This window comes from Triticum aestivum, chromosome 6B, assembly GCF_018294505.1.
Source record: "Triticum aestivum cultivar Chinese Spring chromosome 6B, IWGSC CS RefSeq v2.1, whole genome shotgun sequence".
Classification (NCBI taxonomy): Eukaryota; Viridiplantae; Streptophyta; class Magnoliopsida; order Poales; family Poaceae; genus Triticum; species Triticum aestivum.
The window spans coordinates 51,140,165-51,211,419 of NC_057810.1; the positions used below are offsets into that span (position 1 = coordinate 51,140,165).

Below are 71,255 nucleotides of genomic sequence, written 5' to 3' on the forward strand. Positions count from 1 at the left end.
ATAGCTCATCGTGGTCATGCTCTCCTTCCTACACCTTCTGCCAATTTTAAACTTCACAACATTTTACATGTTCCCAATGCCGACAAGAACCTCCTCTCTGTTAATCGCCTTGCCATTGACAATCATGCTTATCTAAAATATTATCCTACTCATTTTCTTATGAAGGATTTGACAACCAAGAGGGTTCTACTTCAAGTCAGATGTGAAAATGGGCTCTATCCCATTCGGCCTTCACGTTCTCATGCCTTGTCTTCAATTAGGCTCTCTGCGGAAGATTGGCATGCTAGACTCGGTCACCCATCCACATAAGTTGTTCAGCATGTTCAGGCGTCCAATAAATTAGCGTCATCAAGTCAGGCTTTGACCCATGTGTGTAATGCTTGTTAACTAGGCAAAGCACATCAGCTACCTTTCCCTAGATCTTCGAGTGTTTCCTCGTTTCCTTTAGAACTTATTTTTTCGGATGTGTGGGGACCTGCCAAAACCTCATATGGTGGGTCCCAGTACTATGTTTCATTTATTGATGATTATAGTAAATTTGTGTGGATTTATCTCCTCGAGAGAAAGTCTGATGTGCTTGATGTATTTTGTGACTTTCTTGCCCATGTTGAATGCCTCCTATCTCGCAAAATCTTATGTGTTCAATCAGACTGGGGTGAGGAATACGAAAAACTTAGCAACACCTTTTTTCGGCAACTTGGCATTGCCCACCACGTCTCTTGTCCACACACACCAACAGAATGGCTCGGCCGAAAGGAAGCACCGTCACATTGTTGACATGGGTCTCTCTCTATTATCGCATGTGTCTATGCCTCTTCGTTTTTGGGATGAGGCGTACTTGTCTGCATGTTATCTTATCAACCGACTACCCAGTCGTGTCATTGGCAATCTTATTTCTATGGAAAAATTATTTTCCACCAAACCAGACTACGACTCTCTCTTTGCATGTTTGAGTGTGCATGTTGGCCCAACTTGCGCCCCTACAATACCCATAAACTTGCTTTTAGATCCCAACAATGTGTGTTTGTTGGGTACAACATCTGACACAAAGGCTATAAATGTCTTCATGTACCTACAGCTCGTATATATATATCAAGTGATGTTGTCTTTGATGAGAAATTTTTTCTTTTTGCCAATTACCAAACCTCTCCAATTCCACCTCAAGTTGCTGAACATGCTATTCTTTTATTTCCACATGACCACATGATCTATGGCACATCTGTTTCTCGAACTAATCTGGATGCAGGCTCAGCTTCGGCGCAGAAAATCCCCTCTCCGGACTCCCAGGCGGATCGTGTCTCCCGGTCCGCTGCAGAATCCGCCTCGGATCACGTGTCGCCTGGAGACAGCGACGTGGCGACAGGCGACCGCGTCACAACAGACGGCAGCGCGCCAGCCGACCGCGCTCGGCCCGTGTCTCCCCCCCCCCCCCCCGCCAATCACGCGCCGCCTGTGGACGGGCGGGTCGGGACGCCCCTGCGTCGTCTTCTGCATGGGCGCGCCCGCCCCCCATTGTGGCAGGGCCCACTCCTGAGCAGGGCGCTGTCTCCCCTGCCTCGCCACGGGACATGGTCCACCTAGCGCCTGTGGATCGGGCCGCTGCGGTGGGTTCGCCCGCTGTCGCCACCAGCGGCACCGGATCCGAGGAGGATCTGGCGGCTGCGCCCTCGTCCCCACCGGGCACGGGATCCCAGGGGGATTCGCCCGCGCGCCCGGCTGCATGCGCCCTGTCGGGATCTTTTGTGGCCACTGGATCGTCTGCTCCATCAGTGCATACAATGACGACGCGCACACGTGATCATACTCGCAAACCGCTGCAACGCACCGATGGTACTGTCACATATGATCCGTCCCGTCGTGCGTTCTTGGCCTTGCAGGAACCCACTGATCATCGCGACGCAGTCTCGTCCCCGGAGTGGCGCATGACAATGCAACTCGAGCTTGATGCTCTTCGCCAGAATGGTACTTGGACGTTGGTGCCTCCTCCACCTCATGTGAACATCATTGATTGCAAGTGGGTGTTCAAGATCAAGCACAAATTTGATGGGACTGTAGATCGTTACAAGGCACGTCTGGTAGCTAAGGGGTTCAAACAGCATTACGGTTTGGACTATGATGATACGTTCAGCCCTGTCGTTAAACCTTTCACAATGCGACTCGTTCTCTCCATTGAAGTGTCTCGTGGCTGGTGTTTGCGACAATTGGATGTTCAAAATACCTTCCTTCATGGCATTCTTCAAGAAGAGGTATACATGCGTCAACCTCCTGGTTTTGTGAACCCCTCAGCTCCTCATCATTTGTGCAAACTTCGCAAAGCTCTCTATGGACACAAACAGGCTCCTCGAGCATGGTATTCTCGGTTGAGTTCTCGGCTCCAACAACTTGGTTTTATAGCATCCAAAGCTGACACGTCTCTTTTTGTCTACAACCGAAGTGGTGTTACCATTTTCATGCTTGTGTATGTGGACGACATCATCGTGGCCAGCTCCTCTCCTACTGCTACCACCAAGCTACTTGCTGATCTTCAGGCCTCCTTTGCTCTCAAAGACCTCGGCCCTTTACATTATTTTCTTGGAGTACACGTGGAGTCATCGCCAGGGGGAATTATTCTGTCTCAGCAGAAGTATATCAGCGATATTCTCCATCGTGCTAACATGGACAATTGTAACATCTCTACCACGCCCATGTCCTCCAGTGAGAAGATCAGCAAGGATAGTGGATCACCACTTTCTCAGGATGACAGCACCAAGTATCGCAGCTTGGTTGGAGCCCTTCAGTATCTGACACTCACAAGGCCAGACATCTCGTTTGCGGTTAATCGTGTGTGTCAATTCCTTCATGCACCTACGACTGCACATTTTTCAGCAGCCAAGAGGATTTTGAGATACTTGAAGTATACTCACAGTATGGGTCTTTCTATTCGAAAGTCACCCTCAATGCTACTAAGCTGTTTTTCAAATGCAGACTGGGTTGGGTGCAGTGATGATCGACGATCCACAGGTGGCTTTGCAGCCTTTCTTGGACCTAATCTTGTCTCTTGGAGTTCAAGAAAGCAAGCTACGGTGTCTAGGTCAAGCACGGAGTCTGAATATAAGGCGCTTGCGAATGGAATGGCTAAGGTGATCTGGATACAGTCGGTCCTTGGTGAACTTGGGGTCTTCATGTCTCGACCTCCTGTTTTGTGGTGTGACAACCTAGGAGCCACTTATCTATCTGCAAATCTGGTATTCCATGCTAGAACAAAGCATATAGAAGTGGACTTCCACTTTGTCTGTGAACGAGTTGCAGCCAAGGCACTTGATGTTCGATTTATATCCTCCAAGGAACAAGTCGCCGATATATTCACAAAGCCTCTCGCCGAGGTGCCGTTTGTCTCAGATAGGCACAATCTGAATCTTTGTGTAGGAAGTTCAGATTGAGGGGGAATGTTAATCTGTATAGTTATCTGATATGGTTAGTATCTAGGGTTGTAGTTATCCCTTGTAACAACATGTACCTATCTCTTTGTAAACCCTAGCGGCAGCCCTAGAGGCGCCCTGTATATTGATCCTGAGACCATCGTATTTGGTGTGTCGATCCAATCTCCTTTACCTCTGTTTTACAATGCGACCTCGATGACGTCGATTGCATCATTGACAAGCTGGACGACCTGCAGTTGGCTCTTCAATTTTTTGAACATGAAACTACTAGGTCATATACTCTTTGAAGTTCATATAGTGTGTACTGCTTTGATGCTCGCATCGAATTTCCTTCGGGCAGTATGATGATGAACTTGACGAGCTCAATGCAAACGTTCAGAGGATTAGAAGTGTAAAGTCAAGTATTGTGGTTGTCAATGTGATTTCTATGTGTATGTTGTCAATGTTATAACGTTACTTAAATGTTGGAATTGATCTACGTACGGTTGAAGCAAACGAAGACAAAAAGAAGGAGGTGACTCCCCACATACATGCCCGGATGGGGGGCACCGAATCAACGACTTAATCTCGCTCCCCTAACCTATATATCACGATAAGGGCTCCCGTTGGTTGGATATAACAATCTCACTGGGTTAGCCACATTCAGCTGCAACTATCGATCCTAAAGAGGTGCTAAGGGGATTCAAGGTCGTCTCCATCCCCGTCCACCGCAGGACTGTGTCGACGGCTTCCTGCTACCATCTATTCTGGCCTTACTGCTGCACTTCCTCCCTGATGATTTGCTCATAAATGGAGACCTCACGTGCAGTCATGGGCTACACCTTAAAAATTAAGCGTCTTCTAATTCTTGTTAGTCTCTAATTCTCCCCGCTAGAGGTGTTCTAATTTTGAGATCAAGATCCTATTTATGTTAATTCTAAATTATTATTTTTAACAATAAAGGGGCATTAGTTTCAATTATAAAGAAAGTTCTTGCCAAACTTATGCCATTATTTTACTTTCGAAAAAGGTGAAGCATGCTCCACCACTTCAACAACATCCAGGAAGAAATCCTGGAAGAAACCACAACAAGCGTTTTAACCCATTGGTCAGAGCAGTGGCGGAGCTTCGTGGGGGTCAGCCTGTGCTGCGGCCCCCTCCCCCAGCCCATGAAGAAATAGGTGAGTAGTTCTTAGTTATTGGGACATGAATCCAAGAAAACTAGCCCAACCCTCATAATTTCACCCCTTCTTGGCCCATTGCCCCTCCAAAGATTAGGCCGAAGCTCCGGCACTCGATCAGAGTACAGAGTTGCATCCTAGCTGGCGCGGGTCAAACCTTGGTTCTAATTAGGGGCGGCGCTGGGGGTATTCTTTTGTCTTCATGTGAATACCCATGATTTTTACAAAACAGTGTTGATTTTGGCAAAAGAGTAACAATTTTTGAAAATCAACAATGTTTTTGGCAAAATGAATACACATGAATACCCGGTTGCAAATTCCTGGAGCCGCCACTGGTTCTAATGCTGGTCTCACATTTCCTCCTTAATAATAATTAAAAAGCCGTAGGGGCTCCTCCTCTGGCTTCTTTTATGTATGGATATATGCGTCAGGTTAACACATATATGGGAGAAATATAAGTCATGGTCTCCGGTCAACACGGCTTTAGATTAGTGTACTGTAAACTGGACCAAGGACCAAACGAAAGCACATAGCTAAGTTCGGCGCTCGAGAGAAATCAACAATTTAGTGCACAATTAGTTGACACATTCTAGCATCATCAATAACTGCTGTGCACTAACTTCCCAAAAGATTCCATGCATGCCTTCCCTTTCTGCTTTTAGAAAAAGAGAGAAAAAGGCATGCAAGGACAGCAAATTAATCCATCTCTTTGATTGGTAATTGGGGTTTAACCCATGTGGACAGCATACCTTCAGCACGCCATCTGTGTTTCAGAACAGAGGCAATGCCTATCATTGCTTATTCATCTTTGTTATATGTAGCTGCAACTGGAGGGAAGAAGATGCACCTAAATAAATAAGTAATAATAAGATGGCAAGTTCTCCATTCCAAAAGATGGTAATGTAAAGCGGAAAGTAGGACACGCGGTTTGATTTAAAGGAAAAGCTGAAGTGCGGTGCGGGGCAGGCCCCAGCCCACTCGGTGGAGACTTTCTTCAAAGCCACCGGAGACTTTCTTCAGTTTGCAGCTTAGCTTCTCTGCTTACTTATCAAGCCCCCAATTAACTCCAGTCTCCCCACTCGTCTTATTCTTCATCCCCTCCTTTACTTGTTTCTCCTTGACACCAGAGAGAGAGAGAGAGAGAGAGGGAGGGAGATGGCGAACATCTGCGGTGGCCGGGAAAGGGATCGTGTGGCAGCAGATTACCGGCCGTCTGGCCCAGATGAGGAATCTGGTCTCCAAGAACCTAATTCAGGTGAGCTCTCAGATTTCCTCTCTTCTTCGTAGCAGCAGTCATAAGAGATCAAGGATGGGAATTAACTGAATCAGTATCATACAACCATAGTTCTCTAAGCTTGATGCGCCCTTAGTTTTCTTTGATAAACATCTACTCCCTCCGTCCAAAAATACTTGTCATCAAAATGGATAAAAAGAGATGTATCTAGAACTAAAATACGTCAAGATACACCCCCTTTTGTTCATTTTGATGACAAGTATTTCCGGACGGAGGGAGTACATATTTTTTATTTAGAAGTACTTTGTTCGGAAAACAGAGTACTTTTCCCAGTTTCAGAAACAAGGTAGTTTTCCCTATTTTTCAGAAATCATACAGGCTGCAGGAACCATATACTATCACTTTGTGGCAAACCGCAACCATATCTTGCTCATGCCATCCTACATGTTTCCTACTTCAGCTGAACTCTATGTTCTTCGTACAATTCAGTGACGGTACTCTTAAAAAAAAACTTTCCCATTCTTATGAAAAAGAAATCTGTGATGATCAAATTTAGTACTGTATGTTATAATGCGTGCTAATTGTATAACAGGGACAATAAACTCCATAACAAGCAGCAGTCCCACCACCAGCTTCATGGCCTCTGCCGGCAGCGACGGTACAAACGGTGGAACCAAACAGGGGTGTTTCCTCGAAGGCCAAGTACTGGAGGCACCGAACCTCCGGAAATTCACATTCCTTGAGATCCAGACAGCTACCAGGAACTTCAGGCCAAATAGTTTCATAGGGGTGGGGGCTTTCGGGTGCATGTACAAAGCGTGGGTCGATGAGAAGACGATGAACCCGATAACGAGTGGCCCTGGCATGGCTGTTGCTATCATGCATGGAAAGGAGGAATGGCAGGTAAAATCTGGCCCTTATACTACTGATTAAGTAAATCTTGAATTTTGAAATTCCAACAGAGTCGTCACCTCTAAATGTTGCTGCAACTACCATGCGTAACAGAAATTTCTGGCTGTCCATTTGCAATCGGACATAAAACTATTGGGAAGGTTCTCCCACCCAAACCTTGTCAAGCTACTGGGCTACTGCTGGGAGGGCAAGGAACTATTTCTTGTGAATGAGTTCATGGCCCAAGGGAGCTTGGAAGACCATCTATTCACAGGTGAGCTGTTGCTGATGACCATTTGTTTCATGGCTTTGCTCATGCTGGCTGTGTTTTTTCTTCGTGTCTGCAATTCTTGAAAGACCAATTGACTGAAAAGTACTGACACTGAAGCCGGAGGCAATTGTAATTAGTTTCAGGAAGATGTCTTCCACTATCATGGGAACAGAGGCTGAAGATCGCCATCGGTGCAGCTCGAGGACTTGCTTTCTTGCATGCATCAGAGAAGAAAGCTATGTACCGCGACTTGAAGGCTTCCAAGATTCTTCTAGATGCAGTAAGCTTTCTACCCTGCAATGTGTCTTCTATATCTTGTCTATTTCTGAAGATCTAATTCTGACCGGGTTTTGCTGTCAGGACTATAACGCGAAGCTCTCTGATTTTGGGCTTGCTAAGCTTGGGTCAACCGGCAACTCGCGTATGACTATCATGCCCACACGCACCCACGGCTATGCAGCTCCAGAATATGTAATAAGTGGTGTGTGTCCTCGCTCATCATATCTTTCCAGATTTAGAGTTTTGCATCAAATAGGCTTGTCGATCATTCATAACAATTGCTTTCTCAAGCAGTTAATTGTCAAAGTAAGTTGATCCATGTGCTGACAATTCCTTTGGCATTCCTCTACCATCACCTTCCATAAAAAGAGAAAAGAATAATGTGTGGTCCATTGCAATCATTTATACCACTTGATAGGAGGCACGGCTTGCCACGCGTTGCCCACCTTCATGTGTGGTGACCCGCTGGGCCGTGCTCATTTTCTTGCTTCAGTGTTAACTTCATCGCCAAATTTAAACCAAGGGAAGAGGTTACAGAAGATCAAAGAGGAACATGCACATTTTACTTATCCTGTAGAAACCATATTTGGCGATATCATGGTGTGCTTCGGTCGTGCCATCTTTGGCAATATAAGGGCCATCCCGGCTTCAGCACTATACTCTCTTCGTAATGAATGACATGCAGCTCTTCCCCACGGTTCGGAAAAAAGAACATATGATTTGGAACACTAAATTTTGACTTTCTAGCTCCATTAAATCTTTTAAAATTTCGAATCTGCTTCCTCTGTAAACTAATATAAGACGTTTAAGATCACTAAAATAGTTTACATAAGAATACATGTTGCTACATATACTAGCTGTTTTTATCAGTTGGTGGTTATTCTCACTTCATGCTCTGAACCATGTCCAGGCCTTCTGTATGAGCAGAGCGACGTTTACGGTTTCGGGGTTATGATCCTGGAGATGCTGTCCGGTCAGCTTGCGAAGGATCCCAACCGCCCCAAGGGGCAAACAAACATCATCGACTGGGCAAAGTCATTGACTGACCGGAGAAAACTCTCTCATTTTATGGACCCCCGGCTCAAGGGCCAATACAACTCCAAACAAGCCCGGCAGGCGTTGCATGTGGCGCTGAGCTGTTTGGCTAGGGACCCTTGGAGCAGGCCCTCGATGAAGGTGGTTCTCGAGGCGCTCGAGCAGATCTAGGCAATGAAGAGCTGCGGATATCTTCATCTGTGATGTTGCTTTTTTTATTGTATACATTTATAAGCATGTTGAAGGAATTTCTGTTGGGATGACCATGCAAACATGATCGGTTCCTGGCTTGAATTAAGATGATTCTTTGCTTGTCGGTTCCTGCATTTTGGGTTCTGTGCTTGTGGCACCTGTGTTTTATTTTACTTTTTGTTGGAGATGGAACTAGTTTTCCATGTCATAGTAGTAGTGGAATGGAAGAATTGATCAATGGAAGCTCCACAAATTTGGGAAATCATTGAGTGACACAACTTGCCGGTTGATGGAGGTTGGAGGCAATGCTGAATTACTTATTGAAAGGGGATCCAATCTGAAGAGTCAGGTCTACGTACTGAAGGAGTAAGCTAGAACAGTGTTAAAATGTCTTAGTATTAGATTTATTGTTTTCCTTTTCCATGAGTTCAATTGCGTTTAATTTTCACTAGCTGTTAGAAGTGCTGGCGCTCTAATTAAGATCCAAACTACACATACTACCATCATTAATTATCATAGGGCAAAGGATCCCAAGTGCATGAGTCAGCTGTAAGATAAAAGACAACAGCTACAGCTAAACATGATTACAGTTTACATAACACAGGAAAAAACAAGGTTGCACATGGTGAATAAAACATCAACTCAGTTCAGATTGAATAAACATCTAAATTCAGTTAAAGATTAGATACACATCCCGATCTTTTTACACATTACTTAAGAATGTATATGCATAGTCATAATTCAGTTAACAATCTAAGCTCAGTCATAATTCAGTTGGACATGGAATCATTTAGCTTATGTACTAGTAGTAAATCTTTACCAGAGAGAAGTTTCCAAGCAGCAAGCCAGTAGTACTGCCAGCTCCCAGTAAACAGAAGTGTCTCTGATTAGCAATGTAGTTACTTGATCAGCGCCTGAAAGCTAGAGTAATCCACTGTCTGTCTGCAGTCTGCACAGATAGGAAGTGTAAGATGATATGTGTACTTCACCAACTAATCTAGTGGGCTATCATAAAGTGAAAAAATAACAATTAATTTAGCATTATGAACCAGATATATACTACCTTCATTAGTTATCAGGCAGCGAAGAATTCCAAGAGCATGAGCCAAGCTGTAGGATCATAGACAACAGCTAAAGACGATTAATTATAGTTTACAGCACAAGAAATCACAAGCAAATTAAGTGCATACTGAATGATAAAACATCTAAATTCAGATTGAAGGAACATCTAAATTCAGTTAAAGATGACACACACATCCCAGTCTTTTAGCCATTTCTTACTTAATAATGCATACTGACATACATATCCAGATCATGGTAAGTCAAAACTATATCGTCATTCAGCCAACTCATCAAGGTCTTGAACCTTGGTACAGGCAACAAAAACATGTATCCTATCCTTAGCCTAACAGAAAAAGACAGTACAAGCTGGTCAGCTTCAGAACTGATATGTGCTGGCAAATGCTGATTGCATCATCCACTCGGTTAGAGTCACCGGTGTGCTTGGAGCAGAACCATACCAATTGATCGAGGCCACTTCATCGTCCGTGGTGTCGCCTCCTGTCCAAGAACCAGAAGTGCCAGCATTTGGGGCACACTGCAGGAAGCTGCAATTTAGCATTGTACTCTTGCTCTGTGACTCAACAACAGGTTGTGGTTCAAAGACTGGCCTGAAGAAGTTGGCTTGATCAGAAATCTCAGAGAAGGGCGTGACTGAACCACCATGGAGGACCATGTTGTCATATGGATAGGTGCTCACCGTGGAACCGGTATGGTCCGATATGGAGAAGCTGTAATTGATCTCTAATTCAGGGACAGGCATCAACAAGTCAGAATTGTCATGAAAAACCATGCGTGCACCACCTTCGTCCAGGACAGTGTCACAGTAGCTGCTCACTGCAGAACCGGCGTGGTGGGCCATGTAGAAGCTGCAATTGGCATTTGGTTCGGGGACAGGCGTCAACAAGTCGCCCAGGACTTGGTCGGGTGTGAGGCCGGACATGAGATCTTGAAGAAGCTCGTCCCAGGAGACGCCATCCAAGTCGTTGTCGCAAAATTGGTGCCGCAGGGGAAACAAGCAGCCGCCGTCTCAGTCACAGGAGATGATGCTGGCAGTGGCGTATCTCTGGCCTTCCTATTCCTCATCCGTGTTGATGATGTCGACGGAATGGGCGTAGATGATTTGGGCTTACGCGGGCTTGGATAGATCTTGCAAAGAGTGGGGATGGATTTGCCGGTCTCGTCCTCATCTTCTTGATCCACACCGAACTCAACCATGAGCCATACCTCCTCCTCAGATCCGTCGGCGTTGGTGGGCTTATAGGTGAACTCCTGCTTGTATCCTCTGATGTTTCGTCCCTGGTCATCGGAAACAACCTTCCTGCCCTTCTCGGAGTGCCACTGGCCCTTGCCGTCGCCGACCACTCGGGACCTGCGCTTGTCGCGCACGGACCTGGCCTTGGCGGAGCCGAAGAAGTACCAGTAGCGCCTCTCGTCGCTGGTCTTGGGCGACGCCAGGACCGCGGGCAGGTGTCCGGCGACGAGCGTGGCCGGATCGGCGGCGTAGACGTCGGCGGAGTGCAGGAAGCTGGCGGCTGGTTCATGGGGCGGAGGTAGGCGGAGATTAGGTCGGCATCGTGTGGGTTGAACGTGCAACCCGCGGGAAGGTCGGAGGAGGGCGCCATGGGACATGGAGGTGACGGCCGGCGGGGAACGAGCTAGGGTTTGGGGAGGCGCGGGCGGCGGATTTGGGATTCGGGAATCGGAAGGGGAGGGAGCAAGGGGAACGCGGCTTTGGGAGGGTTGAAGACGCGGGTTTGGGTTTCGGTGGGCCCATTGCAAAGACGTGGGTTTGGGCTTCGGTTGGCTCTTCCCCACAGATGCGGTTTTGGGCTCTTTTCCTTTTATTCTATTTTTCTCTTCGCTCGGTCGTACGCCGGTTGGCAATGGTCAACCAAACAAAAAAAACTCAACCAAACCTAAATCATAAGTAATCAATGTGGAGTTTGAGACAGGAACTAACTAGAGTGCTAGTTCCCTGTCTCCCCAGGGGTCACTTGGGATGTACTGAGTTTGTGTCACTTGGCGCGCTCTTAGCCACCGCCATGTGTCGCGCTTTGGAAGCTTCCTCCGGATTTTGTTTTATTTTTATATTTTCGCACGTGTTTTCGGGTTTTTAGATGGTTTTTCCCGGTTTTTCGGTTTATACCGGTCTTCCTTAGCTTTTGAACAAAACTTTTTTCGAAAAAATGTTTTTTTAATGAAAAAACACGTTTTTTTTTCCTGTTCGCGATCTCGAAACGAAAAAATGTGTTTTCTTTCTTTTCTTTCGCGAGAATCCGCGAGAAGCATGGTTTTACTTCCGTGAGAGGCACGACCGTGCCTCTCGTAAATAAAAAAACATTTTCTTTTTTTTGTCTTCCACAAGAGGCCCGGTTTTGCTTCCGCGAGAGGCACGGTACCACAGTTATCTGCTGCCAATGTTTCTGTCCGGGCTAGAATTGCCCCCTGCAACAGTGCTTGTGCCCCGCAACGTGTGTCAAGAATGGCGGCGACAGGCTTTCTGGAGGCGCCATAGCAGGAATCATCACTGCTTGCGGGGGACTACTACTGGCCATTGCGCTCGTGTGGACCTACATCGTGGACTCATGGCCCTGGAAGCGCCAACGCGGCCACCATTGCACTCTCTGTCACCCATCTTTTCCCTTTATTGGTACAACAAAATCAAATAACGCAATTAATTTATTCTTCGTTAGAAAACTTCATTATTTGATTTTGTTGTACTTTGTATTTCGGTTTCTTCTTTAAGGGTAATACCAATGCTGCTAATTCAGTCCTTCTTAGGAAAGTTTATTTGTGGGAATATTGATTTATTATATGTTATTCTTTCATATTTAAAAAAGCACAAATTTTTGTATTTATTTTCTTTCTTTTTAAAGGGTATTACCAATGCCTGTAATTCATACTTTCTTAGAAAAATATTTATATTTTGAGAAGTGGAGACACCATGGAATACAATGAAACGGAAGATCAATTACTCTGAGGAGCTTTGCTCAATTAATCTAAGGAGCTTTGCTTTGGGAGGGTCGGATGGGTAGGGAGGTGCACGCAGCACAGACTTTAGCCGGTTGTCAAAATTCTAAATTCAGTCACCCTAGCCACCCCCTTGATATATAATTCATATTTAGCCAATATGGATTCAGATTTAACCCATCTTGACAGCATACCTTCAGCACGGCATCAGTTTCAGAACGAGAGGCAATGCCTGTCATGGTTTATTCATCTTTGTTATATGTAGGCATGTAGCTGCAACTAGAAGAAGATGCAACTAGAAGAAGATGCACCTAAATTACAGTCAAACAGGTACAAGGGTATAATTGTCCTCTGATTTATGCATGTATTTCATCTATCATTTGCAAAGATTGTTTTTGTGTTATAAAGTGGCAAAAGATCAAAGTGCAAAAAAAGTGGTGGCAAAAAATCAATTACTCCCTCTGTAAACTAATATAAGAGCGTTTAGATTACTATAGTGATCTAAACGCTCTTATATTAGTTTATGGAGGAAGTACAAAGTAAGTAGTGGCAAAATATCATCAAAGTCCAAAGTAAGTGGTAGCAAAAAATGAAATTCCCCAATAATAAGATGGCAAGTTTTCCATTTAAAAAGATGGTAAAGCGGAAAGTAGGCCACGCGGTTTGATTCAAAGGAAAAGCTGAAGTGCATGGCGGGCCCCAGCCCACATGGTGGAGAATCAACAAAGCCATCGGAGACTTTCTTCAGTTTCTAGCTTGGCTTCCCTGCTTACTTATCAAGCCCCAATTGACTCCAGTCTCCCTACTCGTCTTCTTCCTCTTCCTCCCCTCCTTTACTTGTTTCTCCTTAACACCAGAGAGAGAGGGAGATGGCGAACATCTGCGGTGCCGGGAAAGGGCTCGTGTCGCAGCAGATTACAGGTCGTCAAGCCCAGATGAGGAATCTGGTCTCCAAGAACCTAATTTAGGTGAGCTCTCAGATTTCCTCTCTTCTTCCTATATGGCAGCAGTCAGTAGAGATCAATGATGGGAATTAACTGAATTAGTATCATACAACCATAGTTCTCTAAGATTAATGCCTCGTTAGTTTTCTTCCATATACATGTGAGAACCGAAACACAAGAAGTTCACCGATCTATATGGAATTCATTGAATCAGAGTGAATCGAGGGATTGTGCTGATACAATTTGGGGATCGAAGCCCAGATACCCTGCCTTACCAGATGAACTAGGGTTTCTACCTACGCTAATGAATTTGGGGAAAAACGACTTACTCACTCTCACACGACTCGCGCTACATATAGTCCCTTCCAGCTCACGCGGTAATTCACTGACAGTCACTTAACGGTTACAACACAGTAAAAGGTTTAAAACTACTCGTGATCGGCGAGGTCACATCCGAGCCGTTGGATCGCTTGAATTGCCACCTTGTCATCTCAGCCGTTCTTTGTCTGAAACAGAGTTGGTGTCGATCTTCAGTACTTCCTAGGTTCAGGACTTGCAAAGCCGCCGCCATGACAACCGCCTTGTCCTCGAGGCGAAAAAGCTTGTGACCTGGGAATGTTTTATTGAGGAAGGTTGCATCTTCCCAAGTAGCATCATCAGGTGCGAGACTTTCCCATTGCACCAAGCATCGGCCGACTGGAGTCTTGTTGCATTGAATCACTCTGCGGTCCAGCACAGCTATAGGAATGGTTTTGACATATCCTTCTGAGGTCACCAGTGGAACGTGTGGTAGGGGCACAACTTGATGGCCTACGTGTTTCTTGAGTTGGCTGATGTGGAAAACTGGGTGAATGTTTGTGCCCTCTGGAAGATGTAGCTTATATGCAACTTCTCCAATTCTCTCCAAAATTTTGTAAGGTCCGTAGAACTTTGATCTCAGCTTCAGAGATCCTCTGAGACCAAAAGCATTATGTCTGTATGGCTGGATCTTAAGATATACCATGTCTCCCACCTCAAAAGCTCTGTCTGTTCTGTTTCTGTCTGCAAAATGCTTCATTCTGCTTTGTGCATGTTCCAAGTTAGCTTTGAGTTTTTGCATCATTTGTTCCCTCTCACCCACTGTTAATCTTGCTACTAGCGACAGGGTTGTGTCAACAGCAAACTCTCCAACTTGAGGGGGTTTGTATCCATATAATGCTTGAAATGAAGTGCATTTCAAGGAAGAATGGTAACTGGTATTGTACCACAATACAGCCAAAGGCAACCACTTCAACCACTTCTTCGGTTCTTGGAACACCATCCCTCTCAAGTATGCTTCTAAACATTGGTTTACTCTCTGTGTCTGGGCATCCTTTTGAGGATGAGAAGCTGTACTGAACCTGATCTTCACTCCAAAAGCTTGGAACAACTCTTGATACAGTTTACTAGTGAAAATGGTGTCTCTGTCAGAAACAATGCAGATAGGCAGACCATGTAGTTTAATGACATTGTCCAGTAAAGCTTCAAACACAGTTTGTACTGAAAAGGGATGTGCAAGGGGTATGAAGTGTGAGTATTTGGTCAGTCTGTCCACCACTACTAGAATGACCACTTTTCCCTATGAATTTGGTAAGGCAGTGATGAAATCCATTGTTATGTGTGCCCAGGCCATATCAGGAACAGGGAGTGGTTGCAACAGTCCAGGAGGATGGATGTGTTCCACCTTGTTCAATTGGCAAACAAGACATTGGCTGACAAAGTCCTCTATATGTTTCTTCATGTTGGGCCAATAGAACACCTTCTTTAATCTGTAGTAATGGCTTTACTACGAGAATGCCCTCCCAAGGCAGAGGAATGGAAGGTCTGTAACAATTGTTTCCTGAATTCAGTACTGGCCCATACATAAATTCTGTTTTTATACTTCAGCAGTCCTTTGTTCAGAGAAAACTTGGGGTTTTGGTCAGTATCAACAGGGCAAATGATTTCAGTAATTGAAAAAGGCAAATCATCAAAAGAAAAATGAAAAGTGGGCCAAATGATCTAATCCCATGTAAACTGGGGCAAATCATCTAATGCCCAAGTAAAGTGGGGCAAATTGTCCACTCCGGGGCCGCGGCGGCATGTGCGATGCTCAAAGGTCTCCCAGTCCCAGATCGATGCCCGTGTGCGGCACCACCATACTCTACTTCGCGATCTCGCCCTGTGCTCCGCCGCCAGCAGCTCCCACTACCTCCTCCGTGCCTTTACACCAAGGATCCAATCAGCCCAAGATCCAGCCCAAATCCAACTGCCTCGCTACGAATCGCGAGGACCCAAGCTCGGATTTTGGAGAAAGGGGGCGGAGGCTCAGAGGTGCCGGTGCGGCAGGCCCGGGGATTTTTATTTTCAGGCGGAAGCCGACGGCGCTCTGGCCGGCGAGGGCGTTGGCGGAGTATCACGCGCCGTTGGAACACACGCCTCGCGGTGTCCGACGCCGGGGAGCTGCAGGTGGACTCTGGCGGCTGTGGTCGGTTCTTTTTATCGACGCTGCCGGCCGGAGGACTTCGACTGCCCCGGGTAGCCGCCCGCCTTCGCAGTGGGGTTCCGGTTCAGCCGCGCGGTGGCTGACGCCTGACGGCCCCGGGGCGGCGCAGTTCATGTGCGCGGTGGGGGCGGATCGGGTGACGCCGGCTTGAGATCTGGGAACGCTGATTTGAGAGGGGGGAAAAATCTGAGCTTGACTGGTGAGTCCCAGAAGTAGTAGTACTGAAATCTGCCTGTTATTTCATAGCTTGTGTGGTTCATTCTTTCCATGCTTTGCTGATATATATGTTCTTGGGTTATCCTCGTTACAGAAAAACACAGTGAAAATGGCGATGGTCCTGGATGCCTTTGCATCCTATGTGCAAAATATGCTCACCGAGATGGTGAGCGAAGAGGTGCACATGCTGCTTGGAGTCGGAGACGACATCGACAGGATGGATGTCAAGCTTAGGGACCTCAAGAACTTCCTAGCCGACGCTGACAGGAGAAACATCACTGACAGCAGTGTCCAAGAGTGGGTGGGGCACCTCAAGGGCGCCATGTATGAAGCTACCGACATCCTCGACCTTTGCCAGCTCAAGGCCATGGAGGAAGGTCCATCCACTGTAGATGTGGGGTGTTTCAACCCATTGCTCTTTTGCTTAGATGCAGGGTACTTCAACCCCTTGCTCCTTTGCATGCGGAATCCCTCCCATGCCCACGGCATCGCCACCCGCATCAAGGTGCTCAACAAGAGGCTCGACACCATCAAGGAGCGAAGTGCTGCTTTCAGTTTCGTCAATCTTGGTTCCTATGAGGATCGTGGCAGCAAGGTGCACAGTTTTCATTCTCAGAATACCAGCCGTGAGACATCAGGGGAGTTCGACCGGTCGGGTGTAGTCGGAGAGAAGATCGAACAGGACACAAGGAAGCTTGTCGAGATCATGCTCACTGAAAAGGGGGGCTGCACCAACATCAAGGTGGTCGCCATTGTTGGCATCGGCGGGATCGGCAAGACCACTCTTGCCCAGAAGGTCTTCAATGACGAAACTGTTAAGGCTGAGTTCGATGACACAATATGGTTGAGCATTAACCAGGACTTTGACAAGGTTGAGCTACTCAGGACAGTCATCACGCTCGCCGGGGGAGTACACGGAGGTGAAAAGGCGTTGGCTGTGCTTCAGCCAATCCTTACTACTGCCTTGACCGGAAAGAAGCTATTGCTAGTGCTAGATGATGTGTGGAGCCATGGAGCATGGGGCAATGTGCTTGAAATACCCTTGGCTAATGTTGTGGCTCGAGGTAGCCGAGTCCTTGTCACTACTAGAGATGAAAGAGTTGCCCGAGGGATGAAAGCTGTTCTTCCTTACCATCATGTCGACAAATTAGAGGAAGAGGATGCCTGGTCATTGCTTAAGAAACAGGTGTGTAACGGAACTCCATGCATATTCAATATATTTACTAGCTCCATGCTTAATCTGTAGCAGAGATAGTTAGGCCACTTGCAGTGAATTGTCTCTTATTGCTTGATGGATGTTTGTATACAACTTTCACAATGTTAGGCCACTTCCTTGATAAGCTGCACCATCACTCCTCCTGCATATGTATGGTGCCATCTCAGATTTTGTCTAGGGCCTTGTGATAACTAGTGCCACATTGGACTTTTCGTATGACGATGCTAAGAACCTGTCCACAGTTCCACACCTTACCTGGGAGCACAGGGAATGGCCTCATAATTGGGCAACCTCTACCTCTGAGGTTTAGAAATGGATCCATACAACACATGGATGCTATAATTATGCACATACCACACGTGTACTATGAGTAAAAAAGGCACACTACTTCAGTTTAAACCTAGGCATCAAATTAAATATGGGTTGATAAAACTAGACAACCTCGTGACCACAGAACTAGACCCCATGCTCATATATTTTCACATGCATCATTTTCCAAGGTAAAATGAATATAGTTGTATGTCCTCTGTTTTGAAATAGATGCCCATTTAGAGTTGAGCTGAAGTATTAAGAGTGTCAGTAAAATACCCATATTGTCATCATATTTTACACGAGCTGTCACGTGGGGATACACTGTGGCAGGCGCAAACCCAAGCCAGACAGCCTGCTGCTTGGCAGCAGTTGGGATCGGAACGACAGAGAGGCCCTGCTGGATCAAGTCTGGGGATTCATACCAGATTGATAGGTTCTATCAGGTTAGAATCTGCTTTCTAGATGAACAGGGAGAAGCTCCCCGGCTCCATCACTCCGAAAGAAGCCTGGTAAAAGCAGGTCTTCGGGCATAGTAACAAAATAAAAACACTAGGCACTACCGGTCCCAGCAAAGCAACAATCTCAGATTACAATCCATTAAGAAAGGAAACAAGGAACATTGTGCAGGCAGCTACAATGGACGGCACGCAAAACGGACCGACACAAGACATGCAAGCTGATGATCATGTTAGGATTAGAGTTCCGTAGGTTTTCCCTTATGCTGCTTTGAGTTCTAGTCTCCAACTCCAGTATATAAGGAACTATAGGCTGTAAGTGAATCTCAAGCTATCAATTCAAATTATTTTCGTCCCTAAACTCTCTCTTGCCCTCTGATCCACAAGCTCTAGCAAGGGCATTAAATTACCTTGTTTCCTTTCCAAATCTGTGCTGGTGTCTCTCTAAAGAATGCCTTTTCCTTTTAGAAAATTAATTTTGGAATGTATATCACGCTCACCTAAAATGCAAGTCCAAACTAAATCATTAATAATGGGATATATCATATAAATATAGGAAACTAGCAAGCAAGGTGGTATTGTTCTTCCATCATCAGACAAATCTATTCTCAATCCCTAGGCCAAAAGTGAGTTGAGTTCAGCTGAAGGAGTCAACAAACACACAATTAGTGGTACTGATATATTTCTGCAACATATAAATATATTTTATTGGTCAAATCGATTGTCAAAGTTAAACCCAAATTGCAAGGTAGCCTTGTAAAAATAAAATTTGGAGATATATGTGGTTGCCATATGAAATGCAACTCCAAACGGAATATACAATTTGTGATATCGTATAAATGTCAGAAACAAGCATTGTGGTATTGTTCTACCATCATAGGCACAAATGTATGGCCAATCCTTGGGCAAAATTCAGTTGTGTTCAGCTGGAGGTGTCAATAAACGCACATGAAGCAGTATGGTACTAATGCTGCAATATAAGTTTTTTGGGGAGCTAAGATTTTTTTTTTTTGAGAGCTTGCAATATAAGTGTAATCAGTAGAATAATACCAAAGCATGCGCAGGCCCATCAACAGACGTAGGCCACCCTGCCCAAGTTGCATATGTGGGTAATTGAAAAGAATATTAATGTGACTCAAAACTTCAGTGCATAACTAAACTCTTTCATGCTCGTCTCGTGTTAAAGAGTTAGCTCAGAAGTGATACCTCTTGGGCCTGGAAAGGTTATATGCATGTGTAATTAGAAACGGGCACTACGGTACTAAAAGTGGGAGTGCTTCAAGTGTGTCTCACACTCTCACTAGGGGTGCACCTTTCAATCCATGCCCTCAAGATTAGAATGCATGAACTAAGATGCTTATGTGCCAAACTGATGACATATTGTGTCTCACACTCTCACTAGGGGTGCACCTTTCAATCCATGCCCTCAAGATTAGAATGCATGAACTAAGATGCTTATGTGCCAAACTGATGACATATTAAACTAATCATGGTTAAAAGAGTAATAAACTTAACATCTTGCTTGTGTGAGCATGTTCTCATGATTATTGCTGACATGCTAGGTAAACCGGTTGCCAGCGACATCCCTGGTTACCAGTTTATTCAGTTGACAATTCAGTTTACGTGCAGTACATTAACTGGTATTTTTATGATTTTCTTTTTGAATTGACCCTGCCAGTTAATACTGCTTGCAGATGGTCTCAAGTGAGACAGATGGACGTGAAATTGATATGCTCAAGGATATTGGGTTGCAAATTATAACAAAATGTGATGGTTTGCCTCTTGCTGTCAAAGTGATGGGGGGACTCCTGTGCCAAAAGGAGAAAAAGCGCAGTGACTGGGAGATGGTTCTAGGTGATTCTATGTGGTCGGTGTCTGGAATGCCTGAAGAGCTAAACCATGCAGTATATTTAAGCTACGAAGATTTACCTTCTATCATGAAACAATGCTTTCTATGCTACGCCCTTCTCCCAAAAATTGCATTATTCGAAAGGGACAACATAATTGGCATGTGGATTAGTGAAGGATTTCTTCACGGAGCCTACGACGACTTAGAAGAACTAGGAAATAAGTACTATAAGGAGCTGATACTGAGGAACCTCATAGAGCCAAATACAGAGTATGCTAATCAATCTGTCTGCACCGTGCATGATGTTGTACGCTCATTTGCTCAATTTGTGGCTAGAGATGAGGCACTAGCAGCTCACAGTGGAGAAACTAGTATTGTTAGTAAACTTAGTGCAAAGAAGTTTCTTCGGTTGTCTCTAGAAAGCAAATCATCAGAATCAGACGGGCTAGAGTGGAGTTCTTTACAAGCACAAAGCACACTGAGAACACTAATTTCAGTTGGACACATAAATTTGAAGCATGGTGATTCGTTGGTTAATTTTCCATGCATACGTACTTTACATATAGATTCTGCACATGTTGTTGCACTGGTTGAATCTTTACATGAAATCAAGCACCTGAGGTACTTGTCCTTCCGCAACTGTGATTTATCTAGTCTGCCAGATAGCATTGGAGAGATGAAATTCTTGCAGTACATTAACCTTGCAGGATGCAAACAATTTCTGAAACTTCCAGATAGCATTATAAAATTAGAGCAGCTAAGGTATCTTAACTTGGATAACACCAATATAAATGGCATACCTAAGGGGTTCCGTGTTCTAACAAATTTGAGAATAGTATCTGGGTTTCCAGCCCAGGAAGAGGATGGTTGGTGTAGTTTGGAAGAGTTGGCCCCTCTTTCTCGGCTCAAGATACTTGGACTACAGGGATTGGAGAATGTATCTGCTTCCTCATCCGCAGCAAAGGCAAAGCTTAGCGAGAAGGTGCATCTTACTGGCCTATCCTTGATCTGTGATTATAGATTGTATGGGTTGATTGAGGAGCAAGGTACTAGTGTCTCTGAGGAAGAACATCAAAAAATTGAGAAGGTGTTTGATGAGCTCTGCCCTCCACCCAACTTAGATTTTCTTTACATTAATGGATATTTTGGCCGACGACTCCCAAGGTGGATGATTTCATCATCAGTTGTGGCTCTAAAGAGCTTGAGGACTTTGATGGTTCACGACCTGGCTTGCTGCACAGAGCTTCCTGATGGCTTGTGTCAGCTTCCTTATTTGGAGTTCATTCAGATCTCTCGCGCACCAATCATCAAGCGTATTGGCCCTGAATTCATGCAGCCCTACCACCACCATGGTCTTCATCCAACCCAGGCGGCTGTTGCCTTTCCGAGATTGAGCAAGATGTTCTTAACGGAAATGGTGGAATGGGAGGAATGGGAATGGAAGGAGCAAGTGCAAGCCTTTCCTGTCCTGCACGAGCTTGTGCTAAAGCACTGCAAACTGAAGCGTCTTCCTCTTGGCCTTGCCTCTCAGGCAAGGGCTTTGAATAAATTATTCATACAATATGTCTATGGTTTGATCTCTGTAGAGAACTTTCCATCTCTTGTCGAGCTGCATATCACTCTAGACTTTGACCTGGAGAGGATATCTAATCTTCCCAGGCTGCAGAAGCTTGCAATCGGCGGGTGCTCAAAGTTGAAGGTGTTGGAGGGTGTTCCCTCACTCCAATGGATCATGCTTGCGGATGCACACATGGATACACTCCCAGAATACATGGGAAGTATATGCCCAAGGTATTTGGAGCTACTCTGTGGCCTAGGGCTGCTCACTTCTTTAGCCATGGGACAATCTGGCCCCGAGTGGGACAAGTTCAGCCATGTTGGGCATGTCAAGGCGTATGCACATGAAGAAAATAATAGGAAGAAATGGTATGTCTTGTACACAGCTGACCCCTACAACTTGGAAACAAATGTCAGCCGTTCTTTCATGTCTAGAGGTAAATTAGGGTGACTCCTTCATCTTAACTTGTCTCTTTTCTTTGTTTATTTGATTTATTCTCTTTGTTTTCTACCTTTGATTCGTATGCTGGAGCTTGAATACATTCCATACATTCTCATTCCCCTTGAATACACCCTATTAGAGTAGGGCAACAAAAGCATGCTAGTAATGTCAACAAAGATATGACTGGCCTTTTCTCTATATGGAATAGATGGCTCACTCTTTATCGTTTTGTATGACTACTTTCATATTTGGTTGTACTTCCTCATGTTGCTATCTGTTGTTCTTACTGGTCCCTAAGTTACCTGAAGATCAAAAATGAAGAGTGGTATCATTAATAATTAAAAGCATGTGTGTGATATCTCACGATTTTAACACACTGACAATTGAACTCTTAACTTCCATGCCATGAATTGTGTAACCATTTTTACCTTTTCGTCACATGCAGGAACCTTATGTTCGTTTGTGGATGCCCAAAGGTTTGAATATGTCTTCAAAATGACAAGAAAAACCTTTAGTTACATCTGCAGCTTGGTGAAGTGGGCATCACTGAAAGATATGGACAGCTATACCTTTGTTGACGGGAGGGTGCTGTCTTTAGAAGATCGGGTAGCCGTTGCTCTGAGAAGACTGTACTCTGCTGAGCTACCAGAGACCTTCGGATCCTCTGTTGGTGTGAACGAGTCAACCATCTCGTTGGTAACTGAGAGGTTTGTTGCTGCTGTGTACACCCACGCAATGCAGAGCTGGCCAGGTTCCAGCGAAATGGATAAGATCAAATCCATGTTTGGCAAGATCTACAATATGGATAACTGTTGCGGTGTTATATGTACAACCCACACCCCATTTGGACCAAACTGGGATCATGAGAAGAATGTCAGCATTCTAATGCAAGTCATCGTCGATCCAAAGATGAGGTTTACAAGCATTTGGGTCGGATCAGCAGGTAATGTGAACCAGCTGTCCGTTTTGCATGACTCTCCATTCTTTGAGCAGTGCGAGAAGGGGGTTCGCCTGAATGGCAGCAAGCTGAAGGTAGGATTAGATGGATCAGAAGTCGGGGAATACATAATTGGTGATGCAGGACAACCTCTTCTCCCCTGGCTGCTCACACCTTACCAAGAAGAAGACCACTCGGACTCCAAGACAGAGTTCAATAGGAGACACTCCGCAACCACATCCTGCATGCTGAAGGCGCTGGCAAGGTTCAGAGATACATGGAAGTACCTGCAGGAAGAGACATGGCGTCCTGTCAGTCCAGACACTCTACATAAGACAATCTATGCCTGCTGCTTGTTGCATAACATAGTCATAGATATGGGGGATGATGGAGTCATGCGGAACGTTTATGGGAATTACCGCGAGGAAGTGCGCCAGGTAGCAAACGAGGACTCCGTCAGGGTGAGAGATATACTGTCGGAATACTTCTTGACCACTATGACATCTGAATCAGGAGGTGAGTCAGCACAACTGCTCCTACATCTTAATTTCCTCGTTTGTCTGCTCTATTCACTAATGTCATATTTACTCGGAACAGTGGGTGCAGAGGAGGAGGATGAAGTAGGTGCGTCAGGCTCAGAGGATGAAGACAAGGAACAAAAGGCAGAGACAGAGATCATAAAGTTAGCTTCATCCTAAGTACAACTTCTAGCATGCTGTGATGGAGGCAACATTAGTCGGGAGATCATCATATGGAAAAGCTTCTTCCAGCTTCATCCTAAGTACTACTTCTAGCACGCTGTGAGTTCAAGCTATATCACAGTTGTTGGCTTCCTGTTTTGTTTTTCTATATGGCACTATCGTCAGTGAAATCTTAAACTGATCAAGGAAAGGTAACTGATACAACCACTGCCAGTGTGCTAAGCAAAACATTGCTTATTCGTTGAGGCTGCAATGTGTTGGCAAATGTTTTAGTTGATAGCGTGCGTGATCTGGATCATAAAGTTAGCTGCTATGCGTGGAAATGAAATATTCTTGATACATCAAGACCATTGTGCATGGCCGTATATCTGATACAACTAAAACCATGATTTTATCCTGCTGGTTGGGGCTTTTAAATGCATGAATTCAGAGCAGCCCTGGCAATTGAAGCTTTGCATTTGTCACTAGTGCTAGCACTCTCTGCTTCAGAGTCTTTTTATTCCTTCCATGAAGCAATATCACAGTTCTCTCCTTGGTTTGTTCTTTTGATATGGAAATGTTGTTTTTCTTTAAAAAAAAGAGAGAAAAACCGCCGGCCTCTGTACCTTTTATAGAGGGAAAAGAGGTGCCCATTCAAGGTAAGAAACATTAGTATCTTCTACACGAGTCCCTTGTGTATTTCCTCTCTGTGCTGGCAAGTGCTTTAATTGGTGGTTCATTTAATACGAGACGCGTGATGAACAATAAAGAGCAGCTATACTTCTGTGGAAATGAAAAATTAAATTTCGATGCGCTCGACCCTGGTGCATGGCCGTTTATCGGATAATAATCAAAACCTTTGGTTTGATCAGGTGAAAGATAAGCTGGCGTCCCGCTGGTTGGAGCTTTTGAATGCATGAGTCCAGAGCAGCCCTGGTAATGGAGCCAGAGACAACTTTGGTGCTGCAGTATGAATTGAAATCAGACAATTTTTTAAAAGTTTGGTCATCTACCTTGTTGGCAAAGGCAAGTGTTGTTATGCAGTCTGTACAGGAAACACTACTGTAGAAAGTGCAATACGGCAAAGTGATATCGTGGAAAATTCAAAACCAAATACACCTGAAGACAATACTGCAGACATTATACTGTAGAACGTACAATACTGCCATCTTATAGAGCTGATTGGCATGCAAAATGTACAATCCAGTGGTGGTACAATGCAGCTCACCCTAGCCTGTAGGGGTCCGAGGCATGGACCTCCTGCAAATCGCCGGAACGCAATTCCTCGACAGGGAAGTTTGTTTGCACCACTCTGGATTAGTTTCAAACCCGGACGTCAAGGAACCGAACCCGACAGAGGGAGAGGTCAAGATGAATGTAGATGGGGCAGCGGCCATGTCCTCCAACATGAGTGCTGTGGGCGTTGTGTGCCGCAGTGCAGCCGGGCTGTTTTTGGGTGCTTCTGCTGTGGTTTTTCAAGGGGTGACTGAACCGACGACTTTGGAAGCATATGCTTGCAGGGAGGCTCTCGCATTAGCTAAGGATTTGGTCATGAACAAAGTGCGCATTGCATCTGACTGTCTGAGAGTCATAAACAACCTAAGAGCTCGGTGCATCTTGGCGATTATTGCATGATCTCGCAGGAGATCAACGACGGGAAGCAACAGTAGGCACCAGTGGCGGAGCCAGGATTTTTGACATGGGTATGCAAAGCTTTTTTTTTAGAAAGAAGCAACACTCTAAGAGATAAATGTTTACAATCATGGAAACTAAATTTTAATTATTATACTTATTGCAACATGGTCTTCAATATTTTGTTTATATTGCAAGAATATAGCCAGAAAAAAATTTGAACTCTACAAAACCCTTCTCAAAGAGATAAATGATAGTGCCAATACGTGTAGATCAATCGATGAACTTACAGGATAGATATAACCCGCTATACTGAATTGGAATTAAAATTCAGAATTACAAAACTAACAGTGCGCAAAGCCGATTAGCCGAGGAATGATATGCACACAGTTGTTAGCGGTTGATCGCTGCCTGTCCGACGAGTGTCGCCGCTCCCAAGGACGAGGGCGAGGCGAGAACACACGATGCTGCAATTCGACACGATGATGCCAGATGCCCTATTGATCATCGGTGATCTGGCGATCAACAACGTACCACTGCGCTGTATGTCCTATTAGCGATGCACTACCCATACCTAGGCTTCTTTTTTCTATTTCTTTTAGGATTCCCGGACCTTTCTTTAGCAACAAGATTATCAGACCTAGGCTGCTATCTCTATCGTTCGAAGATTGCAATACCAACTGTTAGATGTGTATATTTTCTTGTGTACATCCCCATTATATAAGGGGCTTTTCTGCACTTTACCACTTTGTATATGTACTGGCCTTTGGCCCTCAGTAAAGATAGTTGCTCATTTATCCAACATGGTATCAGATGTTAGGTTCCCCTCTCTCCCGCACGCTGCAACTCCATGCTAGCTCCTCCCCCAATCCTCCCACTGCCAGGTCCGGCTCTCCTCGCCGCGGATCCGGTCGTCTCGGTCCTTCTTGCTGCGGATCCGGCCGCCCCGGTTTCCCTCGCTGCGGATCCGGCCTGCTACGCCTCCTGCCGGCCGCGCCCCGGCCTGCTCCGTCGTGCCCCGGCCTGCCCCGGCCTGCTCCGTCTCCTGCCGGCCGCCCTCGCCTCCTGCCGGCCGCCGGCCACCTCCATCTCCTGCAGGCCGCGCCCCGGCCGCCTCCGCCTCCTGCCGGCCGGCGGCGGCGCCCCCTGCTCCGCGGCTTCGCCTGGGGCCATCTCCGCCTGGCCGCCGCCCTGCCTTGTGCTGCGGCAGCTCTGTGCTCCTGCGGCTGCTGCTTCCTCCGCCCCGCTCATTTCCCTCCTGGCCGCGTGCACCGCGGGTTTGTGCGTGAGCGTGAGCGAGGGCCCGATCCCGATCGATCCGGATCGTGTCTGTCTTAGTTGACTTCAACAAAAAAAAGAAAAAAAACAGAGGAGAAACCCAGAGGTTCCTTATGTCTTCTTCGGGCTATGTCGTTGTTCCTCGGTGCTCAGTGATCTTCGATGGCACCAACTACGCTGAGTTTGTGGGGTTCATGCGCATCCATATGCGTGGTCTTCTTTTATGTGGTGTTCTTTCTGGCGAGGTCCCCTATCCGCCATGTCATGTTGCGCTTGTGGCCCCAATCCCGCCGGTGCCACCGGTCCTTGCTGCTGAGGCTTCTCAGGTTGACCGGGATGCAGCCAAGGCCCTTGATGATGCTGCAGTTGATGCTTATGATCAGCAGGTCTCTGCTTATTCCGATGCTCTTTCGGTGTACCACGATGATTTGTCTGCTTACACTCAGTGGTGCAATGACGATGCTCGGGCTGCTGCTGTTCTCACTGCGAGTGTCCTCCCTCAGTTTGCTTCGGAGTTAATGGGACTTGGCAAAGTTGCAGCAATGTGGTCTTATCTTTGTCAGCGCTATCAGCCTTTTGGTGATGCTCTCTACCTATCTGTGGTGCGTCAGGAGCACGCCCTCCAGCAAGGTGATTCCTCTGTTGATGAGTTCTATTCACAGTGCTCTGTCATATAGCGTCATCTTGACTCTCTTCAGACAGTTGTTTGTGGCACCTGCCATTGCTGCCAGACTACTCGGTCTGATTTGGAGTTTTAGCGGGTCCACGAGTTCTTATCTCGTCTCCGCTCTGAGTTTGAGCCCAGGCGTGCTCACTTGCTTGCTCGTGGTCGTGTTCCCATCTCGGAGGTGCTTGCCGAGCTTCGTGCTGAGGAGACACGCCTTCGCTCTACTGGTTTGTTGGTGGTCCCGTCTGTGTTGGCTGCTCGGGCTCCTGTGTCGTCTGCTCGGCTCACCGCTCCACCACTCCTTCCCACACCTTCAAGGGGGTGGGTCGCCCTGCTTATACTGAGAGGGGCCGGTCGCGTCGTGACACCTTCTGTGGCTACTGCTCTCGGCCAGGTCATCCAGAGTCTGATTTGTCGTGAGAAGAAACGCGACTAGAGGCGCTCCTCTTCCAGTGGGACTCCTGGATCTTGCTCAACTCCGTCACTCACTAACCAGGACATTGTGAGGCTCAAGCGTCTATTGGCTTCCTAAGGCTCTTCGTCGACCGGTTCCGCTGCTGCTGTGACTGCATCCACTTCTCCACCACCACAGTCATCTACACAGTTAGGTACATCTTCGTGGGTTCTGGATTCTGGAGCCTCCTTTCATATGTCTTCTGATTCTTCTGTGTTGTCTTCTCTTCGACCTCTTGATTTGCTTGTTAATGTTCTTACTGCCGATGGCACAACTCTTACTGTTACTAGTTGTGATTTTCTTTCCACCACATCATTTTTTGTTCCTCGTGTTTCACATGTTCCTCGCCTTACCATGAATCTTTTTTCCGCTGCCCAACTTACTGATTCTGGTTGTCGTGTCATTCTTGATACCGACTCTTGCTCCATTCAGGATTGTCGCACCAAGACTTTGGTTGGTGCTGGCCCCCGGCGCCGTGAGTCAGAGGGCCTTTGGGAGGTTGACTGGCTTTGAGTTCCTTCTGCTGCCACCACTTCTGCCAGCTCCCATGCTCTTGCTGCCTCCTCGTCTGCGTCCTTCCAGCAGTGGCATCATCGCCTTGGTCACATCTGTGGCTCTCGCTTGTCTTCTTTAGCTCGTCAAGGCCTCTTAGGGTCTGTATCTGGAGATGTCTCCTTACATTGTAATGGTTGCAGACTTGGCAAACAGACTCAGTTACCTTATCCTACTAGCGAGTCTGTATCTCAACGTCTTTTTGAATTAGTTCATTCTGATGTCTGGGGTCCTGCTCCCTTTGATTCGAAAGGTGGTCATCGTTACTATGTTTTGTTTATTGATGATTCTCTCGCTACACTTGGCTCTACTTCATGAAATCTCGTAGCGAGGTTCTCTCTATATACAAACGATTTGCTACCATGGTTCACACTCAGTTTCCACGCCTATTCGTACTTTTCGTGCTGACTCCGCTGGAGAGTATATCTCCCAGCTGTTGCGTGGTTTTCTCGCGGAACAGGGCACTCTTGCCCAGTTCTCATGTCCTGGTGCTCATGCCCAGAATGGCGTTGCCGAACGTAAGCATCGTCATCTGCTTGAGACGGCTCGTGCACTGATGATTGCCGCTTCACTTCCACCCCACTTTTGGGCTGAGGCTGTTTCTGCATCACCCTATCTCATCAACATTCAGCCATCGACTGCTCTGCAGGGTGGTATTCCTATGGAGTGTCTCACTGGTCGATCTCCTGACTACTCAGCTCTTTGTATGTTTGGATGTGTGTGCTTTGTCCTTCTTTCCCCGCGAGAACGCACCAAACTGACTGCTCAGTCAGTTGAGTGCCTTTTCCTTGGCTACAGTGATGAGCACAAGGGCTATCGCTGTTGGGACCCTGTTGGTCGCCGCCTGCGCATCTCGCGTGATGTGACCTTTGACGAGTCTCGCTCTTACTACCCACGTCCTTCTTCCTTGAGCTTCTTCGTGGACGATATTTCTTTCCTTCTTCTTCCCAATACACCCTGCTATGTGCCTCATGTTTCACCTCCTCCTCCTGCACCTCTCCTTCCTTCTCCTTCACCACTGACCCCATCTTCCTCCTCCTCCTCCACCTCTACACCATCATCTCCAGTCCGTCGCCCTCTCTCACCGTTTCCTCTTCACTATACTCGTCGTCCTCGTACTGAGGATGCTTCTCCTGATGTGCCTGACGTGCCTTCCACCTCTGGTGCCCCTAAGTTCACGCCTCCCCTGGTTCATAACCTCCGTACTCGGCCTCGCCCTCCACCTGATCGGTGCTCTCCTGATCGGTACGGTCTCTCTGTTATTGCTGAGCCCACCTCCTATCGGACTGCCATGACTCAGCCTGAATGGCATCTTGCGATGGCCAAAGAGCTTGCTGCCCTTGAGCGTTCTGGCACATGGGATCTGGTATCCCTCCCTTCTGGTGTTCGTCCCATCACCTGCAAGTGGGTCTATAAGATCAAGACTCGCTCCGATGGTTCTCTTGAGCGTTACAAAGCTCGTCTTGTGGTGTGACGCCCGGATAATTAGGCTACAGTAATCCCATGTTAATGATGCCACGTCACCACGGTTACTGTTGTTAAATCTCGCGTTAATTCGAAAATGCTTCAAAATTTAAATTTAAATTAATGGCAAACAACAAAAGTTTTTAAAAGTTAAAACAAAAATGTTCGGGCGGTGCCATATTTTGCTTAAGTAAATATGGTGTAATAAACACATTTTTATAAAGTGCCTAGATAATTTAAAATGATTTAAAACAGGAAAGAAAATAAATAAAAAGAAAAGAAACTACAAAAACAGAAAACAAAGCAAAACTAAAAAGAATAAAAAGGCCCCCTGGCCAACTGGGCCAGACGGCCCAGCTCACCGGCCAGGCCGGCCCACCTGGCCCAGCCGGCCGACCCGCCCCTGCCTTATCCCCACGAGGGGGGGGACCCTAACCGACACCCCCCTACTCCCCACTCGCTCTCCCCCACCCCCGCTGGATCTGGATCGGGAGCCCGATCCCCTTCTCCCTCGCTCGGTGCCCGACGCCGTCGCCCGTCGCTGCCAGTGGACCGCGCCGGCGCCCGGAGCTTCCCCGCCGGCCTGCTTCCTCCTCCCCACCGGCCTGCTCCCACGTCGCCCGTCGTCCCCGTCCTCCTCCACAACGGACCTCCCCGAACTTCCCCGCGCCCATTGCCCCGATCCCTACACTCCCGGTGAGGCCCCCAGCCTCTTCTCTTTCCCCCGTCACCGAACGCACGCGCTCCGTTGAACCCCCGCGACCGAGCTCGCGCTTGCCCTGCCCAAAGTTGCGCCCTCCTGCTGTAGCCCCCGCGCGCCTTCACCTCCCCTTGCCCCTGCTCGCCGGCCAACACCGTCAACCGCGGCCCTGCACCAGCCTGCTCGTCGTCGTCGCCCGGTTCGGTTCCCACCTCTGCCCGCGTCCGATGCCGCTTAGCCGCCTCCCGCTGCCGCTCCGGCCGCCCCGAGCTGCTCTCTGACCGCGTACCTTCAGCCCTGGCCATGCCCCCTGTCGCCGGCCGGCGCCTTGCGCTCCTCCGTGGCCTCGCCGTGGCCACGAACCTCCACCGCGTCCCGCTCCGGCCGGCGCCCCATGGCCCCGTGCCCCGACAGCCTCGTCCCGCCCTGCGGGCGAGTGCTCGCTCGGGTGCGCCCGCACCCGCTGGACCAAACCCGCCAAGGCCCCTGGGGCCTATGACAGATGGGCCCCACGCCCAGAACGTTTTAAAAAAAAGAATTTAAAATATATTAATAATAACAATAATAACAATATTAATTAATTAATTAATTAATTAAAGAATTAATTAACTTAACTAATCATAATTAGATTAATCTAATCACTAATTAATCTAATTAACTATTAGTTAATTAATAAGTCAATGACATGCGGGACCCTCACGTCAGTTTGACCCAGTCAATGCTCTGTTGACTGCTGACGTCATGATGACGTCAGCATACACTATTCTGGATAATGTTGATTTAAAATAATTAAGTAAATTCTAAAAATGATTTAAATCTTTTAAAATTAATATAAAATAAACCGTAGCTCGGATGGAAAAACTTTGTACATGAAAGTTGCTCAGAACGACGAGGCGAATCCTAATACGCAACCCGTTCGCCCGCCACGTGTCCCTAGCATAGTGAACCTGCAACATTTCACCTCCGGTTCATCTGTTCAAAAACGCGAAACAACGGGAATAGTTTCCCGGATGTTTTCCCCCTTCGTCGGTATCATTTACTACCGCGTTAGGGCACACCTAACCCCGCTCATTGTCATGTCATGCATCGTCATGCTTATGTTTGCATGGTATTTATTGTTTCTTCCCCCTCTTCTCTCCGGTAGACTACGAGATGGACGTCGCTGCTGCCTCGATCGACTACGGTGTTGACGACCCCTCCTTCTTGCCAGAGCAACCAGGCAAGCCCCCCTTTGATCACCAGATACCGCCTATTATTCTCTCTACTGCTTGCATTAGAGTAGTATAGCATGTCACTGTTTCGATTGTTCCTATTCTGTTGCATAGCCTGTCATTGTTAATACACTCATTGATACCTTACCCGCAATCCTAAATGCTTAGTATAGGATGCTAGTTTATCATCATTGCCCCTACATTCTTGTCAGTCTGCCTTGCTATATTACCGGGCCATGATCACTCGGGAGGTGATCACGGGTATATACTATACATACATATTATACAGATGGTGACTAAAGTCGGGTCAGCTCGTTGAGTACCCACAAGTGATTCCCATGTGGGGGCTAGAAGGACAGGTGGCTCCATCCCGGTAGAGGTGGGCCTGGGCTCCCGATGGCCCCCGACTATTACTATGTGGCGGAGCGACAGGGCAGGTTGCGACCACCTAGGCGAGAGGTGGGCCTGGCCCTGGTCGGCGTTCGCGGTTGCTTCATAATAACACGCTTAACGAGATCTTGGTATTTGATCTGAGTCTAGCCACTGGCCTATACGCACTAACCAACTACGCGGGAAAGATATGGGCACTCGACGTCGTGGTATCAGCCGAAGCCTTCTAGACGTCAGCGACTGAGCGGCGCGCGCCGGATTGGAACGTAAGCCTGCTCTTTTGTTAAGGGGGCTAGTTCTGCTTTCTGCCTCCACACAACATGCAGGTGTGCAATGGGCGATGGGCCCAGACCCCTGCGCCATAGGAGTTAGACCGGCGTGCTGACCTCTCTGTTAGGCCTAGGTGGGGCTGCGACGTGTTGATCTTCTGAGGCCGGGCATGACCCAGGAAAGTGTGTCCGGCCAAATGGGATCGAGCGTGTTGGGTTATGTGGTGCACCCCTGCAGGGAAGTTTATCTATTCGAATAGCCATGTCTCTCGGTAAAAGGACGACCCGGAGTTGTACCTTGACCTTATGACAACTAGAACTGGATACTTAATAAAACACACCCAGACAAGTTCCACAGACAACCCGGTGATCGCTTTTCCACAGGGCGACGAGGGGAGGATTGCCGGGTAGGATTATGCTATGCGATACTACTTGGAGGACTTCACTCTACTCTCTTCTACATGTTGCAAGACGGGGGCTGCCAGAAGCGTAGTCTTCGACAGGATTAGCTATCCCCCTCTTATTCTGGCATTCTGCAGTTCAGTCCACCGATATGGCCCTTTACACATATAACCATGCATATGTAGTGTAGCTCCTTGCTTGTGAGTACTTTGGATGAGTACTCACGGTTGCTTTTCTCCCTCTTTTCCCCCTTTCCCTTCTACCTGGTTGTCGCAACCAGATGTCGGAGCCCAGGAGCCAGACGCCACCATCGACGATGATACCTGCTACACTGGAGGTGCCTACTTCTACGTGCAGGCTGCTGATGATGACCAGGAGTAGTTTAGGAGGATCCCAGGCAGGAGGTCTGCGCCTCTTTTGATCTGTATCCCAATTTGTGCTAGCCTTCTTAAGGCAAACTTGTATAACTTATGTCTGTACTCAGATATTGTTGCTTCCGCTGACTTGTCTATGATCGAGCACTTGTATTCGAGCCCTCGAGGCCCCTGGCTTGTATTATGATGCTTGTATGACTTATTTTATTTTTAGAGTTGTGTTGTGATATCTTCCCGTGAGTCCCTAATCTTGATCGTACACGTTTGCGTGTATGGTTAGTGTACGATTGAATCGGGGCGTCACATGTGGCCCATGGTTTTCAGCAGGAGGCAGGAGCAGGGACGCGATTATGATGAAACATTCACTCCTGTGGCCCACATGACCACTGTCCGCACTCTTCTTGTTGTGGCTTATGTTCGTCACTGGTCCATCTCTCAGCTTGATGTCCAGAACGCCTTTCTCAATGGCGAGTTACGTGAGGAGGTTTATATGCAGCCACCCCCGGGGTATTATGCTCCTAATGGTATGGTCTGTCGCCTTCGTCGCTCTCTTTATGGTCTTAAACAGGCCCCTCGAGCCTGGTTTGAGCGCTTTGCCTCTGTGGTGACTTCCGCTGGTTTCTTGCCCAGTGATCATGATCCCGCATTGTTTGTTCACACGTCTCCTCGTGGTCGAACTCTTCTCCTTCTCTATGTCGATGACATGATCATCACTGGTGACGACTCTGAGTATATTGCCTTCGTTAAGGCTCGCCTTCGCGACCAGTTCCTCATGACCGATCTTGGTCCCCTTCGATATTTTCTTGGGATTGAGATCTGCTCGACCTTTGATGGCTTCTACATCTCCCAAGAAAAATATATCCAGGATCTTCTTGCTCGCGCTGCTCTTGGTGATGAGCGCACAATTGTGACTCCTATGGAGTTCAACGTTCAGCTTCGTGCCTCTGATGGTGACCCTCTTCCTAATCCCACTCGTTATCGTCACCTCGTTGGCAGCCTTGTCTATCTTGCTGTTACGCGTCCTGAAATCTCCTATCATGTCCACATCCTGAGTCAGTTTTGTTTCAGCCCCCACATCTATCCACTAGTCATCTCCTCCGTGTTCTATGATATCTTCGTGGCACGATCTCTCAGCGCCTTTTCTTTCCCCGCTCCAGCTCTCTTGAGCTCCAGGCCTACTCTGATGCTACCTAGGCTAGTGATCCCTCTGATTGACGCTCGCTGTCTGCTTACTATGTCTTTCTTGGTGGCTCTCTTATTGCCTAGAAGACAAAGAAACAGACTGCAGTTTCTCGCTCGAGTACAGAGGCTGAGTTGCGAGCCATGGCTATGTTGACGGCTGAGGTGATCTGGTTACGGTGGTTACTTGGGGATTTTGGTGTGTGTGCTACTACCTCGACTCCTCTACTATCAGACAGTACGTGTGCTATCAGTATCGCGCGTGACCCAGTGAAGCATGAGCTCACCAAGCACATTGGCATGGATGCCCACTTTGTGCGTGCTGCTGTGCAGGATCAGACTCTCGCTCTTCACTACGTGCCCTCCGAGTTACAGTTGGCTGACTTCTTCACGAAGGCACAGACGAGAGCGCAACATGGTTTTTTCCTCTCCAAACTCAGTGTTGTTGATCCACCATGAGTTTGGGGGGGGGGGGGTGTGTGTTAGATGTGTATATTTTCTTGTGTACATCCCCATTATATAAGGGGCTTTTCTGCACTTTACCATTCTGTATATGTATCGGCCTTTGGCCCTCATTAAAGATAGTTGCTCATTTATTCAACACCAACAACCCAAGTCAAGGCCCAGTGTAGACGGTGAGCCCAGGTAAGGAAGCGAGGCGCTGGAGCGCTTCTTTGCTGAATTTCATGCGTGGTAGGTGTAAGATGATGCCCATGCTTGATATATATGCATATACAGGTATATATACTAAAACAAATTAGCAGAAAAATGTTGGGTATGCGTTGCATACCCTTGCAATAGGCTAGCTCCGCCCCTGGTAGGCACATAGATTAGCTAGAATGGCGATTACCTTAGACTCTGGCCGTCATGTGTGGCTCATCGATTCACCGGATTATCTTTGTATTCCTATAAGCTTTGAAACGTGAAATAAAGCATGTTGTTTCTCAAAAAAAAAGGTAATCACTCTCTTGTCAACCGCTTGTTGGTTTTTATTTTCCCTCGTCTTTTGCTACAACTTGTCTGGTGTCTTAGCAAAAGAAATTGCCAAAAAAAAATTCAATTTTTAAAAACTTGGTGAAATCGTTAAATGCTGATAAGATCTATAATTTTTTATAAATTACATTTGAGAAAATGTTAATTGATTTTAAATTGTTCATGACTTTATTTATTTTTGCGAATTTAAAAAAAGGTCACAAGAAAATTAATTACTTTGAAAAAGTTTGCTGGATTCCATGAAAGTTTGCGGAATTTGACAAATGTTCACAGATTTTGGAAAACAAATTACTGGCCTTTAAAAAGGTTCATGAATTTAAAAAATGCTTGCAAATTCAGAAAGAAGTTCATGTTTTACAAAATATAAACCAGGAAAAAATAATGGAAAAAATGAAAACCCGAAAAATTATATGGGCCAGCCCACATAGCAACTAGTCAGTTGCCTACAATTTCTACTAGTATTTGCTACATAAGCGCAAAAAAAAAAAACAATTTGAAGGGTACATTTTTTTTTTAGGGTCAATTGAGGTTTTTTTTTTTTTTTTGAGAAGAAGCATATCCCGGTTCGGGCCTCGAGCAGGTTGTCGGGCTGTGGCTGGGCCCGATGGCGAGGGAAAGGTCGCCGGCGGCGCCGTCGGAGCGACTCTCTGGTTGGATGGACGGTTGTGCGAAGCCGCCGTCATGCCGCCGCGACAGGAGGATTCGCCACCAGCGCCGCTGCTGTGCAGCGGGATGGGGGGCTGGGGTGCTCCGCCGTGAGGTGGTGGGCGCCGGTGGTGCTGTCCGACGAACAGGGGCCGGGGGCAGCGCGGCCGTCTTCTACATCGTCCACCGGCGCCGCCCCGGTCAGAGTACGTCCTGGACCCACCGCATCCGCACCCAGGCCCCATTCCCATTCCGTTTGTTCCATTCACTCTTTGATCCCTAATTTTGCTAGTGGTAATTTTGGAATCTGCACATTTTTTTGTTTGGTACAGTACATCCGTATTTGCCGTGCTTGATGAGAGCGCCAGTCTAATTCAGATCCAGGCTTCCAGCGTCATAATGTATTTACAAGTAGCCAAGTTCACTGTCAGTACACATCTCTGAATTACTTAAGCAACACACACCATTGTTAGGTCCAGTAAAAGCATAGCATAGCCAGCAGAACTCATTTTGATTCCACCAAGGATGACTCTGCCTGATTGACGATCTTACAGAATTTGACTGAGGGATCTTCAGTCTTCCATTTCTATAGTACTGATAATATTGCCTCATTCACTACACTATGCAGTTCGTGTACATCAAGTGCCAGTTGTGTAACGCACAAGGCAGGGCATTGGAACCTAGTAGGTTATGCCGGCCGATGGTCGACCTTGTAAGAAGTCTTAGGAAACTGCCAGGCCTCAAAATATCCGTAGAAAATGGCGACATTTAGTGCTAGTTAACCAATCAGAAGGCCTTTATTATTGTATAATGTACGGAGTACTACATTGTGCAGCAAGTTGGGCTAGTGTGAAACTATGATATTGAATCACAAAGGGTCTTTTGGTTCTGGCTAGCTTCCAAACAAACAGCCAATTTTTCAGTTGCACATCACTTGCTTCCGGAAAATACCAGGATGTTCCTGGGTCCTGGTTTATGCCTTTCCTTCCCTGCACAACATTTAATAAGAGACGGATATATCTAGGTACAACTATATTGTGTTGGTGTTTCTTAACATCAGACGCGGCATCAATTGTATCGTATCATACATCGGCTAGCTTAGCTGCCAGCTAACAGGCTGGTCTGCTGAATAATCCAAGGCTCAACGCGTGCGGATGGATCCGTTGATCACGATGTGGGGGTTATGTTTAATTCCATACAAGTTGCATTTAATCTAGTAACATGACAGGGTTAGAGAACTAAGTATATATTTTCCCTTTGGCTTATATATACACAGTGCCTCATCGTTGTTAGCCCTTCACCAGTACTGGTGTACAGCAAGTTGCTCGAGAGGAGCCAAAGCAGGACCCAACATCCATCCACCTTAAAGGTAATTTTGCATCCCTCTCTTTACGTTCAGCTGGTTTTGCTTGCATCTGTCCATCTAGGTAGCTTGCCCATGCTTATGAATTATAGCTCGTTCCTCATCGGCCCATGTTAGGATTCTAGTGCTGCCTTTTTTCAATAATTTTGGCTAGCAATCTTCAGCTGCAACGATTGGCAGGGAAGATATGATATGTGGTTAAAATTTGTTACAGCAGAAACGCAGCAAACATGGCGATGGTCCTGGATGCTTTTGCATCCTATGTGCTAAACATGCTAACGGAGATGGCGAGGGAAGAGGTGCACATGCTGCTTGGATTCAGACGGGAGATCGACAAGATGGACATTAAACTTAGGGACCTCAAGAACTTCCTCGCCGACGCTGACAGGAGAAACATCACCGACAAGAGCATGCAAGAGTGGGTGGGCGAGCTCAAGCGTGCCATGTACGAAGCTGCTGATATACTCGACCTCTGCCAGCTCAAGGCCATGGAGCGCCGTTCGTCCACTCTAGATGTGGGGTGCTTCAACCCCTTGCTCTTTTGCATGCAGAATCCCTCACATGCCCATGACATCGGCACCCGCATCAAGGCACTCAACAAGAGGCTTGACACCATCAAGGAGCGAAGTGCTGCTTTCAGCTTCATCAATATTGGTGCATATGAAGATCGTAGCAGCAAAGTGCACGTCACTCGTTCTGCTAATCCCAACCGTGAGACGACAGGGGAATTTGACCGGTCGGGTGTAGTTGGGGAGAAGATCAAAGAAGACACAAGAGCGCTGGTTGAGACCATGTTAGCTGAAAAAGAGGGCAACACCAACATCATGGTCGTGGCCATTGTTGGTGTCGGCGGGATTGGCAAGACTACTCTTGCCCAGAACGTCATCAATGATGAAACCATGAAGGCCGAGTTTGACAACACAATATGGTTAAGCATCAACAAGGACTTTGACAAAGTTGAGTTACTAAGGACAATCATCACGCTCGCCGGGGGTGTACATGGAGGTGAAAAGGCATTGGTTGTGCTTCAGTCAGTCCTCACCACTGCCTTGAAAGGAAAGAAATTATTCCTGGTACTAGATGATGTATGGAACCATGGAGCGTGGGGTGATGTGCTTAAAACTCCCTTGGATAATGTTGTGGCTCGAGGTAGCCGAGTCCTCATCACTACTAGAGATGAAAAAGTAGCCCGAGGGATGAAAGCTGAGCTTCCCTACCACCATGTCGACAAATTAGAGGAGGAGGATGCCTGGTCATTGCTCAAGAAACAGGTGTGTAACGAAACTACATGCATCTTTAATAACTACTAGCTCCATAATTAATTTGGAGCAAGATAATAAGGCACTCACGGTGGGACGTCTCTTATGCATGATGGGTGTTTACATACAACCTTCTCAATGCATGGTTTTTTGAGCGTTTTATCTTAGCTCTTTATCTAGTACTCCCTCCGTCTGGAAATACTTGTCGGAGAAATGGATATACATCCATTTCTCCGACAAGTATTTTCGGACGGAGGGAGTATATATGTATGGTGCCACCTCAGATTTTGCCTAGGGACTTGTGATAACTAGGGTGCCACATTTGAGTTTCCGCATTACAATGCTAAGAACATGTCCAGCTTTCTTTGGAGCCCAGGAGTGGCCTGACGCCATCTTTATTTTTGAGGTTGCAAGATAGATACATACAAGATACAACACATGGGCACTATAATTTTGCCACCACACACTATAGACCTCATGCTCATATGTTCCCACATGTATTATTTTTTGAGCCGTCACATGGGAAATACAATATAGCAGGTGCAAGCCCAAGCCAGAAGAAGGATATAGCTCGCACTCTGCCGGTTGGTAGCGGTTGGGACCAAGTCTGGACTTATACCAGATTGATAGGTTCGTATCAAGTTAGGATATATAAAGAGCATCTCTAGCCCTTTTCATAAAGCTAAACTCTCTATACCACCTCAGTAACTTAACTATATGTTGATAGCAAAAAATTTCAGAAACCAAATTATTGGAAACTATAGTATATTTTAGCCAGTTGGTACGAAACACCACAGTTTCAGCATATCAAAGTATTTTGGAGTATTGTGATTACTGTGACCTCTTTCTCTATGCTGTATGCGGCAATGTAAATTAGCTCTAGCTGTGATAACACATGTATTCCTAACTAGCTGGCCGCTGAAAACCGAACAGCCATGCACAAAGACTAGCACGTATTTCCTCAATCCCGTAATATAAGAGCGTTTTTTACACTACACTAGCAAACTCGACAAAATCGTAGGACAAAATCGCACAAGCGAGAGGAGCAACAGTCGGATGCCTATGTAGTGTGTAGCAAGCTCGACCAGCAGGATCTGCTCGCTCCGTTCCTCTCGGCTGACGCGATGGGGCAGGAGGGGGGGGGAACAATTTTTAGTGGTAGCCAAACAATTGATGGTAATTATAACCATGGTAACTGTAAAAACTGTAGTATTCTTAGAATACTTCGAAAAAACCGAGCTATCAAACAAGACCTGTGTTTAATCAGTTTAGGTAGTATATTAACTGGTATTTTATTATTTTCTTTTATTTATGAATTTATTATTGACTAACATTGAATTGGCACTAAGCCCCCAGAAACTGCTATTTTTCCTAAAAAGGCAAACTTTTCTGCATTTACTGTGTCAGTTAAACCTGCTTGCAGATAGTCTCAAGCGAGACAAATGGACATGAAATTGATATGCTCAAGGATATTGGATTGCAAATTATTGCAAAATGTGATGGTTTGCCTCTTACTGTCAAAGTAATGGGAGGACTCTTGTGCCAAAAGGACAATAAGCACCGTGACTGGGAGATGGTTCTGGATGATTCTATATGGTCAGTATCTGGAATGCCCGAAGAGCTAAACCATGCAGTCTATTTAAGCTATGAAGATTTACCTTCCAGCATGAAACAATGCTTTCTATGCTACTCCCTTCTCCCCAAAACTGCATTGTTCAAAAGAGACAACATAATTGGCATGTGGATTAGTGAAGGATTTCTTCAGGGAACCTCAGATGACTTGGAAGAACTAGGTAGAAAGTACTATAAGGAGCTGATACTAAGAAACCTTATAGAGCCAAATGTAGAGTATGTTGATCAACGTGTTTGCAACATGCATGACGTTGTGCGCTCATTCGCTCAATTTGTGGCTAGAGATGAGGCACTAGCCGCTCACAGCAGTGAAACAAATATTGTTAGTAAACTCAGTGCACAGAAGTTTCTTCGAATATCTCTAGAAGGCAAAGTATCAGAATCAGATGGGTTGGACTGGGGTTCTTTGCAACCACAAAAGACACTGAGGACACTAATATCAGTTGGCAGTATAAATATGAAGCCTGGTGATTCGCTTGTTCATTTTCCATGTCTACGAACTCTACATACAAATTCTGCACGTATTGTTGCATTGGTTGAATCTGTGCATAAACTCAAGCACCTGAGGTACTTGTCCTTAGAAAACTCTGATATATCTAGTCTTCCAGATAGCATTGGAAAGATGAAATTCTTGGAGTACATTAACCTTACAGGATGCCAACAGTTTGTTAAACTACCAGATAGCATTGTAAAGTTAGGGCATCTAAGGTATCTTAACTTCAATAGCACAAGTATAAATGGCATACCTAAGGGATTCCGTGATCTGACAAATCTGAGGATATTACGTGGGTTCCCAGCTAGGGTAGATGGTGAGTGGTGTAGTTTGGATGAGTTGGGCCCTCTTTATCGGCTCAAGCATGTTGGAATACAAGGGTTGGAGAATGTAACTGCTTCCTCGTCCGCAACAAAGGCAAAGCTTAGTGAGAAGGTGCATCTTACGAACCTATACTTAACATGCAGTAGTATATTGGGGGACAATGGACTGATTGAAGAGGAAGTGCACCAGCGAATTGAGGTGGTGTTTAATGAGCTCTGCCCTCCGCCAAGGTTAGAATTTCTTTCCATTGAAGGATATTTTGGCCGACGGCTCCCAAGGTGGATGATGTCATCAGATTTGCCCCTCAATAGCTTGAGGATTTTGTTCATTTGCGACCTGGCTTGCTGCACACAGCTTCCTGATGGCTTGTGCCAACTCCCTTATTTGGAGTTCATTCAGATCAACCGTGCTCCAACCATCAAGCGTGTTGGACCTGAATTCATGCAGTCCTACCATCACCATAGTCCTCGTACTTCCCAAATGGTGGTTGCATTTCCGAGATTGCGTGATATGGATTTACTAGGAATGGTGGAATGGGAGGTGTGGGAGTGGGAGGAGCAAGTGCAAGCTTTTCCTTTCTTGCATGAACTCAGGCTAAGCCACTGCAAATTGAAGTGTCTTCCTCCTGGCCTTGCCTCCCAGGCAAGGGCTTTGAATAAAATGTCCATACAATCTATCCAGGGTCTCATCTCTCTAGAGAAATTTCCATCTCTGGTTGAGCTGTTCCTGGATGACAATCATGACCTGGAGAGGATCACTAATCTTCCCAGACTGCAGAAGCTTACAATTGAAGATTGCCCAAAGTTGAACGTGTTGGAGGGTGTTCCTGCACTCCAGGGGCTCTCTCTCAGAGATAAAGTCATGGATGCACTCCCAGAATACATGGGACGTATAAACCCAAGGTATTTGGAGCTACAATGCAGCATAGCACTGCTCGCTTCCATAGCCACAACACAATCTGGCCCTGAGTGGGACAAGTTCAGCCATATTGAGCATGTCAGGGCATATGCATGTGGAGGTGATAATCCAAGGAAATGGTACGTCTTGTACACAGCTAACCCCTACAACTTGGAGACAAATGTCAGCCTCTCTTTCTTGTCCAGAGGTAATTTAGCATTGCTCGTTCATCTTAAATTTTTCTGTTTATATTCTGGCTATTTGAACTATTCTCTTTGTTTTTCTACCTTTCATCGGCATCTATTACTAGTTTTTTCTCTGAAGAAAATAGATGAGTAGCTTTTTATCATTTTGTAATGCCTATTTGTTGACCAATGCTACTCTCTGATTTGGCCGGCGTCCCTCATTTGCTAAGTTTATGTTGTTTTGCAGGAACCTTAACTATTTTAAATGTTACACCTAAGCTGCTCTTATGAGCCTTTTACATTTTGTTTTCTTATGCAGGAACCTTAACTTTTGTAGAGGACACCCAAATATTCGAGTCTGTCTTCAAAATGACAAGAAAAACCTTTAGCTACATCTGCAGCTTGGTGATGGGGCCGTCAATGGAAGATATGAACAGCTGCACCTTTATTGACGGGAGGGTGTTGTCTTTACAAGATCGAGTAGTAGTTGCTTTGAGAAGGTTGCAATGTACTGAGCCAACAGAGACCATAGCATCCTCTCTTGGTGTGAGCGAGTCAACAGTCTTGTTGGTAACTGAGAGGTTTGCTGCTGCTGTGTGGCAGGAAGCAGATCACCACTTCCGCTGGCCAGACTCCAGACAAATGGATAAGATCAAATCCATGTTTGACAAGATCCACAATATGCGTAACTGTTGCGGTGTTATATGTACAATTGACACTACATTTGGACCAAACTACGACCATGAGAAGATTGAGAGCCCTCAGATGCAAGTCATCGTTGATCCAGAGATGAGGTTCAGGAACATTTGGTTTGGATCGACAAGTAGACTAAACCGCTTAACCAGATTGTACGACTCTGATCTCTTCAAGGAGTGCGAGAAGGGCAGTTTGCTGAATGGCAGCAAGCTGAAAGTAGCATTAGATGGACCAGAAGTCGGGGAATACATAATTGGTGATGCAGGATATCCTCTTCTCCCCTGGCTACTCACACCTTACCATGAAGACTATCACTCAGATTACAAGGCGGAATTCAATAGGAGACACTCCTCAGCCACAACCTGTGCTATGAAGGCAGTCGCAAGGCTCAAAGACACATGGAAGTACCTGCAGGGAGAGATGCCGAGCCCCGTTAATATACGTGAGACAATCTATACCTGCTGCGTGTTGCATAACATAATCATAGAAATGGAGGATGATGCAGCCATTTTGAGTGCCAAGCAAAAGAGGAATTGCTGTGAGGAAGTGCGCCAGTTAGCAAATGAGGATGCTGTCAAGGCGAGGGATATTCTGTCGCAACACTTCCTGGCCAGCAGGTCATCTGAATCGGGAGGTAAATTAGCATAACTTCTCCTACATCTTATTTTGACCGTATGGTTGCTCTGTTCACTAATTTTTCATATTTGTTTCCTCCTGGTGGATGCAGAGGATGATGATGAAGCCATGTTGTGGCCCAAGTACTGGAATTATTGTGACGAATTGGAGTTAGCAAACAAGGATGCTGTTTAGGCAACAGATATGCTGTCGCAACACTTATTGGCCAGCATGTCATCCAAACCGGGAGGTGAATTAACATAACTTCTCTTGCATGTTAATTTGATCGTTTGGTTGCTCTATTCACGAACTTCTCATATGAAGATGATGAAGCAGCTTCATCAGGCTCAGGGGGTGAAAACAACAAACAATAAGCGCAGACAAGAGCAGCAGATGAAGAGATCATAAACTAGGTACTACTGCTACTCTGCTTGCATGCTGTGCTGCTAGTCCTGTTATTCCCTCCATCCAGAAAAGACAGAGTTCTCTTCTAGATTTGTTCTTTTGATATGGCACTAATGCTAGTGAGAATCTTCAACTGATTAACTTCGTCAGGCTCAGGGGATGAAAACAATAAACAAGAAAAGCAGATGAAGAGATCATTAACTAGTTACCACTGCAATGTGTCAACTGAGACTATTTATTGGTGATTGCCTTAACTGAGACTATGCATGGAAATGAAAATTATCGATATATTAAACCCTGGCGCATGGTCAGGTGGAAGGGAGGACTTTACCTGCTGGTTGGAGCTTTTGGATGCATGAATGAATACATAGAAGCCCCAACAATGGAGGCAGCGACTACTTTGATGCTCAACATGAATTCAAGTTGAACATTTTTCTTATGTTTCATCATCTATCCATTAGGAAAAGACAAATATCATGTATTCTGTACTTGGGCAATAAGCTTTTATGTGTCGAAAAGATGACAACAATGTCACGCAGATGCATAGACACTGACTGTCTCTAGTCTCCATCCATCAGCAAGTTGGTGCAAACTGAAGAATTTGCAAACATAATGGGAGGTAGTCCTCTGTGTCTTTATGACAAATGTATGTTTGGAGCTGTAATCCTAATCAATGGAACTCTGGTAGTAGTAAACGGGAGTCTTTATTTCTTCCTTGGCTGGTTGGATGGTTGGTTGGAGTCTTGGAGACGTGAGAAATCAACATTGCTGGCCAACTTTTGATAGGTTACTCTGCATTACTTCATTCACACCGTTGATTTATATGCAGTTTCTGCTACCAAAATTTGGTGATAGAAAAAGGTCACTCAAGTGGAGATCATTTCAAACAAAATATCATCATGTTAACAGATTATGCACACTACCTCTTTATACATGGTCCCCAAATATGGCTGGTCGACCGCTAATGATGTGGGCATGTCGGACAACTAGCATGCCCCGATTTGGAAGGACATCATGAAAGGCCTCGCCCTCTTCCGTGACACCACCAGGGTCAGCATCGGAAATGGAGCCACTACCTCTTTTTGGCTTGACCTATGGCTACCTCACTCATCCCAAACCCTAGCCCAACAATTCTCGGCCCTGTTTTCACACTCCAACCGAGTCCACACTTCAGTGGCACGGGCTATGGCCTCGAACAACCTAACCTTGGACCTAACACCTAGGCTGTCTCACGCAAACGAATGCGAACTGCTTGCATTATGCACTATTTTGGCCACGGTAAACTTGAATATGCAGGTAGCTGACAGGAGAACTACAAGGGATGCTGGGAAACCTTTCACCGCTAAGCTAGCATACCACACGGTTTGGAGGACGAAGCCTACAGACACGCTCTCTCCGGCCATCTGGCGAAACTATGCCTGAAATAAATGCCGAATCTTCCTCTGGCTTGCCCGCAAGGACCGCCTCTTCACGAATGAACGACGTTTCAGATGGGACATTGCCACTTCTGCCGCGTGCCCCTTCTGCGACCACTGCGAATCCATCGACCATCTCCTATTCGGATGTCAGCACCTGGTTCCACTTTGGTGGAGCTGGACAGCCTCTGTCCAGATGCACCGCAGGGGCTGCTTCAAGCATGGGAGGGTGAATGGCACAACAGAACAAGCTCAACAGTTCTGCTGGCCGTTCTCTGGAATATCTGAAAAAGACAGAACACCAAGGTTTTTCAGAGCATACAACTTAGGCTTCATGATGTTGCAAGCTCCGCTGCGGATGATCTTAAACTCTGGTCCCACCGCTGTAATAATATTCACAAGCAAACTAGGCTCCGGGACTGGGGCTCCATGTTGTTCCACCTTGCCGGGGGAATATAGCCTTCCGTTACATGCATTTTTGTTTTCCCCCTTTTTCCCTCCTTTAAACCCCATGTACTCTCTGTTCTCCTTGAGATCCGTAACACCCTGAAGGTTGGCAATAAAGGTTCAGGCAGGCATAAGCCCACCGTAGACTTGTAAAAAAAAAACAGGTTATGCACACCGAGCTCACTTGGACGATTCTCTAGTCTACACTGAAGTTATATGCCTATCACAGATTCACAAACAAATGAACTGCTCACAAAGTGCCATTTCAGTCCAAGAATGTATATGACTATCACAACGAAGTACTCCTAACGATCCTACAATTAACTGTCCAAGGTGTGGCCCCAACAAAAAAAAAATCACGGTATCTACTCCCTCCGTCCCATAATGTAGAACGGTTTTTGACATTAGTGGAGTGTCAAAAAAACGTCTTATATTATGGGACGAAGGGAGTATTATCCAACGGAGTGCCAAATGAATCACAGTGGGGTGAGAACACCGAAGAATCATTGCCTCTGCTATTTCTAGATGTGTTGAGAACTGTAACTCCCATCCGTTAGTTGATCCTAACTGAGAATTTGCAAACCCAAGGGCAAGTAAATCTTGTACTCCCTCCATTCCTAAATATAGGGTGTATAGTTTTTGGCACGGAAATTAAAGAACGCACGTGGAGGGAAAATTTCACAAGTTTTGGGCAAGATTGCACCTGACTAATTGACATGAGAAAATAGAGGAGCTTGACCTATATATGGAAATGTAATCAAATCCCTTAAAAAATTATTCAAACGACTGGTGAAACGCAATACACCTTATATTTTGGATTTTTTCTCAAAAATCTATACACCTTATATCAAGGAACAGAGGGAGTATGTTTATGGCACGTGGTCGGTAGTGGAGAACTGAAAACCGAATACACACGAAGGCAGCACTGCAAATAGTGATGTAGACTCGCCCGCCCGCCAGCCCCCCTTCCCCCTGCGTCGCCCTCCTCTGGCGGCACGGGGGGAACCCTAGCCGCCGCCGGCAGTAGCCTCTCTTCGCTGCCCTTCCCCGCATCGCCGCCGCCGGAGGGCCGTCCGGAGCCGCGCCGGGCCCTAGGAAGGTGGCGGCGGGGCAGATCTGGCCATTCGCGCCCCCAACCCCTGCCCCGCTCCGCGCCCGATCCCCCCCCTCCACGCGATGGCTGCCCTGCTGGTCCGGTGTGGCGGCGGTGCACCCATGGCGTGCTGAGCGGCCGGATCCGTTCTCCCCCACCCCAGGTTCGCCGCGCTCCTCCGTTACCGCGCCTCCTAGCCCGTCGCGGGCGCCACCCACCCTTCCACGCGCCTCCGCCTGCGGCCCCGAGCTCCTTCCCCGACGCGTCCCCGGCGCCATCTCCCAGCTACTGTTGCCCGAGCCTGCTTGTTCGGTGGCGGATCCGGCATTGCTGGACGGCCCTTCGCGCCATCCACTGCAGCCTCCCCCACCCCTCGCGGCGGCGCTGAAGAAAATACGCCCTAGAGGCAATGATAAAGTTATTATTTATTTCCTTAATTCATGATAAATGTTTATTATTCATGATAGAATTGTATTAACCGAAAACTTAGTACATGTGTGAATTTATAGACCAAACATATAGTCCCTAGTATGCCTCTACTTGACTAGCTCATTAATCAAAGATGGTTATGTTTCCTAACCATAGATATGTGTTGTCATTTGATGAACGAGATCACGTCATTAGGAGAATGATGTGATGGACATGACCCATCCGTTAGCTTAGCATTATGATCGTGTCAGTTTCATTGCTACTGCTTTCTTCATGACTTATACAAATTCCTCAGACTATGAGATTATGCAACTCCAGAATACTGGAGGAACACTTTGTGTGCTACCAAACGTCACAACATAAAAGGGTGATTATAAAGGTGCTCTACAGGTGTCTCGGAAGGTGTTTGTTGAATTGGCATATATCGAGATTAGGATCTGTCACTCAGTGTTTCAGAGAGGTATCTCTGGGCCCTCTCGGTAATACTCATCACTATAAGCCTTGCAAGCATTGTAACTAATGAGTTAGTTGCGGGATGAAGTATTATGGAACGAGTAAACAGACTTGCCGGTATCGAGATTGAACTAGGTATGATGATACCAATGATCGAATCTCGGACAAGTAACATACCGATGACAAAGGGAACAACATATGTTGTTATGTGGTTTGACCTATAAAGATATTCGTAGAATATGTAGGAACCAATATGAACATCTAGGTTCCGCTATTGGTTACTGACCGGAAGTGAGTCTCGGTCATGTCTACATAGTTCTCGAACCCGTAGGGTCCGCACACTTAATGTTCGATGACGATCAGTATTACGAGTTTATGTGTTTTGATGTACCGAAGGTTGTTCGGAGTCCCGGATGTGATCACGGACATGACGAGGAGTCTTGAAATGGCCGAGACATAAAGATTGATATATTGGAAGGCTATGTTTGGACACCGGAAAGGTTCCGAGTGGTTCGGGCATTTTTCCGGAGTACCGGGAGGTTACCGGAACCCCCCGGGGAGTTAATGGGCCTTAATGGGCCATGGTGGAAGAGAGGAGGAGGCAGCAAAGGTGCCCCCCAAGCCCAATCCGAATTGGGAGGGGGGCCGGCCCCCCTTTCCTTCTCTCCCTCTCCCACTTCCTTCTTCTCCTACTCCAACTAGGGAAGGGGGGAAACCTACTCCTACTGGGAGTAGGACTCCCCCCCTTGGGCGCGCCATAGAGGGCCGGCCCTCCCCCTCCTCCACTCCTTTATATACGGGGGAGGGGGGCACCCCATGGAGACACAAGTTGATCAAGTTGATCTTTTAGCCGTGTGTGGTGCCCCCTCCACAGATTTCCACCTCGGTCATATGGTCGTAGTGCTTAGGCGAAGCCCTGCGTCAGTAACTTCATCATCACCGTCATCATGTCGTCGTGCTGACGAAACTCTCCCTCGATCTCAGCTGGATCTAGAGTTCGCGGGACGTCACCAAGATGAACATGTGCAGATCGCGGAGGTGCCGTACCTTCGGTGCTAGGATCAGTCGGATCGTGAAGACGTACGACTACATCAACCGCGTTATCATAACGCTTCCGCTTTCGGTCTACGAGGGTACGTAGACAACACTCTCCCCTCTCGTTGCTACGCATCACATAGATAGATCTTGCGTGATCGTACGTTTTTTTTGAAATTACTGCGTTCCCCAACAGGCGCGATGCTGCTGGCCGTGGGTGTGGTGTGGGGTCTGTGGCCGGTCGCGGGGGTGGTCCTGCCTCCCATGTGCAGGCGCCCCCCTCGTCTCTAGCGGTACTTCCTCCTCCCGAGCCTCTGTGATGGTTCTCGCGTGGAGATGGCGATGCTTCTGTGGTTGTGACAGACACGGGACACCTCGCAATGGGTCCTTGCTAGAGCTGTTCCGGCCCAGGCGACCTTGGGCCCGCGTCTCTCCGGTATCCCTGGTCGTTGTCGTCCTCTGTCGGGCAGTTCCGGCCTTGGTGACTGAGTGGCTGCGTCCCTTCCAGCTCACTTGGCTCGCCGGCGTCCTGACGGCTTAGGCTATGGCAGCTCGGATCTGTGTATCTCCAATCCTAGCTTGCTTGTGTTGCTTAACGCCATCACTCCATCCCTCGAGTGGTTCGCCTCGTCGCCTGTCCTACCATGTACATCAAAGTCTCCCCTTTTGCCAGACCCAATGTTCGTGGTTCCAGAGGCGGTGCCTGTGACGCCCCTGATTCGACCATACACTAATCATACACGCAAATGCGTACGATCAAGATCAGGGACTCACAGGAAGATATCACAACACAACTCTAGACACAAGTTAAAATAATACAAGCTTTATATTACAAGCCAGGGGCCTTGAGGGCTCGAATACAAGCTCGATACACAAGAGTCAGCGGAAGCAACAATATCTGAGTACAGACATAAGTTAAACAAGGATGCCTTAAGAAGGCTAGCACAAAAGCAACGCGATCGAAGAGGCAAGGCCTCCTGCCTGGGACCTCCTAACTACTCCTGGTCTTCAGCGGTCTCCACGTAGTAGCATCCACCGGCGATGGCATCTGGCTCCAGGGATCCACCATCTAGTTGCATCAACCGGAAAGAAGAAAGAAGGGGAAAAGGGGGTAGCAAAGCAACCGTGAGTACTCATCCAAAGTACTCGCGAGCATCAGATCTATACTAAGTATGCATTGGTATCAAATGGAAGGGTTGTATCTGTGGACTGAACTACAGAATGCCAGAATAGAGGGGGGGAGGCCTAGCCTAACGAGGACTAGCATCTTCAAGCAGCTACGAGCATCTTGCAGCATGTAGGAGAGTAAAGAGTAGCATTTTAATATTTAACAAGCATGTTGTAACATCAACGCCCAGAGATCCTTCCCCGACTCCCTGCGGGAAAGCAATCTTGGAGCCACATATCCATCACATATCTCAAGTATCCATGTCTAGTTATATAAGATCCAGATACAAGTCTGAACGTCCATTACCGAGGACACGGTATTCGAATATATAACTTCCGTGCAGGGGTGCACCACGTTACCCAACACGCTCGATCACTCTGGCCGGACACATCTTTCTGGGGTTAATGCCTGGCCTCAGAAGATCAACACGTGACAGCCCTACCTAGGCTCAACAGAGAGGTCCCCGCCAGTCTACCTCCTAAGCACTCCAGGGTCTCGGCCCATCGCCCACAACACTCCGGGTCGTTGTGCGATGAGCCGGGACGAGCCTCATACTGGATGGCACTGGCCCAACAGGCCCACGATGCTGAACTGGACGTCTGACAAAGCTTCAGCTGATACTGCAACGTCGAGGCCCATATCTATTATCGCGTGGTGGTTAGTGCGTAAAGGCCAGAGGCCAACTCAGAACAAATACCCAAACCTGTTAGTGCATTGGGGTTCACGGAAACGAGCAGAGACTCACGATAAGGTGACCCCGTCGCCCCGTCTCATGGACTTACGGCAAGGGCCTAGACTGCGCGGCCGTGCCACATGGAAAACTCATGGGTGCTCTACGGGCCCGCCCGACTTTCACATCAACTCGCGGGTACCCCTCAGGGTCGACCCTACTTCCACAATGATCTCAAGTAATGTCAAGGTAACTGTGTGTCCAAACATCAAGGGGAAAACCCGAGGAATCACCCCCGGTGGATTTCACTCAATGTAATCATCAAGGTGAACGTAAGAGGGACCACCCTCGAGGTTCACACTTGAGGTGTTGAACGACAGAGCCGTATCGGGAATGATGAAAGAGGAAATCATCCTCGATGACCACGACCGAATAGCTACACTACAGAATTATCATCAGGAGCGTGTTATGAGGGATCACCCTCGGCACTCGATAGTAGCTCTGCAGAGTCGAGTAACAAAAAGGGGCGTGATGTGATGTGAGGTGTCGGGCTCTGGTTGTCGATTACGCTGATCGAGTCGTCGATGATGAAGCAGGGGCAACAAGGACAAGTGGGGGTCACTGATGGATCACTAACCAACCTATACTAAGCAGTTTAGGATAAGCAGGTAGGTAACAATAAGCAGGTACAAAAGCATGCTATGCATCAGAATAGGAGCAATAAATAACAGTAGCAAAATCTAATGCAAGCATAAGAGTATGGAATGGGCGATATCGGGATGATCAAAGGGGGGGCTTGCCTAGTTGCTCAGACAAGAAGGAGGGTCATCGGTGACGTAGTTGTTGGGTTTCGTAGTAATTTCAAAAAATTTCCTACGCACACGCAAGATCATGTGATGCATAGCAACGAGGGGAGAGTATTGTCTACGTACCCAACGCAGACCGACTGCGGAAGCGATGACACGACGTAGAGGAAGTAGTCGTACGTCTTCTTGATCCAACCGATCAAGCACCGAAACTACGGCACCTCCGAGTTCGAGCACACGTTCAGCACGATGACGATCCCCGGACTCCGATCCAGCAAAGTGTTGGGGAAGAGTTTCGTCAGCACGACAGCGTGGTGACGATCTTGATGAACTACAGCAGCAGGGCTTCGCCTAAACTCCGCTACAGTATTATCGAGGAATATGGTGGCAGGGGGCACCGCACACGGCTAAGGAATCGATCACGTGGATCAACTTGTGTCAACTTGTGTGTTTAGAGGTGCCCCTGCCTCCGTATATAAAGGAGGAGAGGAGGGGAGGCTGGCCGGCCAAGGGGGGGAGGCGCAGGAGAGTCCTACTCCCTCTGGGAGTAGGATTCCCCCTCCAATCCTAGTCCAACTAGGATTCCTCGGAGGGGAAAAGAGGAGGAGGGGGCCGGCCACCTCTCCTAGTCCTAATAGGACTAGGGGAAGGGGGGGGGGCGCAGCCCAACTAGGGCAGCCCCTTCTCTTTTCCACTAAGGCCCACTATGGCCCAAATAGCTCCCGGGGGGTTCCGGTAACCCTCCCGGTATTCCGGTAAAATCCCGATTTCACCCGGAACACTTCCGATATCCAAATATAGGCTTCCAATATATCAATCTTTACGTCTCGACCATTTCGAGACTCCTCGTCATGTCCGTGATCACATCCGGGACTCCGAACAACCTTCGGTACATCAAAATGCATAAACTCATAATATAACTGTCATCGTAACCTTAAGCGTGCGGACCCTACGGGTTCGAGAACAATGTAGACATGACCGAGACACGTCTCCGGTCAATAACCAATAGCGGGACCTGGATGCCCATATTGGCTCCTACATATTCTACGAAGATCTTTATCGGTCAGACCGCATAACAACATACGTTGTTCCCTTTGTCATCGGTATGTTACTTGCCCGAGATTCGATCGTCGGTATCCAATACCTAGTTCAATCTCGTTACTGGCAAGTCTCTTTACTCGTTCCGTAATACATCATCTCACAACTAACATATTAGTTGTAATGCTTGCAAGGCTTATGTGATGTGTATTACCGAGAGGGCCCAGAGATACCTCTCCGACAATCGGAGTGACAAATCCTAATCTCGAAATACGCCAACCCAACATCGACCATTGGAGACACCTGTAGTACTCCTTTATAATCACCCAGTTACGTTGTGACGTTTGGTAGTACCCAAAGTGTTCCTCCGGTAAACGGGAGTTGCATAATCTCATAGTCATAGGAACATGTATAAGTCATGAAGAAAGCAATAGCAACATACTAAACGATCGGGTGCTAAGCTAATGGAATGGGTCATGTCAATCAGATCATTCTACTAATGATGTGACCTCGTTAATCAAATAACAACTCATTGTTCATGGTTAGGAAACATAACCATCTTTGATTAACGAGCTAGTCAAGTAGAGGCATACTAGTGACACTTTGTTTGTCTATGTATTCACACATGTATTATGTTTCCGGTAAATACAATTCTAGCATGAATAATAAACATTTATCATGATTATAAGGAAATAAATAATAACTTTATTATTGCCTCTAGGGCATATTTCCTTCAGTCTCCCACTTGCACTAGAGTCAATAATCTAGATTACACTGTAATGATTCTAACACCCATGGAGCTTTGGTGCTGATCATGTTTTGCTCGTGGAAGAGGCTTAGTCAACGGGTCTGCAACATTCAGATCCGTATGTATCTTGCAAATCTCTATGTCTCCCACCTGGACTAGATCCCGGATGGAGTTGAAGCGTCTCTTGATGTGTTTGGTCCTTTTGTGAAATCTGGATTCCTTTGCCAAGGCAATTGCACCAGTATTGTCACAAAAGATTTTCATTGGACCCGATGCACTAGGTATGACACCTAGATCGGATATGAACTCCTTCATCCAGACTCCTTCATTTGCTGCTTCCGAAGCAGCTATGTATTCCGCTTCACATGTAGATCCCGCTACGACGCTTTGTTTAGAACTGCACCAACTGACAGCTCCACCGTTTAATGTAAACACGTATCCGGTTTGCGATTTAGAATCGTCCGGATCAGTGTCAAAGCTTGCATCAACGTAACCTTTTACGATGAGCTCTTTGTCACCTCCATATACGAGAAACATATCCTTAGTCCTTTTCAGGTATTTCAGGATGTTCTTGACCGCTGTCCAGTGATCCACTCCTGGATTACTTTGGTACCTCCCTGCTAAACTTATAGCAAGGCACACATCAGGTCTGGTACACAGCATTGCATACATGATAGAGCCTATGGCTGATGCATAGGGAACATCTTTCATATTCTCTCTATCTTCTGCAGTGGTCGGGCATTGAGTCTTACTCAATTTCACACCTTGTAATACAGGCAAGAATCCTTTCTTTGCTTGATCCATTTTGAATTTCTTCAAAATCTTGTCAAGGTATGTGCTTTGTGAAAGTCCAATTAAGCGTCTTGATCTATCTCTATAGATCTTAATGCCTAATATGTAAGCAGCTTCACCGAGGTCTTTCATTGAAAAACTTTTATTCAAGTATCCCTTTATGCTATCCAGAAATTCTATATCATTTCCAATCAGTAATATGTCATCCACATATAATATCAGAAATGCTACAGAGCTCCCACTCACTTTCTTGTAAATACAGGCTTCTCCGAAAGTCTGTATAAAACCAAATGCTTTGATCACACTATCAAAACGTTTATTCCAACTCCGAGAGGCTTGCACCAGTCCATAAATGGATCGCTGGAGCTTGCACACTTTGTTAGCTCCCTTTGGATCGACAAAACCTTCTGGTTGCATCATATACAACTCTTCTTCCAGAAATCCATTCAGGAATGCAGTTTTGACATCCATTTGCCAAATTTCATAATCATAAAATGCGGCAATTGCTAACATGATTCGGACGGACTTAAGCATCGCTACGGGTGAGAAGGTCTCATCGTAGTCAATCCCTTGAACTTGCCGAAAACCTTTTGCGACAAGTCGAGCTTTGTAGACAGTAACATTACCATCAGCGTCAGTCTTCTTCTTAAAGATCCATTTATTCTCAATTGCTTGCCGATCATCGGGCAAGTCAACCAAAGTCCATACTTTGTTCTCATACATGGATCCCATCTCAGATTTCATGGCTTCAAGCCACTTTGCGGAATCTGGGCTCACCATCGCTTCTTCATAGTTCGTAGGTTCATCATGATCTAGTAGCATGACCTCCAGAACAGGATTACCGTACCACTCTGGTGCGGATCTTACTCTGGTTGATCTACGAGGTTCAGCAGTATCTTGATCTGAAGTTTCATGATCATTATCATTGGCTTCCTCACTAACTGGTGTAGGTGTCACTGAAACAGTTTTCTGTGATGAACTACTTTCCAGTAAGGGAGCGGGTACAGTTACCTCGTCAAGTTCTACTTTCCTCCCACTCACTTCTTTCGAGAGAAACTCCTTCTCTAGAAATGATCCATTCTTAGCAACGAATGTCTTGCCTTCGGATCTGTGATAGAAGGTGTACCCAACAGTTTCCTTTGGGTATCCTATGAAGACACATTTCTCCGATTTGGGTTCGAGCTTATCAGGTTGAAGCTTTTTCACATAAGCATCGCAGCCCCAAACTTTAAGAAACGACAACTTTGGTTTCTTGCCAAACCACAGTTCATAAGGCGTCGTCTCAACGGATTTTGATGGTGCCCTATTTAACGTGAATGCGGCCGTCTCTAAAGCATATCCCCAAAAAGATAGCGGTAAATCAGTAAGAGACATCATAGATCGCACCATATCTAGTAAAGTACGATTACGACGTTCGGACACACCATTACGCTGTGGTGTTCCGGGTGGCGTGAGTTGCGAAACTATTCCACAGTTTTTCAAATGTACACCAAACTCGTAACTCAAATATTCTCCTCCACGATCAGATCGTAGAAACTTTATTTTCTTGTTACGATGATTTTCAACTTCACTCTGAAATTCTTTGAACTTTTCAAATGTTTCAGACTTATGTTTCATTAAGTAGATATACCCATATCTGCTTAAATCATCTGTGAAGGTGAGAAAATAACGATATCCGCCACGAGCCTCAATATTCATCGGGCCACATACATCGGTATGTATGATTTCCAACAAATCTGTTGCTCTCTCCATAGTACCGGAGAACGGTGTTTTAGTCATCTTGCCCATGAGGCACGGTTCGCAAGTACCAAGTGATTCATAATCAAGTGGTTCCAAAAGTCCATCAGCATGGAGTTTCTTCATGCGCTTTATACCGATATGACCTAAACGACAGTGCCACAAATAAGTTGCACTTTCATTATCAACTCTGCATCTTTTGGCTTCAATATTATGAATATGTGTATTACTACTATCGAGATTCAATAAGAATAGACCACTCTTCAAGGGTGCATGACCATAAAAGATATTACTCATATAAATAGAACAACCATTATTCTCTGATTTAAATGAATAACCGTCTCGCATTAAACAAGATCCAGATATAATGTTCATGCTCAACGCTGGCACCAAATAACAATTATTTAGGTCTAATATTAATCCCGAAGGTAGATGTAGAGGTAGCGTGCCGACTGCGATTACATCGACTTTGGAACCGTTTCCCACGCGCATCGTCACCTCGTCCTTTGCCAGTGCCCGCTTATTCCGTAGTCCCTGTTTCGAGTTGCAAATATTAGCAACAGAACCAGTATCAAATACCCAGGTGCTACTGCGAGCTCTAGTAAGGTACACATCAATAACATGTATATCACATATACCTTTGTTCACCTTGCCATCCTTCTTATCCGCCAAATACTTGGGGCAGTTCCGCTTCCAGTGACCAGTCTGCTTGCAGTAGAAGCACTCAGTTTCAGGCTTAGGTCCAGACTTGGGTTTCTTCTCTTGAGCAGCAACTTGCTTGCCGTTCTTCTTGAAGTTCCCCTTTTTCTTCCCTTTGCCCTTTTTCTTGAAACTAGTGGTCTTGTTAACCATCAACACTTGATGCTCCTTCTTGATTTCTACCTCCGCAGCTTTCAGCATTGCGAAGAGCTCGGGAATAGTCTTGTTCATCCCTTGCATATTATAGTTCATCACGAAGCTCTTGTAGCTTGGTGGCAGTGATTGGAGAATTCTGTCAATGACGCAATCATCCGGAAGATTAACTCCCAATTGAATCAAGTGATTATTATACCCAGACATTTTGAGTATATGCTCACTGACAGAACTGTTCTCCTCCATCTTGCAGCTATAGAACTTATTGGAGACTTCATATCTCTCAATTCGGGCATTTGCTTGAAATATTAACTTCAACTCCTGGAACATCTCATATGCTCCATGACGTTCAAAACGTCGTTGAAGTCCCGATTCTAAGCCGTAAAGCATGGCACACTGAACTATCGAGTAGTCATCAGCTTTGCTCTGCCAGACGTTCATAACATCTGGTGTTGCTCCAGCAGCAGGCCTGGCACCCAGCGGTGCTTCCAGGACGTAATTTTTCTGTGCAGCAATGAGGATAATCCTCAAGTTACGGACCCAGTCCGTGTAATTGCTACCATCATCTTTCAACTTTGCTTTCTCAAGGAACGCATTAAAATTCAACGGAACAACAGCACGAGCCATCTATCTACAATCAACATAAACAAGCAAGATACTATCAGGTACTAAGTTCATGATAAATTTAAGTTCAATTAATCATATTATTTAAGAACTCCCACTTAGATAGACATCCCTCTAATCCTCTAAGTGATTACGTGATCCAAATCAACTAAACCATGACCGATCATCACGTGAGATGGAGTAGTTTTCAATGGTGAACATCGTTATGTTGATCATATCTACTATATGATTCACGCTCGACCTTTCGGTCTCCGTGTTCCGAGGCCATATCTGCATATGCTAGGCTCGTCAAGTTTAACCTGAGTATTCTGCGTGTGCAAAACTGGCTTGCACCCGTTGTAGATGGACGTAGAGCTTATCACACCCGATCATCACGTGGTGTCTGGGCACGACGAACTTTGGCAACGGTGCATACTCAGGGAGAACACTTCTTGATAATTTAGTGAGAGATCATCTTATAATGCTACCGTCAATCAAAGCAAGATAAGATGCATAAAAAGATAAACATCACATGCAATCAATATAAGTGATATGATATGGTCATCATCATCTTGTGCTTGTGATCTCCATCTCCGAAGCACCGTCATGATCACCATCGTCACCGGCGCGACACCTTGATCTCCATCGTAGCATCGTTGTCGTCTCGCCAATCTTATGCTTCCACGACTATCACTACCGTTTAGTAATAAAGTAAAGCATTACATCGCGATTGCATTGCATACAATAAAGCGACAACCATATGGCTCCTGCCAGTTGCCGATAACTCGGTTACAAAACATGATCATCTCATACAATAAAATTCAGCATCATGCTTTGACCATATCACATCACAACATGCCCTGCAAAAACAAGTTAGACGTCCTCTACTTTGTTGTTGCTTGTTTTACGTGGCTGCTACGGGCTTAAGTAAGAACCAATCTCACCTACGCATCAAAACCACAACGATAGTTTGTCAAATAGACTCCGTTTTAACCTTCGCAAGGACCGGGCGTAGCCATACTTGGTTCAACTAAAGTTGGAGAGACAGTCGCCCGCAAGCCATCTCTGTGCAAAGCACGTCGAGGGAACCGGTCTCGCGTAAGCGTACGCGTAAGGTTGGTCTGGGTCGTCTCGTCCAACAATACCGCCGAACCAAAATATGACATGCTGGTAGGCAGTATGACTTGTATCGTCCACAACTCACTTGTGTTCTACTCGTGCATATAACATCAACATCAATAACCTAGGCTCGGATGCCACTGTTGGGTTTCGTAGTAATTTCAAAAAATTTCCTACGCACACGCAAGATCATGTGATGCATAGCAACGAGGGGAGAGTATTGTCTACGTACCCAACGCAGACCGACTGCGGAAGCGATGACACGACGTAGAGGAAGTAGTCGTACGTCTTCTCGATCCAACCGATCAAGCACCGAAACTACGGCACCTCCGAGTTCGAGCACACGTTCAGCTCGATGACGATCCCCGGACTCCGATCCAGCAAAGTGTCGGGGAAGAGTTTCGTCAGCACGACGGCGTGGTGACGATCTTGATGAACTACAGCAGCAGGGCTTCGCCTAAACTCCGCTACAGTATTATCGAGGAATATGGTGGCAGGGGGCACCGCACACGGCTAAGGAATCGATCACGTGGATCAACTTGTGTCAACTTGTGTGTTTAGAGGTGCCCCTGCCTCCGTATATAAAGGAGGAGAGGAGGGGAGGCTGGCCGGCCAAGGGGGGGAGGCGCAGGAGAGTCCTACTCCCTCTGGGAGTAGGATTCCCCCTCCAATCCTAGTCCAACTAGGATTCCTCGGAGGGGAAAAGAGGAGGAGGGGGCCGGCCACCTCTCCTAGTCCTAATAGGACTAGGGGAAGGGGGGGGCGCGCAGCCCAACTAGGGCAGCCCCTTCTCTTTTCCACTAAGGCCCACTATGGCCCAAATAGCTCCCGGGGGGTTCCGGTAACCCTCCCGGTATTCCGGTAAAATCCCGATTTCACCCGGAACACTTCCGATATCCAAATATAGGCTTCCAATATATCAATCTTTACGTCTCGACCATTTCGAGACTCCTCGTCATGTCCGTGATCACATCCGGGACTCCGAACAACCTTCGGTACATCAAAATGCATAAACTCATAATATAACTGTCATCGTAACCTTAAGCGTGCGGACCCTACGGGTTCGAGAACAATGTAGACATGACCGAGACACGTCTCCGGTCAATAACCAATAGCGGGACCTGGATGCCCATATTGGCTCCTACATATTCTACGAAGATCTTTATCGGTCAGACCGCATAACAACATACGTTGTTCCCTTTGTCATCGGTATGTTACTTGCCCGAGATTCGATCGTCGGTATCCAATACCTAGTTCAATCTCGTTACTGGCAAGTCTCTTTACTCGTTCCGTAATACATCATCTCACAACTAACATATTAGTTGTAATGCTTGCAAGGCTTATGTGATGTGTATTACCGAGAGGGCCCAGAGATACCTCTCCGACAATCGGAGTGACAAATCCTAATCTCGAAATACGCCAACCCAACATCGACCATTGGAGACACCTGTAGTACTCCTTTATAATCACCCAGTTACGTTGTGACGTTTGGTAGTACCCAAAGTGTTCCTCCGGTAAACGGGAGTTGCATAATCTCATAGTCATAGGAACATGTATAAGTCATGAAGAAAGCAATAGCAACATACTAAACGATCGGGTGCTAAGCTAATGGAATGGGTCATGTCAATCAGATCATTCTACTAATGATGTGACCTCGTTAATCAAATAACAACTCATTGTTCATGGTTAGGAAACATAACCATCTTTGATTAACGAGCTAGTCAAGTAGAGGCATACTAGTGACACTTTGTTTGTCTATGTATTCACACATGTATTATGTTTCCGGTAAATACAATTCTAGCATGAATAATAAACATTTATCATGATTATAAGGAAATAAATAATAACTTTATTATTGCCTCTAGGGCATATTTCCTTCAGTAGTCGGGGTCTACCGAAGAGAAGAGGGGGGGGGGGAGAAAACAGTAAATACATGCAAACATATGCATAACATGACAAAAAGCGATGCTAGAGGTGTTCTAACGCAGGGTTACACTGAAGGAAATATGCCCTAGAGGCAATAATAAAGTTATTATTTATTTCCTCATATCATGATAAATGTTTATTATTCATGCTAGAATTGTATTAACCGGAAACATGATACATGTGTGAATACATAGACAAACATAATGTCACTAGTGTGCCTCTACTTGACTAGCTCATTAATCAAAGATGGTTATGTTTGCTAACCATAGACATGTGTTGTCATTTGATTAACGGGATCACATCATTAGGAGAATGATGTGATTGACTTGACCTATTCCGTTAGCCTAGCACTTGATCGTTTAGTATGTTGCTATTGCTTTCTTCATGACTTATACAAAGTTCCTACAACTATGAGATTATGCAACTCCCGTTTACCGGAGGAACACTTTATGTGCTACCAAACGTCACAACGTAACAGGGTGATTATAAAGGAGCTCTACAGGTGTCTCCAAAGGTACATGTTGAGTTGGCGTATTTCAAGATTAGGTTTTGTCACTTCGATTGTCGGAGATGTATCTCTGGGCCCTCTCGGTAATGCACATCACTATAAGCCTTGCAAGCAATGTGGCCAATGAGTTGGTTACGGAATGATGCATTACGTAACGAGTAAAGAGACTTGCCGGTAACGAGATTGAACTAGGTATTGGATACCGACGATCGAATCTCGGGCAAGTAACATACCGATGACAAAGGGAACAACATATGTTGTTATGCGGTTTGACCGATAAAGATCTTCGTAGAATATGTAGGAGCCAACATGAGCATCCAGGTTCCGCTATTGGTTATTACCGGAAACAGTTCAAGGTCATGTCTACATAGTTCTCGAACCCGTAGGGTCCGCACGCTTAACGTTACGATGACAGTTTTATTATCAGTTTATAAGTTTTGACGTATCGAAGGTTGTTCGGAGTCACGGATGTGATCACGGACTTGACGAGGAGTCTTGAAATGGTCGAGACATAAAGATTGATATATTGGAAGCCTATATTTGGATATCGGAAATGTTACGGGTGAAATCGGGATTTTACCGGAGTACCGGGGGGTTACCGGACCCCCCCCCCCCCGGGGGGTTAATGGGCCTATATGGGCCCTAAGGGAGAAGAGGAGGGCCGGCCAGGGGAGGCCGCGCGCCCCCTCCCCCCTAGTCCGAATAGGACAAGGAAGGGGGGGCGGCGCCCCCCTTTCCTCTTTCCCCCTTCCCCCTTCCTTCTCCAACAAGGCAAGAGGGGGGAGTCCTAGGCCGCACCTCCTTCCTCCCTCTTTTATATACGGGGGCAGGGGGCACCCCATAACACACAAGTTGATCTTCATGATCGTTCCTTAGCCGTGTGCGGTGCCCCCCTCCACCATATTCCACCTCGGTCATATCGTAGCGGTGCTTAGGCGAAGCCCTGCGTCGGTAGAACATCATCATCGTCACCATGCCATTGTGCTGACGAAACTCATCCCCGACACCCTGCTGGATCGGAGTCCAGGGATCGTCATCGAGCTGAACGTGTGCTGAACTCGGAGGTGTCGTACATTCGGTACTTGGATCGGTCGGATCGTGAAGACGTACGACTACATCAACCGCATTGTCATAACACTTCCGCTTTCGATCTACGAGGGTACATGGACTACACTCTCCCCTCTCGTTGCTATGCATCACCATGATCTTGCGTGTGCGTAGGAAAATTTTGAAATTACTACATTCCCCAACAGTGGCATCCGAGCCTAGGTTTTATGCGTTGATGTTATATGCACGAGTAGAACACAAGTGAGTTGTGGGCGATACAAGTCATACTGCTTACCAGCATGTCATACTTTGGTTTAGCGGTATTGTTGGATGAAGCAGCCCGGACCGACATTACGCGTGACTGGTTTTACCGCCGTGCTTTGCACACAGGTGACTAGCGGATGTCTGTTTCTCCAACTTTAGTTGAACCGAGTGTGGCTACGTTCGGTCCTTGCGAAGGTTAAAACAGCACTAACTTGCCGAACTATCATTGTGGTTTTGATGCGTAGGTAAGAATGGTTCTTGCTCAGCCCGTAGCAGTCACGTAAAATTTGCAACAACAAAGTAGAGGACGTCTAACTTGTTTTTGCAGGTTATGTTGTGATGTGATATGGTCAAGACGTGATGCTATATTTTATTGTATGAGATGATCATGTTTTGTAACCGAAGTTATCGGCAACTGGCAGGAGCCATATGGTTGCCGCTTTATTGTATGAAATGCAAACGCCCTGTAATTGCTTTACTTTATCACTAAGCGGTAGCGATAGTCGTAGAAGCAATAGATGGCGTAACGACAATGATGCTATGATGGACATCAAGGTGTCGCGCCGGTGACGATGGCGATCATGATGGTGCTTCGGAGATGGAGATCACAAGCACAAGATGATGATGGCCATATCATATCACTTATATTGATTGCATGTGATGTTTATCCTTTATGCATCTTATCTTGCTTTGATTGACAGTAGCATTTTAAGATGATCTCTCACTAAATTATCAAGAAGTGTTCTCCCTGAGTATGCACCGTTGCGAAAGTTCTTCGTGCTGAGACACCACGTGATGATCGGGTGTGATAGGCTCTACGTTCAAATACAACGGGTGTAAAACAGTTGCACACGCAGAATACTCAGGTTAAACTTGACGAGCCTAGCATATACAGATATGGCCTCGGAACACGGAGACCGAAAGGTCGAACATGAATCATATAGTAGATATGATCAACATAGTGATGTTCACCATTGAAACTACTCCATCTCACGTGCTGATCGGACATGGTTTAGTTGATTTGGATCACGTGATCACTTAGATGACTAGAGAGATGTCTGTCTAAGTGGGAGTTCTTAAGTAATATGATTAATTGAACTTAAATTTATCATGAACTTAGTACCTGATAGTATTTTGCTTGTCTATGTTTGCTGTAGATAGATGGTTCGTGCTGCTGTTCCATTGAATTTTAATTTGTTCCTTGAGAAAGCTAAGTTGAAATATGATGGTAGCAATTACATGGACTGGGTCCGTAACTTGAGGATTATCCTCATTGCTGCACAGAAGAATTACGTCCTGGAAGCACCGCTGGGTGCCAGGCCTGCTGCAGATGCAACTAACGACGTTAAGAACGTCTAGCAGAGCAAAGCTAATGACTACTCGATAGTTCAGTGTGCCATGCTTTACGGCTTAGAACCGGGTCTTCAAAGACGTTTTGAACGTCATGGAGCATATGAGATGTTCCAAGAGTTGAAGTTAATATTTCAAGCAAATGCCCGGATTGAGAGATATGAAGTCTCCAATAAGTTCTATAGCTGTAAGATGGAGGAGAATAGTTCTGTCAGTGAACATATACTCAAAATGTCTGGGTATAATAATCACTTGATTCAACTGGGAGTTAATCTTCCTGATGATAGTGTCATTGACAGAATTCTTCGATTACTGCCACCAAGCTACAAGAGCTTCGTGATGAACTATAATATGCAAGGGATGGACAAGACTATTCCCGAGCTCTTCGCAATGCTAAAGGTTGCGGAGGTAGAAATCAAGAAGGAGCATCAAGTGTTGATGGTCAATAAGACCACTAGTTTCAAGAAAAAGGGCAAAGGGAAGAAGAAAGGGAACTTCAAGAAGAACAACAAACAAGTTGCTGCTCAAGGGAAGAAACCCAAGTCTGGACCTAAGCCTGAGACTGAGTGCTTCTACTGCAAGCAGACTGGACACTGGAAGCGGAACTGCCCCAAATATTTGGCGGATAAGAAGGATGGCAAAGTGATCAAAGGTATATGTGATATACATGTTATTGATGTGTACCTTACTAATGCTCGCGGTAGCACCTGGGTATTTGATACTGGTTCTGTTGCTAATATTTGCAACTCGAAACAGGGACTACGTATTAAGCGAAGATTGGCTAAGGACGAGGTAACGATGCGCATGGGAAATGGTTCCAAAGTCGATGTGATCGCGGTCGGCACGCTACCTCTACATCTACCATCAGGATTAGTTTTAGACCTAAATAATTGTTATTTGGTGCCAGCGTTGAGCATGAACATTATATCTGGATCTTGTTTGATGTGAGACGGTTATTCATTTAAATCAGAGAATAATGGTTGTTCTATTTATATGAGTAATATCTTTTATGGTCATGCACCCTTGAAGAGTGGTCTATTTTTATTAAATCTCGATAGTAGTGATACACATATTCATAATATTGAAGCCAAAAGATGCAGAGTTGATAATGATAGTGCAACTTATTTGTGGCACTGCCGTTTAGGTCATATCGGTGTAAAGCGCATGAAGAAACTCCATACTGATGGACTTTTGGAATCACTTGATTATGAATCACTTGGTACTTGCGAACCGTGCCTCATGGGCAAGATGACTAAAACGCCGTTCTCCAGAACTATGGAGCGAGCAACTGATTTATTGGAAATCATACATACTGATGTATGTGGTCCAATGAATATTGAGGCTCGCGGCAGGTATCGTTATTTTCTCACCTTCACAGATGATTTGAGCAGATACGGGTATATCTACTTAATGAAACACAAGTCTGAAACATTTGAAAAGTTCAAAGAATTTCAGAGTGAAGTGGAAAATCATCGTAACAAGAAAATAAAATTTCTACGATCTGATCGTGGAGGAGAATATTTGAATTACGAGTTTGGTTTACATTTGAAACAATGCGGAATAGTTTCGCAACTCATGCCACCCGGAACACCACAACGAAATGGTGTGTCCGAACGTCGTAATCGTACTTTACTGGATATGGTGCGATCTATGATGTCTCTTACTGATTTACCGCTATCATTTTGGGGTTATGCTTTAGAGACGGCCGCATTCACGTTAAATAGGGCACCATTAAAATCCGTTGAAACGACGCCTTATGAACTGTGGTTTGGCAAGAAACCAAAGTTGTCGTTTCTTAAAGTTTGGGGCTGCGATGCTTATGTGAAGAAATTTCAACCAGATAAGCTTGAACCCAAATCGGAGAAATGTGTCTTCATAGGATACCCAAAAGAGACTATTGGGTACACCTTCTATCACAGATCTGAGGGCAAGATTTTTGTTGCTAAATTCGGATCCTTTATAGAGAAGGAGTTTCTCTCAAAAGAAGTGAGTGGGAGGAAAGTAGAACTTGATGAGGTAACTGTACTTGCTCCCTTATTGGAAAGTAGTTCATCACAAGAACCGGTTCCTGTGACAACTACACCAATTAGTGAGGAAGCTAATGATATTGATCATGAAACTTCAGATCAAGTTTCTACTGAACCTCGTAGGTCTACTGGAGTAAGATCCGCACCAGAGTGGTACGGTAATCCTATTCTGGAAGTCATGTTACTTGACCATGGCGAACCTATGAACTATGAGGAAGCGATGATGAGCCCAGATTCCGCAAAATGGCTTGAAGCCATGAAATCTGAGATAGGATCCATGTATGAGAACAAAGTATGGACTTTGGTTGACTTGCCCGATGATCGGCAAGCCATTGAGAATAAATGGATTTTCAAGAAGAAGACTGACGCTCATGGTAATATAACTGTCTACAAAGCTCGACTTGTTGCAAAAGGTTTTCGACAAGTTCAAGGGGTTGACTACGATGAGACTTTCTCACCCATAGCGATGCTTAAGTCTGTCCGAATCATGTTAGCAATTGCCGCATTTTATGATTATGAAATTTGGCAAATGGATGTCAAAGCTGCATTCCTGAATGGATTTCTGGAAGAAGAGTTGTATATGATGCAACCGGAAGGTTTTGTCGATCCAAAAGGTGCTAACAAAGTGTGCAAGCTCCAACGATCCATTTATGGACTGGTGCAAGCATCTCAGAGTTGGAATAAACGCTTTGATAGTGTGATCAAAGCATATGGTTTTATACAGACTTTTGGAGAAGCATGTATTTACAAGAAAGTGAGTGGGAGCTCTGTAGCATTTCTGATATTATATGTCGATGACATATTGTTAATTGGAAATGATATAGAATTTCTGGATAGCATAAAGGGATACTTGAATAAAAGTTTTTCAATGAAAGACCTCGGTGAAGCTGCTTACATATTGGGCATCAAGATCTATAGAGATAGATCAAGATGCTTAATTGGACTTTCACAAAGAACACACCTTGATAAAGTTTTGAAAAAGTTCAAAATGGACCAGGCAAAGAAAGGGTTCTTGCCTGTATTACAAGGTGTGAAGTTGAGTCAGACTCAATGCCCGACTGAGGGAGTCCTGGACTAGGGGGTGTCCGGACGGTTGGGATGCGGACGACGAAGAAATTCAAGACCCACCCACCACCCACTTAGTAGCCGTTGTCGACGATCTAACCGACATGCTAGACTTCGACTCCGAAGACATCGAAGGTATGGACGATGATGCCGGAGACGACCAAGAACCAGCGCCTACTGGGCACTGGAAAGCCACCTCGTCATATGACATATACATGATGGATATCCCAAAGGATGGGAATGGCGAAGGAACAACGGAGGAAGACCCCTCCAAGAAACAGCCCAAGCGCCGGCGTCAGCGGCGCCGCTCTAAATCCCGCCATAGCAAGAATGGCTATTCCGGCACCGGAGATAATAATACCCCAGACAGTGCCGAAGACAACCCCCTCCAGCAAGATTCAGCGCAGGAGGACAGAGATGCCAGCCCTCACAAGAGGGCGGCAGACAAAGAGGTAGAGGAAGATAGTTACATGCCTTCCTCTGAAGACGAGGCAAGCCTCGACGACGACGAATTTGTCGTGCCTGAGGATCCCGTCGAACAAGAGCGTTTCAAACACAGGCTTATGGCCACGGCAAACAGCCTCAAGAAAAAGCAGCAACAACTTAGAGCTGATCAGGATCTGCTAGCCGACAGATGGACGGAAGTCCTGGCGGCCGAAGAGCATGAGCTCGAACGCCCCTCCAAAAGCTACCCCAAACGCAAGTTGCTCCCCCGATTAGAGGAGGAGGCATATAAACCTGCATCACCAGAGCACAATACGGCTGACCGGCCACCTCGTGGCCGCGACAGAGAGGCCTCTAGGCCCTTCACTAGAACCGTACCCTGGCATCGCTCGAACAGCACAAGACCACAGGGGAATGCTCCGGACTTGCGAGATATATTGGAGGATAAGGCAAGACAATCAAGATCGATCTACGGATCGCGTGGGCGCCCCATGATATGTGACGACAACCATCGCGCCGGACACAGTAAGTCCGGCCGGGCCGAACACAATAGACAAAGCTCGCTGGAGCTTCGTCGCAATATAGCCCAATACAGAGGCGCCGCACACCCACTATGCTTTACAGACGAAGTAATGGATCATCAAATCCCCGAAGGGTTTAAACCCGTGAATATCGAATCCTATGACGGCACAACAGACCCCGCGGTTTGGATCGAAGACTATCTCCTTCATATCCACATGGCCCGCGGTGACGATCTTCACGCCATCAAATACCTCCCACTCAAGCTTAAAGGACCAGCTCGGCATTGGCTTAACAGCTTGCCAGCAGAATCAATTGGATGTTGGGAGGACCTGGAAGCCGCATTCCTTGATAACTTCCAGGACACGTATGTGCGACCACCAGACGCTGACGACCTAAGCCACATAATTCAGCAGCCAGACGAATCGGCCAGACAATTCTGGACACGGTTCTTAACTAAGAAAAATCAAATCATCGACTGTCCGGATGCATAGGCCCTCGCAGCCTTCAAACATAACATCCGTGACGAGTGGCTTGCCCGGCACCTGGGACAGGAAAAGCCGAAATCCATGGCAGCCCTCACATCACTCATGACCCGCTTTTGCGCGGGAGAGGACAGCTGGCTAGCTCGCAGCAACAACCTCAGCAAAAATTCCGGCAGTCCGGATACCAAGGATCGCAATGGCAGGTCACGTCACAACAAGAATAAACGCCGCATTAACGGTGACAATAATGAGGATACGGCAGTCAACGCCGGATTCAGAGGCTCGAAACCCGGTCAGCGGAAGAAGCCATCCAAAAGAACTACTACGGGCCCGTCATATTTGGGCCGAATACTCGATCGCTCGTGCCAGATACACGGCACCCCCGAAAAGCCAGCCAACCACACCAACAGGGACTGTCGGGTATTCAAGCAGGCAGGCAAGCTAATTGCCGAAAACAATGACAAGGGGCTGCATAGCGATGACAAAGAAGAGACCCGACCGCCGAACAACAGAGGACATAAGGGTTTTCCCCCACAAGTGCAGACGGTGAATATGATATACGCAACCCACATACCCAAGAGGGAGGGAAAGCGTGCACTCAGGGACGTATACGCGATGGAGCCAGTCGCCCCGAAGTTCAACCCATGGTCCTCCTGCCCGATCACTTTTGATCGAAGGGACCACCCCACCAGCATCCGCCACGGCGGATTCGCCGCATTGGTTTTAGACCCAATCATCGATGGATTTCACCTCACCAGAGTCCTGATGGACGGCGGCAGCAGCCTGAACCTGCTTTATCAGGACACAGTGCACAAGATGGGCATAGACCCCTCAAGGATTAAACCCACAAAGACGACCTTCAAAGGCGTCATACCAGGTGTAGAGGCCAATTGTACGGGCTCAGTCACACTGGAAGTGGTCTTCGGATCCCCGGATAACTTCTGAAGCGAGGAGTTAATCTTCGACATAGTTCCGTTCCGCAGCGGCTATCATGCTCTGCTCGGACGAACCGCGTTTGCAAAGTTCAACGCGGTGCCGCACTACGCATACCTCAAGCTCAAGATGCCAGGCCCTCGAGGAGTCATCACGGTCAACGGAAACACCGAGCGCTCCCTCCGAACGGAGGAACATACAGCGGCTCTCGCGGCAGAAGTACAATGCAGCCTCTTAAGGCAATTCTTGAGTCCGGCCGTTAAGCGACCGGACACGGCCAAACGCGCCCGAAGTAACCTACAACAAGACCACCCGGCGCGTTCCGAGCACGTGTAGCAATGCGACCCCAACCCTAGCCCTCGCAAGATCGCAAGACTGGTCCTTCGCGTACATAATTACGCTCTGGAGATACCATGGGCATAGGGGAAGGGGCACGACCACGACAGGCCCAGAATGCGGCTCAACCACATCAGGGGCTCCCAAGTGTGTCATTTCCTCTTTTTTTTCTCTTTTTTCTTTCTTACCCACAGGACTCCGTTTACCAGAGGCCCTGTCCGGCAGTAGACCGTCCGAACTCACGATGCAACAGCCAGGGAAGGAGAAAGGTTGCGATGAATATCCAGGTGGTCTCCCTTACGAGCATTAAATCTGTTTTATACACCACTCCGCAGCCTACCCCTGGAGGGGGACATGTTTAATAGTCCCGTCCCTTGCTTATCGCACTATTTGTATCGTTCTGCATTCATAGCAGTACTTCTTGAATAAAACAATGCAGCACCTTTTTGCTTATAATTCCATTTCTTTCTTATACATATGTTCATTTGCGACATGTTGCATCCGTACACTTTGGTACGGCTAAAAACACCAGAGGTTTATGTTCCCCACATCATGGTGTGATAAGTCCGAACACTTTCACAAGTGCGGCACCCCGAACTTATAGCATTATATGCATCAGCTCCGAATCATGTCTTGGGTCAATAGTTGGGTTTGCCCGGCTCCCATGTTTTGGTACCTTACGTTCCGTTGTATCGGCTAAGGTAGCACTGGGAGAACCACTGCGATTGCGCCCCAGTTGAGCTGGGCTAACGCCTCAGTGGAGAAAGCTAAAACTGACCGTCATGATGAGGCGAGAGCCGGTCGCTGTTCGAGAGGTTTTTTTGAGTCCCCAAGGACTTATGCCGCCTAGAGCGAGGAACCGGCTTTGTCCGGCCCAGGCGTGGATAGCGCCCCGAATTCGGCCTTCCGAACACTAGGGGCTTCGCCGAAATTTAAAATTATAGAATTCCATGGCTAAGTGAGAGTGTTCAAGCATTATAAGTCCGGTTGCCTAGTTCGTCGTGTTGAGCGCCTCCCTAGATGGACCCAAATATGGGAACAAGAGTGCTCAAATTTATACCGAACACCCCAGCACTCGTGGCATGGGGGCTGAAGCCGACGACTTGCCATCTCTCAGATTTGATAAACAGCCGCACAAAAGGTAATATTTTAAATCAACAAGCGTTGCTTAGCGCATATGAACAAAGTTTTCTGCGCACAGGATAACAAAATGCGAGTTCACTCAAATATTACATTATTGGAGCACTCACCCGCAATAGTGCGGGCACCCTTCAGGACACTCTTGTAATACATCTCGGGCGTGCGATACTCCTTGCCCGGCGGTGGGGCGTCCGTCACAAGCTTCTCAGCATCCATCTTGCCCCAGTGCACCTTAGCACGGGCAAGGGCCCGACGGGCACCTTCAATACAGGCGGATCGCTTGATGACCTCAACCCATGGACATGCATCCACCAGCCGCCGCACCAGGCCGAAGTAGCTCCCAGGCATGGCCTCATTGGGCCACAGCCGAACTATGAGGCCCTTCATGGCTTGTTCGGCCACCTTGTGGAGCTCGACCAGCTGCTTCAGCTGGTCGCTAAGGGGAACCGGATGTCTGGCCTCAGCATACTGAGACCAGAAGACCTTCTCCGTCGAGCTCCCCTCCTTGGCCCTGTAGAAAGCGGCAGCATCGGACACGCTGCGGGGCAGATCTGCGAACGCTCCTGGAGAGCTCCGAATTCGGGTAAGTAACACGTAATCCACATCCACATGCTTGCTTTGCATGAAAAATGCCTTACCCGACGCTATTTTCTTCAACGCCTCGATTTCCTGGAGGGTCTTGTAGTCTTCGGCCTTAGCGGCTTTGGCACTCTCAAGAGCCGATGCAAGCTCGGACTCTCGAGTCTTCGAATCATGCTCCAAACTCTCATGTTTTTCCACGAGAGCCTGGAGCTCTTGCCGTACCTCCGCCACCCGTGCCTCCTGCTTCTCTCGCTCGGTGCGCTCCGCGGCCGCATTACGATAGGCCACGGACACCGCCTCCTTCAGGGTCGCCACCTCGTTTGTGGCCCCTGCAATACCCACGTTATCCTTGTCATTCTTTTTGCAACCAAATCCTTTTCTGTAAGGTACAACTTTAATAAGGTGCTACTCACCTTCTTTGTCCTCGAGCTGCTTCTTGGCACGGCCGAGCTCGTTCTCGGACCGCTCGAGGTTTTGCTTCAAAGCATTGACCTCTGCAGTCAGTGCGGCAGAGGTCAGCA

The 71,255-nt window shown here is 46.7% G+C and overlaps 3 protein-coding genes and 1 pseudogene across 9 annotated transcripts; 3 read left to right on the forward strand and 1 right to left on the reverse strand.

Moving 5' to 3' along the window:
- The first annotated feature begins 5,449 nt into the window (after positions 1-5,449).
- Positions 5,450-8,605, forward strand: LOC123135699 (probable serine/threonine-protein kinase PIX13). Its single transcript, XM_044554875.1, has 6 exons — positions 5,450-5,834; positions 6,406-6,716; positions 6,819-6,978; positions 7,113-7,255; positions 7,336-7,456; positions 8,165-8,605. The coding sequence occupies exons 1-6, from the start codon at positions 5,735-5,737 to the stop codon at positions 8,458-8,460; spliced, it is 1,131 nt and encodes a 376-aa protein (XP_044410810.1). The 5' UTR covers positions 5,450-5,734; the 3' UTR covers positions 8,461-8,605.
- Positions 8,606-9,610: 1,005 nt separating this feature from the next.
- Positions 9,611-11,286, reverse strand: LOC123135698 (uncharacterized; annotated as a pseudogene).
- A 4,224-nt stretch (positions 11,287-15,510) lies between these two features.
- LOC123135700 (disease resistance protein RGA2) lies at positions 15,511-25,436 on the forward strand. Of its 4 annotated transcripts, none has more exons than XM_044554879.1 (6): positions 15,511-16,159; positions 16,271-17,362; positions 19,854-22,002; positions 22,453-23,460; positions 23,551-24,283; positions 24,497-25,436. In XM_044554879.1, exons 2-5 carry the CDS (start codon positions 16,286-16,288, stop codon positions 23,640-23,642), a joined length of 4,326 nt encoding a protein of 1,441 aa, XP_044410814.1. In that variant the 5' UTR covers positions 15,511-16,159; positions 16,271-16,285; the 3' UTR covers positions 23,643-24,283; positions 24,497-25,436. The 4 variants fall into 4 exon arrangements, with proteins under 4 accessions (XP_044410814.1, XP_044410813.1, XP_044410812.1 ...); XM_044554878.1 differs by having other exon boundaries at positions 23,551-23,744; XM_044554877.1 differs by having other exon boundaries at positions 15,513-16,159; positions 23,542-24,283.
- Positions 25,437-35,754: 10,318 nt separating this feature from the next.
- LOC123135701 (disease resistance protein RGA2) lies at positions 35,755-44,414 on the forward strand. 4 transcript variants are annotated; one of them, XM_044554883.1, is made up of 9 exons: positions 35,755-36,040; positions 37,111-37,203; positions 37,415-38,468; positions 39,880-42,010; positions 42,307-43,317; positions 43,411-43,548; positions 43,623-43,711; positions 43,854-43,944; positions 44,016-44,414. In XM_044554883.1, exons 3-6 carry the CDS (start codon positions 37,428-37,430, stop codon positions 43,491-43,493), a joined length of 4,266 nt encoding a protein of 1,421 aa, XP_044410818.1. In that variant the 5' UTR covers positions 35,755-36,040; positions 37,111-37,203; positions 37,415-37,427; the 3' UTR covers positions 43,494-43,548; positions 43,623-43,711; positions 43,854-43,944; positions 44,016-44,414. The 4 variants fall into 4 exon arrangements, with proteins under 4 accessions (XP_044410818.1, XP_044410816.1, XP_044410815.1 ...); XM_044554881.1 differs by having other exon boundaries at positions 37,412-38,468; positions 43,854-44,414; XM_044554880.1 differs by having other exon boundaries at positions 43,854-44,414.
- The last annotated feature ends 26,841 nt before the right edge of the window (positions 44,415-71,255 follow it).

Excerpts from the sequence above, each read along its gene's own strand:
- LOC123135701 (XM_044554881.1), top strand. The coding sequence starts at position 37,428 with ATGGCGATGGTCCTGGATGCTTTTGCATCCTATGTGCTAAACATGCTA. Across the intron at positions 42,011-42,306 it reads CCTCTCTTTCTTGTCCAGAG|GAACCTTAACTTTTGTAGAG; the intron begins GTAATTTAGCAT and ends TTTCTTATGCAG. Across the intron at positions 43,318-43,410 it reads CAGGTCATCTGAATCGGGAG|AGGATGATGATGAAGCCATG; the intron begins GTAAATTAGCAT and ends TGGTGGATGCAG.
- LOC123135699 (XM_044554875.1), top strand. The coding sequence starts at position 5,735 with ATGGCGAACATCTGCGGTGGCCGGGAAAGGGATCGTGTGGCAGCAGAT. Across the intron at positions 6,979-7,112 it reads GGAAGACCATCTATTCACAG|TTTCAGGAAGATGTCTTCCA; the intron begins GTGAGCTGTTGC and ends AATTGTAATTAG. Across the intron at positions 7,457-8,164 it reads TCCAGAATATGTAATAAGTG|GCCTTCTGTATGAGCAGAGC; the intron begins GTGTGTGTCCTC and ends AACCATGTCCAG.
- LOC123135700 (XM_044554877.1), top strand. The coding sequence starts at position 16,286 with ATGGCGATGGTCCTGGATGCCTTTGCATCCTATGTGCAAAATATGCTC. Across the intron at positions 22,003-22,452 it reads CCGTTCTTTCATGTCTAGAG|GAACCTTATGTTCGTTTGTG; the intron begins GTAAATTAGGGT and ends CGTCACATGCAG. Across the intron at positions 23,461-23,541 it reads TATGACATCTGAATCAGGAG|TGGGTGCAGAGGAGGAGGAT; the intron begins GTGAGTCAGCAC and ends TACTCGGAACAG.